This window comes from Bubalus bubalis, chromosome 11 (genome assembly GCF_019923935.1).
Source record: "Bubalus bubalis isolate 160015118507 breed Murrah chromosome 11, NDDB_SH_1, whole genome shotgun sequence".
NCBI lineage: Eukaryota > Metazoa > Chordata > Mammalia > Artiodactyla > Bovidae > Bubalus > Bubalus bubalis.
Window position 1 is genome coordinate 30,842,346 of NC_059167.1, and position 69,285 is coordinate 30,911,630.

At 37.7% G+C, this 69,285-nt stretch overlaps 1 protein-coding gene across 2 annotated transcripts; it reads right to left on the reverse strand.

The window, feature by feature from the left end:
• Positions 1 to 10,510: 10,510 nt before the first annotated feature.
• On the reverse strand, positions 10,511 to 55,207 carry PPM1A (protein phosphatase, Mg2+/Mn2+ dependent 1A). Of its 2 annotated transcripts, none has more exons than XM_006069644.3 (6): positions 54,997 to 55,207; positions 20,842 to 21,695; positions 18,358 to 18,475; positions 14,112 to 14,220; positions 12,630 to 12,687; positions 10,511 to 11,413 (listed from the first exon to the last, which is right to left on the reverse strand). In XM_006069644.3, the coding sequence occupies exons 1-6, from the start codon at positions 55,190 to 55,192 to the stop codon at positions 11,384 to 11,386; spliced, it is 1,365 nt and encodes a 454-aa protein (XP_006069706.1). In that variant the 5' UTR covers positions 55,193 to 55,207; the 3' UTR covers positions 10,511 to 11,383. The 2 variants fall into 2 exon arrangements, with proteins under 2 accessions (XP_006069706.1, XP_025151205.1); XM_025295420.2 differs by lacking the exon at positions 54,997 to 55,207 and adding an exon at positions 50,833 to 51,237.
• Between the last annotated feature and the right edge of the window lie 14,078 nt (positions 55,208 to 69,285).

Genomic DNA, 69,285 nt, shown 5'->3' on the forward strand with positions numbered 1-69,285 from the left:
TAAGGCCTTTGATTCTTACTGAGTGAAATGGGAGCCAGTGACTGGGGATTGGGGGCGGGGGGTGGGTGGGTAATTTTAAGTGTGAACCTTTCAACCTAACCCGCACTGCTGAAGAATTTTTTTAAGCTTCCCAAGTAATTCTATCTTGCTGGCAGATTGCAATCCACTGCTTCAGAAAGGCCAGGAACAGATAATACTGTACAAGGGAAATCCTTATCATAAACCTCCTTTTGATTGCTTTCCCAATGGGACCTACAAGTGACAGTTAACACCTGAAGTTGGTTCATTTCCTTCTCCTAATACAGGGCCTTTGGAGGGACTTAATGGAGAGCAAAGAGACTTGACTAATTCATCAACTGTAATGCATCATTGACTACTGTAAAACAAAGATGATTTATAGGGACTAAACTGATTAATTCTATTTGGAATTTCAAAACAAAATTTTCTTAACTTAAAAAAGATACTTTACTTTAAATAACCTCCTCTTGTTGCCTTTCGTCTACTTTTCTGCCCCTCCTCCACATTCCCTTCCTCCTCCCATGCCAAAAAGAAAAATGCCAACTCCGTTAAATGACTGCAAGTTAATGTTTAAAAGAAAAATCAGATTCTAAGATTAAAAATTATAATTCTTTTTACATGAAGTATTCCAATTTTTATACCTGAATGAATGATTTCTGAACAAAAGTGTTAACTTTCAGTCCAAGAAACTAAAGTGTCAAGACAGTTCCAACAGATTTAGAGCACCAAATATGTGATCCTCAAAAACCGCTACTTCATTCTTCCTTATCTCCAATTATGGAGACTTGCCCTCTAGGAAGTTTTCCTGGAGCCCTGATCCTTCTGAGGTGAAGCATTTATTGACACTGTGGTCCTGTCAGATGTCAAATCCATCTGGTGGTGAAGCAGGCAAACCTCTCTGAAGGTCAGGTTGAACCAGTAACAGTACCGATGGGCACGGTGCAGTGGACCTTGAACCAGGGTATTTATACATGCATATATGACACATTTATAATCATCTCACTATCATTAAATTGTCCAGTCTGTATGTTTTAAAAGTCAGAACACATGATAAACCTTCATGATATCCAAGAATACAGAATTCAAAGCTTTCAGATATTTCTAAAAAATATTTACAGAAGTCCTCAAGTAGAATGATGCTAGGAACTTAGGATATTTAAGACAAAACCAAAGGAAAAAAAACAAGGCAATCATTCTGGTTTCAGATAGAAAAGGAAATATTGAGGAAGGACATCAAGCAAGCTTCCTTTCTGTGACCTAGGCACAGAAACAGTTTCATTACCCTTAAAAAGACCTCTTTCCATTAAGGATCATTGCTGCAGAGTTTGGCAAAATACATCAAAAAAGGCAGACAGCTATAAAAACTGAATGTCCATTAGGGGGACTTTTATTTGTCTAATGCAAAGTTTAAAAAAATTACTTCCCATGTGCTTCTACTTCAATCACTAGAAAATTTTAAGTTTTTGTTAGGAATGTTCTGGAGACTTTAAGTCTTAAAAAACCATACAGTTTTGTTAGTAGGCAGTTAAAAGACCAATGGCTAAAATAATTGAGAATAACTCTGCTCTCATAATGAAAGGAAAAATGAAATGTATTAATTGCTCAATCATGTCCGACTCTCTGTGATCCCACAGATTGTAGCCCACCAGGCTCCTCTGTCCATGGAATTCTCCAGGCAAGAATACTGGAGTGGGTAGCCCATTCCCTTCTCCTGGGGAATCTCCCCAACCCAGAGATCGAACCAGGGTCTTATGCATTGCAGGCAGATTCTTTACACTTTGGGCCACCAAGGAAGACAATGACATAGAGGTAAACATTGTTTTCTTCATTAAATAAACCAACTATACATTCAAAATGTTAACACTGAGAATTTAAAAGACAATCCCAGAATGGTTTCAGGATGCTAATATGAAGAAAATACATAATCCCTTTGACTTAGAACAAAAACTTTTCTAACAAACCTTTTGATTTTTAAATACTAGGCAATTTTAGCCACTTTTTAACAAAACAAACACAAATAGCAAAAAGATCCTTAGGAAGGTCACAGCTTGACTACAACCTAAGTCAGAGTCTGGTCATCACCTAGAACTAAATTAGAGCCTTCATCCACCTTTAACAAGGACTGAACTTAAAGAGTATGATTCTCGGAAACTTAATTGATTGTATGGATCCAACAGTCAAAGACCGAGTTGGAGCCATACATTTCAACAGCCTTAATAAAATGTTTGAAAGGAACTCTTCACTTATCTCAATTATGTAATATAATTTCCCCACCTTATCTTTTATGCTTTATTGCAATTCTGCCTGAACATTTAAATTCAACTTTACTCCCTTTCTGGGTCACTGCTAGAATAACATTTCTCATACCAATGTCTAGGCAGCAAGTTGGATCTATCCTAGAACAACTATAGGGGCTTTATGAAAAGTGGGAGTGACAAAGAATAAGTTAGTAATATGAATGTTATCTTAAGAGCTGTCAGTTAATTTCAAAGTAGAAATTATAAATTTGGTATTGTCTATATTCAACAAACTTCATATTTGCAAATGTTTTCAATGCTATAGCTTTTCTTTAAACTTGTCATCCAGTTCTAAGTATCAATTCTAAGGAGATATGATTTAACTGAAATATCAATGAGAAGTGCAGGTGATCCTTGACCACCACCAGGTTTAACTGCACAGGTCACTTGTAGGCGGATTTTTCCCCCACTATGTGCTACAGTACTACCCAATCTGGTTGGTTGAGTCTGCTGACACAGAAACGAGGGTTTGGAAGGCCAACTATAAGGTTATACTTGGATTTTCAACTATATAAAGGGTCACGATTACTAACTGCCACATTGTTCAAGGGTCAACTATACTGACGTGCAATGTGATCATTTAGGAAGTAATTTCAGAAACTATTAAATTGAGCCAGATAAAAACGGCCATTTTGGTAGATCAAAAATGATCAAATATTGGCAATTTCACTGAATCAAGTGTCTAGAAAAACATCTGTGTAGCTATAAGGACAGCCATAGAGAAAATGATATATCTGAAAGACCCAACCTGGTACCCCAACTACAGCAGAGAATGACACACATTTAGTGTGTTTAGCTAATGCACTATTTAGGTAACAGTAACATGAAACACAATCTTACAAAAAGCTTTGTCAATACTCTGAATAGCGTTATATTAGGTATGAAAATAAATATGAGTCTCATGAGGACAATAGGCAGCAGAACACAAATCTTTTACCAGTTTCTGGTTAACTGTGTGGTTTTGAGGCAAGAAAACCAAATTCTACAGAGGGCATTCATGCCAAGGTTTTCAGGGTAGTTAATCTAATAATGAACTTCCCTGGTGGCTCAGATGGTAAAGCGTCTGTCTGCAATGCGGGAGGACCCTGGTTCGAGCCCTGGGTTGGGAAGATGCCCTGGAGAAGGAAATGGCAATCCACTCCAGTACTACTGCCTGGAAAATCCCATGGACAGAGGAGCCTGGTAGGCTACAGTCTATGGAGTCACAAAGAGGTGGACACGACTGAGTGACTTCACTTTCACATCTAAGAATAGACTTTTTAACTAGAATTAAAACGTCTGTGATTTGATGGGAACTTCAAGTCTGAACTATTAAGTGATAACAAAGAAAAAAAGGAGGTACCGCAGTATCAGTTTCTCAGTATGTGACTAATATGAGAGAGACAACTGAAATCAACATTTCTTACTAAAAAAACACAAAAGACCCCACAAAAACCTAGGTTCAACATTCAAAAGAATAACTACAAAAAAACAAAAACAAAACTGCAGAACACACTTTGACAAGTGAACGGATACTAGTTAACGCATAAAGCAAACTAATCCTTATTAACTTCAATTTTACTTAGCTATAAGACTTGCTGCCTTTGGTTTTGATGTCTCATTATTGTGTTTTCATTACAAATTGCAAATGAACAAAATAAGCTCTTGCAGTTCATAGAACTTCACTCACATCATCAATTCAATGTACTCTAAAATCCCTCTAATTATGCAAGCTTATAAAATAAGTCACACTTTCAGACATGAATGAACTACAGGGCAGAGGTAGTTCAACCAATTTTCAGAATGAGCAGAGGAAGCAGGCACCCTAAACACCCAAGTGTCTACTAAGAAGGGCACTACACCAGGGATACTAGCTAGGTGGAGAAGTCCTTTTCCAGGCCACTCCCCACGCAGTCTCAACTCTTTAAGGGAGTAAGAAATACACATTCACAACATGACAAATGGGATGCTCTTGCCAAGAGGAACAACTTATGGCTTTTTTTTATTTCTGGGATGTTTTCATGAAAATAACCATCAATCTGAACTTCCAGGCTTTCAGTCATCTTCCTAAAATCAGGGAGGGACAATTCTAGTTCAAATCATTAACTATCAGATCTATGTTCTTTTAAGCAAATTAACCAAGTTCAATTGAACAAAAATTTTCTTAAGGTCTCCTAATGAATCAATTCAAAATTTCCAGGTTTCTTGGCAAAACAAAATGCTGCTTGCAGTATCAAACAATCATAGATACACACACATTATGCAATTGCCTGTTTATTTGGTGGCACCAGTTTTGCAAGCTAGAATTATTTCTACTTTCCATTTCATACAATCTATAACCACTCACAAGTTGAATGTGATTTCTTCAACGGACTTGAAAACAAAAAGTACATTCTTAAAAGTTAGAACTGAATTTACATACTTTCTTTGGACCAGGAAATGTACAAAATACAACATATACATTAATGGAATTTCTTTAAGAGTCTGGATCACATAAACTACAAACAGTAGGTGAATTACTGTGGAGAATTTTGTTACACACTGTGTTTAGGAAATACTTCTGTATTAGTTTTACATGTATGGATTTTGAAAAATATATAATGCAACATGCATTTAACACGGTCTCTCCACTCATAACATTTATACAAATTAACTGAAATAATTTCAAGAGTGAAACCAACCAGTATTTGGGCATATTACTATAAATAAGCTGTTCTGCTGCAGATACGCTGTTGACTTAGGTAAGGGCTAACCAGGTAAGACAACAGTCTCTATGTTTCAAAATTCCCACAAATGGGAATTACATATACTGTAACCAAACATCCAATTTTGGCAACAAATGCAACAAGCTAATCCATTTTTCATGGCAGTTATGTTTAAAAGAAATCTCATAATCCTGTACATTGGTGGCTGTATGTTAGGTCCTATTTTAAAATTCTGTATCAGTAAATACCTAATTCCTCAGAATTTGAAGTGAATTAAATACTTAATAAACTCTGACACAAGGAAGCTTGAAATCTTAAAACCTGAGTGAGATCTGACAGTCAAATGTGCTGTTTGTGAATATATTAAATCTATACTACACAGGTCAGAAATGTTCCATAAACATTTGTTTTACCTCTTGTCTGCTGAGATTCAAAAGTGGCAAATTTAGAAATGATGTTATCCTCCAAAACTAGCCCGGATACTAATCATTCTCTTTCCAGCCCTCAAGATACAAATTTTTAAAAGAGTATGTTAATACTGATGTTAACATAATTAATATCAATTAATCCTAGCCTAGACCCCTGTCTACCTCTTCTACCTTTTAAATATGCAAACTATTCTTTAAAATAGACTCAAATTATTTTGACATCCATGATGTATTTTTTATGGGCTTTGAAGGAGAAAGGCTGATGTGCCCTGTTGTATTGTAGTATAGGGTCTCAACCAGGACCCCATGAACCACTACAATACTGGAAACTTTGAGGAGTTATTTGCATTCTATGCATTTTCCTGGGTGACAAATTCCTAGGATTATTCATTCTCAAAGGGCCTGTGACCCTAAAAGGTTTAGAAGCATTGTGATAATTTGTGCCATTCATTATACCTAATTAAAATAGTACTAATTTTGTTCTGCAGCTACCCAATTTCTTACACAAATCTAACTTCAGATAGTACCTTACAAACACGAATGTTACTAAAAGTTCTTTACTGGATGAGGAGGACTATGTTAAAAAAAATTTTTTTTAAACAATTTTTCTAAACATTCAGTTCAGTGAGAAAGCTATTATAGAACACTGGCTTTTGGAACAATGAAGAGAACTGAAAGACTTTTTTTTCTCAGTTGTTTCTATGCTGGAGAAGCAGTATTTTTTTTATCATCTGACTTGCTAGAAAAATCAAACAATCTGCAAAAACAAAGATTGGTTCTTGCTGGTTTATGTGATGCAACAGTTCTTATTAATATAAGCTGGGTCCAAGGAAGACTTTTCTATGGCTTTTTAAATAATTAAGAGTAATCTTCCTCTGTCCTCCTCACTGGCATCTTCCCACTCCTTTTCCCACATTTTCCCATTTTCAGCCCACGTTTACACAGTTATTAATTGGCTTGGTGAGGTAATGCACTAACCTTTCTTGCTCAAGAAAATGGAATTGGCTTGTTTTGGTTTGGAAAAAAAAAAAAAGAAGCCACCAAGAGGGTAGTAGAGGAAATGAAGCAACATTTCCATAGGGGAGAAAAAAATGTCACTCTGTTGTTATATCAAGTTAACCTTTTCCCCCACTTTTATAAAAGTGTAAGCTGTCAACTACAATTTCAGTTTTAACCAGAGTGTTTCTAACTGGCATACTCCTACCTGCTGGTAATATAATTAGGAAAATATGAGAGCAGAGGACACTAAATATATAAAACAGGGAAAAGGGAAAGAATCTGTGTCAAAGGGAACAAAAGTGGAGCCAAATGCCTTCCATCATCTCTGTGTAGCATTCTATTGGTAATAATACGTAACTGAGACTTACTGTTCTGACCCAATGAAAAAATACAGTATTATTCTCATAATATTTAGAAAATGTATTCTTAAATCTTTCAAGCATATTCTGAAGTATTGTATATAAAAATTAAATACAACTCTAAACTCATACCACATTATAGAAAGAAGTAAAATTAAGCTTCGAGTTTTAAACTATAAAGTCTTTCTACTGCCTAAAAGAAAAACTTAATTAGAAGACTAGATCACTTAATTTATAAATGGTCATCTCACCAGCAGTATTTGACAGCAAAAGTATATGCAACTCTGAAAGTTTCCTTTGAAGAAAAATCTAATGAGAAACATTTATATATGGAAATATTTACATAATATTTTCTAATTCCAAATCCTAACAGAATACTGTACAAATGGCAATCAAAACATTAAAGGTTTAAACCTCTCATTCAAACTTTATGAATTAGAAGTATACAACACCATGAAATTCAAAATTAAAACAAAAAAACCCTGTAACCAGTTTCATCAGTTCCTTCAGAAACTACAAATAGAATTTCTATATGAATTTGTTCTGTAAAGATGGTCAGTAAAATTATTTTGAAAAAATTAAAACACAGTAATCACTTAGCTAAAATTAGATATTAACACTGGCAGTGTTTTTTCAAGAAAATACAGATTTTTGGTAAAATAAGGTTAGATAGATGTGTTTTTACTTTTTATTTTTTAAACTTTTTTGTCTGCACCATGTAGCATGTGGAATCTTAGTTCCCTGACCAGGGGTTGAACCCACGCACCCTGCATTGGAAGCCTGGAGTCTTAACTACTGGACCACCAGGGAAGTCCTAGATATATGTTTTCAAATGCCTTAAACTCCTTTCCCAGGGTTGGATATTTCTAAGAAATACATTAACCTTGTTTCTATGATTTGCTGCTGTCAGCAGGAAGTCTAAGCCATTCGTGAAAGGCAGTCAAGCACATTGAAGAGACATGAGCCTCATCAATCCAATTTTATTCCTATGCAAAGTAAAATTTTCTTTTGAAATAAGATTTTTAACTCTGAGGAGAATAAAACAAAAGGGTTTTCAAGTGACTAAGGAACTGCAGATAAGCTCTTCGGGCAGACCCACCTTGTTCAGGAAAGTATCTGGCAGAGAGCAGGTGGGCAGTAGCTATTTTTTGGATGAGTGATCCAGTTATGATATTAACATACATTAGATTATAAATTCTATTCAAATGTAAACTCCTTGAGAGCAAGGACCTATTCATTTCTTGATAGTTCCAAGGTGCTTACCCTAGAAGAGCATGTTGCAATTAATACTTAATTTTGTAAAAAAGGTGAATGGATGGATGATCACTGAAAGTACTGCTACAATTCACATTATTTGAATTACATAGTTGATTTGTTCTTTAACCCAAATTTCTTAATTTTATGAAGTTAGTAAAAAAAAAAATTAAGTGTTTGAGCAGTACACTAATTGCACAGAACTCTAATAACAAATTAATGCATCATAATTAAAAATGAGTTTGAAACAGTTCTAAAGCTGAGTAAGAAAAATACCACTTAGATTTTTAAAATTAATGCTAATATTGAGAACTGCTTCTGTTATTTGTAAAAGTATACTCCCTAAGAAAGTGGAAATTAAGAGAGCCTACCTTGCTAAAATATAGCAAGAGATCAGTGAAATTATTGTTATTAGGGTAGCAAGAATCTGCTATACAAAATGAACGTCCTATTAAAAGCAGCAAAGTTAAAACATTTAAATGAAAGTACATTTGAATAGTATGTTATCATCACACAAGAACTTTTTCCCTCCAAAGAAAATATCAAACATATAAAAAAATAGAGGCATTGCCCTGAGTCGCTAATTAGCACACAAAAGGGGATAGGAGGTCAAAAATTTAAGTGGTACAAAAGTGAAATGCACGACAGAGGTGCAAAAGTGCCTTTAAAAAGTGTGCTGGTTCCCCACACACCATGAGCCCCAGGAATCAAGAAAACACACGCTCTGCCGTTATAATGCATACTTCCTTCCTGTACTTTTATAATGAAAAATTCTATCTAGTGTGGCAATGTTGACTCACATGGAAAAGATTTAGTCTTCTTAGATCATACTTAATACAGTTTTCTCTCACTTCCAGGCCTAATTTCAGTACTAATAATTCTAACAGAGGAATTTTTAACCTCCTCTTTTTAAAAGACTCTCAAATTAAAAAGTCACTAAATATACTACAATGGTTTGAAATATACCTTTCCATCACATATTTCAGTTATGATTTAAGATTTTTGCATCTCAAAATCCTGTTCAAGTTTTTGAAATTTCCATAACTAAAAACTTGAGTCTACTTAAAAAATTAAGGAATTATAATAGGAATTTAATTTTCAGTACTCGTAATCTACACTAGAAGCACTGGTGTTCATTAAATGTACATTAGGATGCTTACAAAGTTGTAACTTACAACATTATCATACTTTGTACCCTACCACAGATTTAGACATTAAGCATTTATGTGTAAGTAAAGTACAGAATTGCTTCTGTAATTTCAACTGTTATGGATTTCTAAATATAAATAATACTTGTTTTTCTTCATGCTGGCTTAAGACATAAATTAAATACAATTAAGTTACATTTAATCACCTCACAAATAAGATGGATAATGGAAAGATTTTGCTGGTATGTAACTACTTAAGTCTGAGACATATCACATTATTGTTTCCAACACTTCTCTAACCTTACATTAGTTTTGAAGGTTATATATACAAATATGTATATTTCCAAGTTAGGAAAAAAACCAAATATAACAAAATTATACTACTTTTTATATACAGTTTTGATTTTATATTTGGTGTTGTATTTAAATCTTACATTTTAAGAGGTTTGTAGTGGGGAATCTGGGAAAGATTGAGGGAAGGAGGAGAAGGGGACGGCAGAGGATGAGATGGTTGGATGGCATCACTGACTCAATGGACACGGGTTTGGATAGACTCCGGCAGTTGGTGATGGATAGGGAGGCCTGGCGTGCTGCGGTTCATGGGGTCGCAAAGAGTCAGACACGACTGAGCGATTGAACTGAACTGAGTGGGGAGTCTGCTTACTGAATGATTAAATTAAATGGTGAGTAAATACAATATTCAACCCAAAGAGACAAAAATACAGAAGGGCACAGAGCAGTAGTCTTTTCAATGTGACAGATTTTAAAACATACTTTCACATGCTTAATCAGAGGAATTGAAACCTAAATTAGGTTATTTTTATATCTACAACTCTTTAAGCTGTTGGAACTTATTTTTAAAGGCCAACTGCTAATTATCATCAACATGCAGTATTTCAAATCACTAAATACATCTTAACTACCTGGATTCTAAAGACATGGGCCACTTAAAGTCACAGGCGCGCGTGCACACACACACACACACACATACACACAAACGCACACGCCCCTACCACTGTTAGATTGTCAAGCTTTGACAATTATTTTAATTATACAGTAGGCAAATTCAAGCTGATACACATCTTAATGAAAAAATAAGTAGCCAGAAAGAAACCCACTTAAAAATAGATCAAGGAACAACATAGACTTAAATCTTTTATAGTCTTTCTAATAGAAGGGAACCAGTTCCATCTATGCCTTGAGTAACAGTATTTTCCAATTAAGAGACTAACATCTTTCCCCATAAGAAACTTCTCATTTACAATGGTATGGTTTTTTAAAATAAGGGCGGAGTAAAGGAGGAATTACACATACATGATTAAATTTCTTGTTTGTTAAATCAAGCTTTATTGATAAAATGGAATTCAGAATATCTTACTAGGAACAGCAGCAGGCCCAGCCAATCATGATAGCAAAAATGTGGCAGTCTCCTACTATTTGTAGGAAGCTGCTGCTTATCAATTAGTAATTAAATGTAAGGACTTGTAAAAGAGGTGCAAAGAATCAAGGCATTTTAGCCCCAAGATTGATATTCTTATGAATATATTCTATTACCTGCAATACTCATGGCAACAAGGAGAGAACCTAAAAGACAGTTAAATGAAGGGATCAACTTTATCAACAATTCCAATCCCACTGCCAAGAACATTAAAATAGTTTTCAATTAACTCCCTGGATATTCAGCTTTGTAATAATATTTTGGAATAATTCTCCATAATCAGGTGCACATGTGAGTGTCTAGCTGACACGGCTGCTGCTCTTCCTGTCCCAACCCCAAGTCCAAACACAACATGACTTGAAAGGGCTATATATCTGTTGCATCACACAATAAGCCAAATATTTCTTATAACTTCGATAGTGATTTAAAGCAGTTCATAATTAAATATGAGCATTTTGTACAAGGACAATTACACTTTACAAAAAACAAAATCATACAACAAAAATTGCTGGAGTCTGATTTACAACATATGAATTATGGTTTGAAATCACGTTTACATAAGTCTCAAATTTACAACAACAAAAAAAATCAGTTCTGGGCTAGCTGTTGTACTGCTGAAGTTCTCTGGTGTAATCATTCTCACCCATGTCATATATGCCCTTCTTTAAAGTTGAGGATGGATGTTTAAAAGGTTCAATGAAGTTGAGCTGTACTCTCCTTTGGAGGTGAAGGTAAACTCCATGGCTAGATGAGCAGTTTTACCACATATCATCAGTTGATGTAGAGTCCTTTATAGAAGGAAACAAAGCAAAACAATGAACTAAATTAAAACTTAAAGATGCATTATTTTCTGAGTAATGCAAAAAGATAAAGTTTTGTAAGACTGATCTTTAGAATATAAATGTTTTCTACAGTATATATGTACATGTGTTTATGAAATATCAATATATAATCTGTTCCAAGAATTGTTACAAGGCAAAAGAATCAGACACAACTTAGAGACTAAACAACAAGAACCTTTTGGTTTGGTTTTGGAGTAAAATATTTAATATAAGATTTTACGATGAGGCTGACCAAATGTATTTCTAAACCAATAAATTACCAGAAAGAACTTTATTTTTCCCTTCAATAAACCCAATTTATTTTTAGAATATTATCTTTATAAATTTTTATTGCATGAAAACCTCAAGTAACAAGAGATTTGAGGATGCTTCATAATGCAGAATATAATATATTTCAGAGCCAGGCCAAAATGATTTACCAGTTTTTTGTAATCACAACAGTACAATCGAATTGTAATAGAAAACTTAATTGAAGAATGTTGCTGTTGTTTAGTCACTCAGTCGTGTCTGACTCTTTTGCAACCCCATGGACTACAGCCCATCAGGCTCCTCTGTCCATGGGATTTCCCAGGCAAGAATGCTGGAGTGGGTTGCCATTTCCTTCTCCAATAGATCTTCCCAACCCAGGGATCAAACCTGCATCTCCTGCATTGGCAGGCGGATTCTTTACTGCTGAGCCACCAGGGAAGCCCTAATTGGAGAATACAGCATTCTAAACATCTTTATATAAACAGAATTCTCTACTTTAGTATTTAAATGAAATGTGTAGGGTTCCTGGCAAAGAATGGGTATTAATGGAGATGGGCATTCTGAGGTTCTGTTGCAGCTGCTTACAAAACTCAGAATCAATTCAAGAAACTGAGCAGAGATACTCCCAGCTTCAAAAAAAATATTTAGTGGGAAAAAACTTCTGAAGTTGATTGCTTGAAGAGGCTTAAAAAAATAATTAAAAGGGACTTTCCTCCTGTTTGAGTTAAATGGCCACTGACCATGATTAATGTCCTCAAGCACTAGAACTGTGATGCAGGCAGAGTTCAGAGCAATCAATCAGGGGTGTGTGTAAGAGAATGGGTACAATAAACAGCTCTGCAAAAACAGGTAGCAAGGATATGCATTTCGAGTGGAAGGGAAGGGAAAGCAGAGGAGCTAAAATGTTACTTACGGTGTCATCATTTTTGTATGGATTCAGTCTATTGTAAACGGCTTCAATTACATTCCGCCTAAATTTAGAAAAAAAAAAATACAGAAAGTTAATTCTTCAGAGCACAAGACTGCTTAATAACTCATAGCCAGGTGTTCATTAAAATGTCAAGGATAATCATTCACAAATTATTTTACTTATATTTCTTACTGCCAATAACTGAGCCTTATCTTAAGATATTTGGGCCCCATTGTTAAAGTACAGGTGAATTTATTCTAAAATGTACCATTCTACTAATACAATTAATAGAAGAAAAAAGTCATGGCTTGGAAAAAAAAATTCAGTCTATATGGTCTATGTCTATTTGAACTGGCATTTAGTTTTTATAAGTCAAAAATGATGATACATTTCTTAAGAAATAATATATTCTGGTTTTAAGAGTTGAATGTTTTGAAATAGATATAACTTCAACATCTGTTATAGTAAAATAATTTAGATATTTTACATATAGGTTTCTGCTTTTCATAATGTCCCTTTAAAAAAAGCTCTATTAAAACTGAAATGTCAAATATGACATTTCCCTGGCAAGTCTAGTAATTACTTTTTGAATAATAATTTTATTAGAAATAAGAATCGGCAGTGGTACTTCTGAATTATAGCCTCCCTACTTACAAAACTGACTTGAAGCAATTTTATATTCAATCATTTCACAGAATATCTTATTGGAAGAAACAATTTCCAAGATATAAATGCTTCAAACACGAAGTTTTAAACAATTACATGAAATTTTTAAAAACATGGCTACACTCACAGAACAAGTAGATAAACAAGGAAATTTGTCAATATATCTTTGTAGATCAATTACATGGATATCTGAGGTAAAAATGTCTTAAGCCTTGAACTGTAAAACTGTATAGTCTCCACTGCAGTTTACAAAGATGTAAGGTTAATATTTAACACAGATTAAGTCCAGTTCTATGAACTAAAGTGCAGAGAGAAAAAAACAAGAAATGCATCTACCTATCTTCCTTCACACCAAAACCCAAGTAACCAGCATCGACATCCAAAAACATCGGGAAAATCAGATACAGAGAAATGGTCCAGGTGCAGGAAGAGACAGATGCTCATCCATGGGGTATTTAGTTATCCAGGAATTAACAAAATCAAATTATAGTAGGAATAATACTGACACCTGGAATTTTATAGTACTATGTAATTTAGTTTAAAATTTTCTTTTACCGTATTATCTCATTTACACTATATGAAATAATCAGTGTAATCTAAGCCTCCACTGAAGACAGTCTTCAGTATAATTAGTTACAATGATATTCTGATACCTATTCTAGATAAGCACCATATATCATTAACACTGAAAAGCAATGAACCACAAGTTAAACATTCTCAAGTCACTTTAGAAATTATGTAAATACGCATCTGACCTATGGACGCCAAACATTTTCATGTACTGAGACAAATGCTATGAGTATTCAAAATGTAACTTACTTGCTTGCCAGTTCACCCCCTGGTGGGAGGCTGGGTATGTTCTCACTCGCTAATGTGCGCATCACATGGACTAAGTCAGGGACGCCTTCCCCCTGCTTCTTTATGATTTCTGGGAATCAGAAGTACTTTTTTTGTAAGTGTTATTCAAACTTAATAATAATAATAAAATGAAACAAAGATAACTTAGGTTTTTAAAGATGGCATATACCACATCTGAGATTTTCTAACCTAGTACAAGGAAAAAAAAATCAAATTGAACTTTGAAAATTGATGACAAAAGGATGTATAAAATGATACAAGAGATACAATACTTTCCAGATTAACTTCAAAGACCAAATATAAACAAGATTAAAAATGTGAAAAAATTTCGTATTAAAATCAATATATTACATAATCAGGGATACGTGTGTACACATGAGGATATTCCTCTTAAGATGCCAGCTAGTTACTTCTGAGGAGATTAACTCCTCTAATTAGACTGGAAACATGTTTCCTGAATTTTGCCCTGAAAATACAATACACAGATTAAAAAAAAACAAACAATTTCAAGATCTTAAAAAAGAAACCCTATAAGTATGTGGGATTTACTGATGATACACTAACACAAATCATATTTACATGTTTATATTTACAAAATGATACTTAAGTAGCATGGGCAGAATAGGTCATACACTTGGACACTTCTCGCAGCTTAACTTCTGTCTAAAGTATCTTTAAGCAATAAACAGATAAATACCATTTCCTGTTGATTATCTGAACAAAGCCTACAGAATGGAAAAAAGTCTAAATTTCATGATGTTTTTTTAAAAAGAAAAAATTTGATAAACCATACAACTGTATTTAAAATTGTTAATTTTAAAACATTGTTATTAAATGGGAGAGTGATATGATCTACAGTATTGCCACGCAGATGCATATTGTCATTCATACCACAGAATACCAACCCATTATGCACAACTTAAAGAGTGCTCAAATTATTCACTTTAAGTCCAAGAAGTCTTTACCTGGAGTTTTAGCATATTTATTCTAAGCATAAGATCATGCCAAGAGTATCTGTGGTTATATGTTTTATTTTTTGTTTTCCATTATTTACACTAAGAAATTTTCTTTATTATCATTGGATATTGTTGTAGTTCTCAATCTGTAAATACCATTGAAAATAACAATGCATGTAAAGATCTTTCATTCTTCTATCAAGTTTCAAAATATTAATTCATCATTAAAGGCACATATTAAAAGACAGACGCTGCTACCCATACTTCTTTAAATGGCTCAAATTGTCCTTTTTAGGATTAAGGCCAAATTTTACCATCTCTTTTTTTAAACCAGTCTTAAATCTGAACAAAAAGCAAGGATCTCAGATTTGGTTTGCCAAGTTCCTTTATTGTATAATCTTTAACATCTAGTATATTTATTCTACATGATTCTAATGCTGGAAATTTGCTGTACAAAAATAAAGGAATTTGATGTTTACCTAAACTGCACAATTTCACAATCTAAAGCTATAATACACTTAACATACAGTCTCTGCTAAGCCAGTACAATTATTGGACAGATAACTAGATACAATATAAATGAACACTGATGATAAATTCAATTGATGCTTTCAAGTCTAAAAACATTACCTTGAATCATCTATATTTGATGTATTATATACCTTTTTTGTTAAAATATAAAAGTTAGGATATTTTAATTGTGAAGAAAATTACAGGAAGACAAATTCTTTAAAAAAATAAGACTTTAAAAACAGTCATATCTCCTATTTCACATGGGACAATATATTTAAATTATCTGAGCATTTAACACTACACTAGCCTTACTTCTTTCTGCTTTAAAAAATAAAGAAAAAGGAATATTTAAGAAATAGTCCTTTAACTGTTCTTGGACCATACATTTCAATTAGAATTGTAAAAAGACTGAATGCTTTTATTAAAGAATATATGTGTACAGAAGATCTATGTTTCACATGCTCATATATGCTGCTCCTCCTCACTTTCCTCTGCTGAGTCTGAGAAATTTTATTAGTTATCTCCAAATTAGAAACTTTAAAGCTTGTGTAGTCAATAGCAAATAAAAATATATAAACGACACAGATATCCTCTTAAATTGACTTAGAAGGACCACAGCCTTAAGTGGTATGGTTTAAATTATGAGCTACATCTTTTCACAACCCTAGAGAGTCAAGTATATTTCGTAGATCATAGGAGGAGAGCTTTTAAGCCTTTGTCCTTTTCTGTGGTGTGGACAGAGAAGCCAGAAGTATTCAATGCAAATAAAATGAGGTTTAGTAGGTCACAGCAATTTAGTGAAGGCATGTATTTAAAGAAAGAAAAATAGAAAAAGATATTCAGTGCGTGTTTTAAAAGCTGACTGCAGTATTTATCACTTTTTAAGACACAAAACAATTTTTACAATGCAAATAGCTACATTCTATGTTTTTAAATATAGTAGTGATTTTAATTAATATAATATTTAGATGCAGGCTCATCAAATCTACCTTGGTAAAGAATATTGTATTTCTGACATAATAATCTCCAATTGAACAGTACAACTATAACAAAACTTCAGCATACCCAAAATATTGAGTATTAAAGTAAATTTTGTTCAGATGGCAATTCTTGCTTGATAATAGGCAATATAAAACTTAACATTATAACATAAAATTACCTATCTAAAGCAATTATTTATAATTGCATCAAAAACTTAAGAGTGCACACTAAAGAGAAAAAGCAGGAATTCATTTCTAAAATTTGACTCCATTTCTTAGTAAATAAAACTAAAGTCGGTATTTCTTTAAATCAATAAGAAAACATGTACACTCAAGTTAAAGTGCCAATAAATTAAATATCAACATATCCCAATATATATTCCTCTTCAGATTTTGTATTTTTCCAAGAACAAGCAGTGTGAACCAATGTGCTATAACTTGGTAGCATTCTAAATATTTTCTTACTGTATTATGTATAAATAACTCAAACTGATATGAATTATTTAAAACCAAGAATTTCCAAGACCCTTGGTAATAGTGAGGAGACAAACTCATTGAATAGTATGCTCAGTAAGTGAAATAGTAAATACTACGTATATACTATTAATAGATATATCACTATCAAGTGGGGGAGAGAAGTAAAAAACAAAATAGCAACTCTAAGACAGTACTGGAAATCAAAACCAATCACCATTCTAACACCAGACTAATTATAACTGGTATCAAACAGTAAAGAGAGAAAACAAAATTAAAGTGCATATTAATTTTAATAATGCAGGCACAACAGGATTTAAGTATATAGTATATCAATGTTTACATGGTATTAAAGGTCTTTAATAGTGTATCAATGTTTACATGCTATTAAAGGTCTTTAACGTGCAAAGTAATAACATTAGGAGCCCCCCCAAAAATGCATTTTAACACTATCATAGGCATGTCAAGTTTTTCCTGCTTAAAGAAACTGTATAATCTACATACTTATTGCATATATGCAATAAACTGTAATTCTCTGGGGATACTTAATATTTATACCAAATAGCAGCTACATCAATAATTATTTTAACATTTTTCAAATATTTGAAGGCAGCCTTTCTAATTGTCTCAAAGTAATCTGCAGAATTATGATAAATACACTTCTGTAATTTCCAACTTAATTTCTTGATTTTATTCAGTATTTACATTTCTGCCAGGTAGAGACCTAGTATGTCTTCTATTCAGGTTTATGTTGTCTAGGTGAGGCAGTTCATGGCTTAGGCAAGAAGCTTTGAAATAGTTTAAAATGAATTTTTAAAAGCTGTGGCACATGAAAGGTATTAATAACCAGGCTATGATCTTCAAGTTCTTATTTTAAAAGTCCCAAAGATGTTAAATTCATAAACACAGCTTTACACAAAAGATGGCATTCAAATTATCACCATCATAAATAATCTATTTATAATAAACCATAAATCAGACTTTCCTGGCATAAAATTATTCATGCCAGCGAATTAATCAAGAATTTGAAAGTATACAAACACTTTACCAAGTATCCTGAACAGAATGTACTGGGCCATACTTGTTATTTCTAATATAACTGTAATAGGACAGTAACAAATACCTCAACAGCTACTACAGAAATGCCCTTTCCCACTTCTGTACACTAAACACCAAATGTCGAAGTCATGTATGTAAAGATCTAAAAGTTAACACGTTATAAAAGTTTGATTATGCTGAGGTTTTTCTTTAATAAAGCTACTTATTTTTTGTTAAATGATCCACCTTCTACTCTGCTTTCCAGGTATTTGTCCAACTCTTCCTCCTTCTTCACTGCTTCTGGCGATACTTTGGGTGCATTTGGAAAACAGATCAATATCACACTCATGTTGTCTCGACTTCCCTGGGAAGAAAAAAGTTTGAGAAAACATTTTGTTTCCTTTTTGCTCTTCAAAGCCTTGAGAACCTTTACAGCCATGTCAATTATGCTTGTTCTAGTGAAAATATATATTGTTTATAAGGAGAGAAAAATATATATGCACATGTGGAAGGGCACCCCCCCCAAATACATATATATATATAGTACCTATGGTATATAGAATAACCAACACTCCAAAAGACAGGAAAGAAACACTACAGGTTAAACTCTACTGCAACAATAATTTTTTAAAGTTCTATAAAATAAATATTTCTGAACATTTACTGGTGGCCTACTTAACATGAAGTGATACCTAACACAAATACACATACACACATACATTGAATTCAACAAGGTAGAAAATACTAGTGATATTCTTTACAACATGATTTCATCTGTAGTTACACATATACCTGACAAATTTACATTTAAAATAAATTGTGAGACTAATTGATTTGCTTCATAATAAGTAGAAATATAGAATTAGAAATAAAACTACATATATAAAGTTTATAAACCAACTTTTAACTTTCATAATTTAAAAAAAAAAGGCTTAACTTTTAGGAAGTACATTCATTTAGACACCTACATATTCAAAATACTATAATTACAATACTTGAATCAATTTTGGCCTCCCCACAAATCAGACTTTTCCTATTATTAATAATAACTGGGAGTTACCTTCTATAGAGCATAATGCAGAACAGATAAAGTGGAATCTGAGTCATAATTTACTAATATCTGAATCTGATAAGTCTCTTAAGAAAACAGCTTTTAATTTAGTTAACAAAGTATTGAATTCTCAAGTGCTAAAGGATAAACCTAGCAAATGAATGCTACTTTGTCCCTTTTTTATACTAAAAGGGACAAAGAACATAAGCGACATTGTATTGTTCCTCCTAAATTCAGAAATTGACAGTGTGCACTATCAAGTTGTCCTTCTATTGATTTTTTTAAAACATATTTGTTAGATGTTACATAAACTTGATTTGTGTTGGATGTTACATAAACCTGATTTTTAATTAAGATTTTAAGTATAGCTGGCAGTTGTGCATATAAAACTACAAACAGTATTATGCTGACTTACTATTTCTGAGTTTTAAAAGAAAATCAAATATATAGCCTCCAAAGTTTTATAAAATCAGCATTTTTTAAGCAAACAAAAGAAAACCCACGAAGAATTAGTACGCATTATTGACAAAATACAACAGTGTGGCAAAGAACACCGCACCCAAGTCAAGGGCTTGGATTCTGGTGCTAGTGCTGCAGCTGAAGGAGTAAGCTGTGTAACATTTTAACCCGCTTAAAAAGGGAGCAGCACGTTTATACGTATACATTAGCTCATGCATTTCATTCCCCAGTCTTATGAGTTAGATAATATTTTTCTCCATTCAAATAGCTGAGAGGGGCTGAACAATTTGTTCAAGACTGTACAGTACAAAAGTAACAGAGGTAAGATTTGATTCCACGGCTGACTCAAGGGGCTTCCCTGGTGGCTCAGAGGGTAAAGCGTCTGCCTGCAATGCAGGAGACCTGGGTTCGATTCCTGGGTTGGGAAGATCCCCTGGAGAAGGAAATGGCAACCCACTGCAGTATTCTTGCCTGGAGAATCCCATGGACAGAGAAGCCTGGTGGGCTACAGTCCACGGGGTCACACACGAGTCAGACACGACTGAGCGACTTCACTTTCATTTTCTGACTCTTAAGTCTGCAGAACCTTCTGTTGCTCTTCTACACAATCCCATTTGATTATCCAGACAACCCCATAAGACAGGGTAATAATATCTCTCTCTTGAACAATTAAAGAAACTGATTTTCCAGATAGTTTAAAGAGCTTACCTGAAGTCATACACAGTCTCATACCAAGTTCTTCTGACTCCATGTCCAAGGCTATTTCTATTACATAACACCAAATCATCACTAAATCCTCTCTCTGTTGGTGCTACGGATTCATATTTCCATAAATATACTGAGATATCACATGGTAAAATATTAAAATTCTAAAATGCCTTTCATTTATAGACAATGAGGCTTAACTCTCCCCATTCCTCTTTTGAAAACATTCACTTTGATACAGTCTTTTTACCTTTGATAATATTCCATATCAAAAAACTCAAGTAATTATGGTTACTAAAAAAGACTAAACATCCAGATAACTCTTGCATTTATGGTAACTGGATAATTTATTTCTAAGAAGTATTCCTATATTATTTTTGTAATTGATGAAAAGTATCCTGCAACTGTACCAAAAACTTATTTCTGAGCTATAGGCTCTAAGATGATTTTATACTATAGTAGTAATTAAGATGCTATAAAATCATTTCGTCTTAAAAAAAAAAAAGTCTAGCTACCTTATACAAACAGGTGTCGACTACTTCATTGCAAACTTTCTCAAGGTCATCAGTGACTTCAAGTCTGGATCTTACAAAATCACAGAGCTCTTCATTTCCCATGACATCCCAAATACCATCACATGCAAGAATAATGAATTGATCGTCTTCTTCAGATCTTTCAATATCATGGACTTCAGGCTCTGGTGAAACAAGCTGCTCTGTAGGACCTTTTCCATGGACACATTTGTAATCAAAGTCCCCAAGGGCCCTCGACACAGCCAGAGAGCCATTCACACGCTGAATCATTACAGAACCACCTGCATTCTGAATTCGTTCTTTTTCCAGCGGATTACTTGGTTTGTGATCTTGTGTGAAGAAGTAAACTTTCCTGTTCCTACAAAGTAAACCTCTTGAGTCTCCACAGTTAATGAAATACGTGTGTTGAGGAGAAATTAAGACACCCACAGCTGTCGACCCACTCCTATCAGCACCATGTTTCTTCTCTGACATAACTCTCATATGTTCATCAATCTCCAGGAAGCCTGTTCTGATTCCATTCTTTACATTTTCCACAGAAGGTGCTCCTGCAGACCCTTTAAAATCCTGGTTATTGGTGATGTGATCTAACAAATGCTCACAGCAGTATTTGGCAACCTGAGAACCAGCATGCCCATCATACACAGCAAAGAATGACCATGTTTCAAGTCCACTCGGCAGACCGATCACAGCAGTATGTGCATCCTCCATTTCAACTCGCCAGCCTTGCATGCTGCTTAGCCCATATCGCAACCCATTACCCTGCCCCTGGGCATTATGTTTTTCCATCTTTGGTTTGTCTAAAAATGCTCCCATTATGTCTTGATTCTCTAGGTCTGCAAAGGAAGAGAAACAAAAAAGTTAATAACTGTCTTATAAACAAACTATCAATACATATCCAACAACCTTTAAGAATGAAGGAAATACAAAGAAAGCTTAAATATTAGTTGAGTATTCAGGATTTTCCAAAGTTTGGTTCCAAATATCTAGTTTTATTCCTATTACAGGAACCGCTGAAAAAGTAAAAAAAAAAAAAAACAAAAAAAAACAAAACAAACAAACAACAAGATCTACTTACAATGATCCAAATTTGCATGCTCCTTCCCTTAAGCCTTTCCTCAGGTCAGTGCCCTTAACTAGGATTTCCCGCCTTTCCTCCTTCCTTATATAAGTAAGTATACCCGTCCTTTATATTCTAGCTCAAATTCTATGTTTTCCATAGGTTTTTCAGTCTTTGATAAGCCAATAAGTTATTAAATTACTGTAAGTGGTTCAGCCTCAATTTTCAAGCTGCAAAGCCATTATACACACATATAGCAAAATTTATCTACTGTAACCTAACCTAGTGGTAATAACACGTATCATTATTATAGCACTTTATAATCACTCGGTATAAACAGTAAAGGAGATTAAAAGGTCTAGGACAGCATTGTGGACAAGTCTGAAAGTTTGGCTAACCTTTCCCAATAATCAAAAGCGAAAACCCCTGGCTTGGAATGGGCTTACAAGGCAGGAAGACAGTGTTCAGGATTCAAGTTGGTCTTTACTTGAGTAATAGCCTAGGAATGTAGAGACTTGGGGTCCAAGTCATCAAATGAGTCACAACTGAATGCAATCTGAAAGGAGGATAGGATGAGATTTAATGAAGGTGAAGAGAGATGGGTAGGAGTGGGGAAAGTACCTAGGTAAATTAGGATGAACTTAGGAAACTGGGAATCTGTGATACTACGATGCTAAGGTCTGAGAAGAAGCTGGAAGAGAAAGAGGAAGAAGAAAAACAACTCAGGAACATTTCCCGGCAACCTCTCCCTCCTCCTTTATCCTACTAAAGCCAAACTAATACACAGCAGAGAAGTCTGGCTGATTGGTATGATAAAATGATCTCCTGCCTACTTGTCCACTTCCATTACGGTTCCACTAATGGAAGTTAAATAACGAAAACTAGCCATTATTCCTTTCTTAAGGTGGTTTTCATCAAACTGATACACAATATGGCAAGGGTGAGTGTTTTGATGGGACAAAAGATACAATAGTAATGACATCTTAATAGCAGACAATGTGTAAGATGAACTCTAAATCATTCTAAGTTTTGCAAGCGTTACTTCAATTTATTCTCAACAAAACTCTGAGGTAGGGTATAATATTATGTTCAGTTTACATCAGGTTGATGAAAAAGTAATTGTGGTTTCGAACCTTGAATTTTAAATCATTGTAACCAGGCTCAAACACATCTTTATTAATCAAAATAGGAACCATTACAATCAAACATTTTTGCCAACAAGAAATGTTTGCGTATTCGCCAAGCAGAAATCCATGCCTGGTGGCTTCCCTGGTGGCTCAGTGGTAAAGAATCTGCCTGCCAATGCAGGAGACATGAGTTCTATCCCTGATCTGGTAAGATCACACACGCCTCAGAGCAACTAAGCCCATGTACCACAACTACTGAGCTTGTGCTCTAGAGCCCAGGAACTGCAACCACTGAGCCCACGTGACCCAACTACTGAAGCCTGTGCATCCTAGAGCCTGTGCTCCACGATGAGAAGCCACCACAATGAGAAGCCCCCGCATTGCAACTAGAAAGTAGCCCCTGCTCTCCGCAACTAGAGAAAAGCCCACACATCAATGAAGACCCAGCAGTCAAAAAAAAAAAATAAATAAATAAATAATAATGAAAAATCCATGCTTGGGGATTCAATCAACTCTTGGAAAGCATTTTCTGCCTCCTGCTGATTGTGGAAACTATTTTCCCTGCAAAAAGTTGTCAAGATGCTTGAAGAAGTGGTGGTTGGTGAGAGGTCAACTGAATGTGGCAGATGAGGCCCAATTTATTCAACTTCTGAAGTAAGTTTTTCAGAAACTTTGGGCCCTTTCTGTTGACCACTGCCAGCCAGCTGCAGGCATTGCAGTTTTCGGTGCATCTCATAAATCTGCTGAGCATACTTTTCAGATGTACTGGTTTTACCGGGATTCAGAAAGCTGTAGTGGATCAGATGGGCAGCAGACCACCAAACAGTGACCATGACCTTTTTTGGGTGCAAGTTTGGCTTTGGGAAGTGCTTTGGAGCATCTTCTTGGTCCAACCACTGAGCTGGTCGTCACTGGTTGTCATAAAAAATCCACTTTTCGTTGTATGTCACAATCCAGTGGAGAAATGGTTCATTGTTGTTGCATAGAATAAGAGAAAACAACACTTCAAAATGATGATTTTTTTTTGGTTTTCAGTCAGCTCATGAGGTACCCACTTATTGAGCTCTTTCACTGTTCCAATTTGCTTCAAATGCTGAATGACTATAGAATGGTCAATGCTGGGTTCTTGAGCAACTTATCATGTGTTTTAAGAGGATCAGCTTTGACAATGGCTCTCAAATGGTCACTGTCAGCTTCCCGTGGCTGGCATCCTTGTCTTTAAGGTTCTCGTCTCCTTTGCAAAACTTCTTGAACCACCATTGTACATTTTGCCAGCAGCTCCTGAACCAAACGAGTTGTTGTGAGCTGTCTCCACTGGTTTATGACCCATTTGAACTCAAATCAAAAAATTGCTAAAATTTGCTTTTTGTCTAACATCATTTCTATAGTCCAAAATAAACAGTAAGTAATAAGTCATTAGCAAAAAAACAAAGTAAGAAATGTGCATTATAACTACATTTATTTAAGAATGTATTCCAATATCCAATGGCAAAGTTCAACAATGCAAAACTGCAGTTACTTTTGCACCAACCTAATAGATGAATTTTATTGAGACTAAAAAACTTGGCCAATGTCACTCATCAGAAAAAATTAGGGGAATTAGGACTCAAATTCAAGTCTGCCTCACTCTAAAGCACCGTTTACTACTAAGGCGATGGTCTCAGACATGGTTGTGCAAAAGAACTTATCTGTGGACCTTTAGAAAAAAATAAAATTAAAAAAAAAAAAATAGAATTTCCAAAGTAGGATTGCAACCTAGGCATCTGTGTACCGCTGGTAAAGATTAGAGAGATGGAAAGCCTCGATTAGGAAGATAGAAGATGACAGAGCTGTGGTGAGGTTAAGTCATCTGCTGAAGGTCAACAGCAAGTTGCCTCATCTCTGTACCTCAATTCCTTTAGCGAGGCTAAAGGGGAGGTGGGAGGGGTTGCAGCCAGCCCTCCATATCTTCGGGTTTCACATCCGTGAATACGGAGGGCTCACCATATTCACTGTACTACCCTTATAGAAGGGACTTGAGCATCCACACATTTGGTATCCACAGGGGCTCCTGGAATCACTCCCTGTGAATAATGTTGGACAACGGTATACTTAAGACACTTGGTATCACTAATCTAGCATTCTTTCTTCATCTGTACAGTGGGCATATTAACACTTACCTCTGAATGTTGCTGCAAAAGTTTAAATGAGGTAATGGGCAAAGTAGTTACATTGAGTATAGCAAAAATGAGGAACTCTGCAAATGGAAACTATTTAATTATTACTACATTCTCACATACACAGCCAATCTAGATTCTGTTATTACCTAATAGGGACCTTACACTTTTATAGAAAAGGCCAGTAGTTATTTTCTAAATATACACATGAAACTACCAAACAAATAATTCATTGAAACTTTTGAAAAAATATATATTAGGAATGTAAAAATATAACAAACCAAGTCAATCGTATGATAAAATTTTAGGTCCAGCTCTGCTGCAAATGCAAAAATACAAATTAATAATTGTTAATATTAAAATTTAATAATTATTAACAAATTAATAATTTTGTGTCTGGAGTCTCACATACTGAAAAAAAGCTATTTAGAAATCTTACCTCCTTGAATTCTGAATAATCTGCAGAAGTCTGGTGAAACAGTTATATAAAAATAATACTTATCAGAAATTATATATAAGTATCTTCATAACTGTCATAGTACTTTGTATTGAAATGTTCAGATCGGCTAATAATGCTAGTGTTGTGATGCAACCTAGCATGTGCTCAGAGTTGACTAAATAAAAGTAGGCCAAAATGCAGGCTTTAAAAAAACAACATAAAAGGCAGACAGGCATGGAAGACAGTCACCAAGGAAAGCAGAAACTTCTTTTAGTGTCATTTTTTCCTGTGCCTACTCTATTTAATTTGTTTTCTAAATTTCTAAACTACCAAGGGTAAATGACCAAAAAAAGAGGAAAGAAGAGGTAAAGAAGAAGAGAAAATAAAGGGAGAAAAGCAAGAAATCTCAACTTTTAACTTTTATTTTTGGGACTAACAGCAGACAATAGGGCACTAATCGCAGTTTCTGGCAACGCTGATCTCAAACACTCAAGCTCAATAAAATATATTAATAAGCAAAGAACAATAAGAAGATATATTTTTAAAGATTCAGAAGTTAAAGGTGGGAATGGGCAGGAGGGGAGGGTGGTGAACTCAGTATCCATTAGCTCCAAACTAGAAAACACCCATCAATTTATGAGATGACACCGAATGAGTAAAACAATTGCAGGCTGTCAACCAAAGCAAAAAGAAACAAACCACTCTGAAAGTAGGTTCATGGAAATGAAAAACAATTAGTGAACTAAAATTTTCAATAGAGACAATGAATAGCTAGATACCACAGTTAAAACAATAAACAGAAAAGCAATAAATGAGATCACTTCAAGGAATTCTTTTAGAACTGAGAAGTTCTTTCCTCATCTTGATTCCAAACATACAAACCCACCCCCATATGTACCCATCCTACCCTCAGACCTTTCTTATATTAGAGTACTCCATCCTCTCACTTAAGTTAAATCCTTCTATTGTAGTTTTGGAGACTAGGCTTCAAAGGAATCTTATATGACTTATATGTCTTCCCAGGAACCCAACACTACTATTCTCTTTGACTCCTTTTATTCCTCTCCCTTCCTACTGCAGTACAACTTTTAAAGATATTCAAACGTTACCCATTAAAAGTATTTAGATGACTCACTCCCTTTAGCTACCTCCTGCTTCTTTCTCTACAGTTGAGACTCTTTTTAAAAGTGTTGACGCTCCAAACTGTTGTCTGGCCATTCCATCAAAACAAGTTCCTCCAAACTTAATCCAATGGACATCTGGCTGGCTGCTCACAGCAGTGATCAACAAAATACTCCCTCTTTAAACACTGTTCCCACTGGCTTTTCAAGATGCTACACACTCCAAGCTTTCCTCCTACTCCTAAGCTCTTCCATCCATGTCTCCTTTACCTCTCAAGCCATTAAATATAAGCATTCAAGGCTTAGATCTAGATTCTCTTCTCACTCTATGCTGGCTCCTGAGGTACCTTTATGCATCTTTTTTTTTTCTTTCACAGCTTTTGCCAGTGAATGTTACCATCATTCATCAAAATGAATAGAAACCAAGGACATACCTTTGATATCCCTTTCTACTTCATCTCCCATCAGTCCATCATCAAGTTCCATGGATTGTACTACTTATATTATTTAAAATATATTTTAGATATATTATTTACATAGATTTTCAAATCTGCCCAGTTTCTTCTCTAACACTAGTCTTCAAGCTATCATTCTCTCTCAATGCGTTATTCTTCGAGGTAGTGTGTGCTCCGTTGTGTCTGACTCTTTGTGACCCCTATGAATTGTAACCCGCCAGGCTCCACTGTCCATGGAATTTTCCAGGCAAGAATACTGTAGTGGGTTGCCATTTCCTTCTCCGAGGGATCTTCCCAATCCAGGGATTGAACCTGGGTCTCCTCCCCTGCAGGCAGATTCTTTACCATCTGAGCCACCACAAAAGTCCAACATAGTGTGTGTTAGGTCAATTGTATTCTAAACAAAACAACACAAAATAAGACAAAATATCCCAAAACAAAAAAACAAGCTCATAAAAAAATATCATATTTGTGGTCACTAGGAGTGGTAAGAAAGGGAATTGGATGAAGGCAGTTGAATGATACAATCTGTTTAACAGTTACAAGATAAATAAGTACTAGGGATGTAAGGTACAACATGATTAATATAATGAATGCTACTGTGTGTTTTATGCATATATATATATATATATATATGTTGTTAAGATAGTAAATCCTAAAAGTTCTTATCACAAAAAATTTTTTTTTTCTTTTTTTAAATCTAGCAAGGAGATCCAACCAGTCCATCCTAAAGGAAATCAGTCCTGAATCTTCACTGGAAGGACTGATGCTGAAGCTGTGACTCCAATACTTCGGCCACCTGATGCAAAGAACTGACTCATTTGAAAAGACCCTGATGCTGGGAAAGATTGAAGGCAGGAGAAGAAGGGGGACGACAGAGGGTGAGATGGTTGGATGGTATCACTGACTCAATGGACATGAGTTTGAGTAAACTCTGGGAGTTGGTGATGGACAGGGAGGCCTGGCGCGCTGCAGTTCATGGGGTCGCAGAGAGTCAGCGATGACTGAGAAACTGAACTGAACTGAGATGACAGATGTTCAGCTAAACATTACCACTGTGATTATCATTTCATGATGTATGTAGGTCAAATTATGGTGTACACCTTAAACTTACACAGTACTGTATGTCAATTATATATGAATAAGAGTGGAAGAAAAAGATAATACAAGTTTCACCATATCATTCTGTATTAAAAGTTATTCAATGACTATCCTCTCTTTAGGGGCGATAATGAACTGCTTATTATGGCTCGCATGAAATCCCTGAGTGATCAGGAGCTCATCAACCTTTTCCAGACTTACCTTGCTTCATAATCCTCCCCACTCCATAACCACTCCACCCCAACAACATTCTCTACTCCAACCATATGGCTTTCTTAAAGTACCTGGCACTTTTCACCGGTTCCTTCCTCCAAAATAACAAATAAATGCCACCCCCTCTACTTAAAAAGCCAATCCTTCCCTCTTACTCATTCTTAGATCTTAACTCAAGTATTAGGTCTTCAGGCGAGACTCCTTCAAATACCCTGGATCAGCTCCTTCAGCATGGAGCACACAGCAGACCTTCAACAAACACAATAAAAGAACTCCAAAGAAAAAAGCAGATGCAAATAATAAAAGTTTGCTAATAGAAAGAGTACACCCAGGGAATAAATATAAACATAAAAAGTAAGGCTTTCTGACGGAAAAAATAGAGAGGCTACCTACTGTTTTGCTGTATTAAAGTCAAATAATATGGTATCATTTGTTTCTTTTTGTTTTTAGTCCCCAGGGTGAGGTGTGTAGGAGGGTGTTAGTAAAACTTTGTTTTTCATTATATAATCCAATAAATGCTTGAGTTTTAATGTTTCAAGTGTGGTTGAATATAATATATAGTTTTGGTTTAAGCATATAGTATTTTTTATAAGTTTTCTGTCATTATCTGGCATAAAAATATTCACAGCACATAAATATGTGTAAATTATCATTTTAGACAACACCTTCACGAATTAAAAAAAGATGCTCATCTTATTTTATTCCTTATGCTTGCCTTTGTCTGATATTAAAATTTCAACCTTTGACTTCTCTTTTATTTACTTAGTATATTTTGCTTACCACAAAGTTCTATATACTGGGACATATTATCCAATGAGTTTCTTGTTTTGATTAATCTCCTGGTAGCATTAACCTGCCTTTAAACAGATTTTATAGGAATAGTACATGTATAATACCCCTTTTCAGTGCTGGTATATTTGATAATATCTTTCAATTATCTTCATAATAAATGCCAACTTTGCAGGATCTAGATTTCTTTATCCTCAGCATTTACAGGTATTACTTCATTATCGCCTATCATCTGACATTGAAAAGAAGTTTGAGGCCAGCCGCATTTATTTTTTATTCTTGGCATGTTTTGTCTAAATTTTCATTTTCGTTTTTAAAAAATATTTTAACTTTATTGGAGTATAGTTGATTTATGGCTTCCCTGGTGGCTCAGACAGTAAAGAATCCGCCTGCAATGTGAAAGGCCTGCATTTGATCCCTGGGTCAGGAAGATCACTGGAGAAGGGAATAGCCACCCACTGCAATATTCTTGCCTGGACAATTCCATGGAGAGAGCAGCCTGGTGGGCCATAGTCCACAGGGTCACAAAGAGTCAGACACGACTGAGTGACTAACACAAACACACACACACACACACACACACACACACAGAGAATTGATTTTACAATGTTGTGTTAGCTTCAGGTGTACAGCAAAGTGATTCAGTTAAACATTATATATATATATATATATATATATATATTCATTCTTTTTCAGATTCTTTTGTCATATGGGTTATCACAGAATATTGAGTAGCGATCCCTAGGTTATATAATAGGCCCTTGTTGGTTATCTATCTTACATATAGCAGCATGTGTGCACTGAATCTACTGAAGCGCCTAGAGCCTATGCCCTGCAACGAAAAGCCACTGCAATGAGAAGCCCACACACTGCAACTAGAGAGTAGCTTCTGCTCTCTGCAACTAGAGAAAAGGCGGCATGCAGCAACGAAAGACCTAGCACAACCAAATATAAGTAATTCAATAAAAATAGATACAAATTTTTTTAAAGGGAAAAGGAACAAAGAACATGGACAATGAAATTCTTGAAATAATGCAAGTGGCCAATAAATATATGGAGCAATGATAAATCTAACTAGCCATTAAAAATAAATTTGCTTTTCACACATTACTTTAATAAAGATCAAAAATTCATAACTATTGGCAAAGGAGTAAAAATATATACTTCTCATAGGTAGGGGAGCAAAATGGTACTTTTTTGAAAGATATGCACCATATACATTAATTTTAAACGATGACTTCCATTAAAATCATTTTGTATATTCATCCTTTGAAGTGCTCCTCTGTTCCAGTTGTGTTTTTAAATACATTACTATAAAACAGAAAATTAAGAGGAGCAAGCCACCTGCTAAAGATAAATTTTTGCAATACAAAGCACCTGAGGAAGCTGAAACTGTGAGTCTCCCAGGCTCAAGTAACAGAGATGCACAGAAGGCTATATCCCATAAGGACAGTAACAGAAACTACAAATGCCCCCGTGCAAGGCTGGGGCAGAAACCAGGCTCACTGAAACAAACGCCTGAGGTGGAGGGGCTCCTTGCCTGTAAAATGAGCAGGGGAAAGCTACTTCCTAACCATTGCATGGAAATTTAGTTTACATGTAGTTACATGTTCCTTCAACAGAAGAACAGACCTTCTTTTGCTTTGTGTTTCTTGGAGACATAAGCCTGATCCTGATGTTATCAAGAATCAAGGGAACCAACCCTCTAATGTAAGACATGGTTTCAGGCTGGAACATGCAAAACACACTAGGTAAGGGTGAAAAGAAAGAAAACAAACAAACAAATCCCACTTAATATGAAACCAAAACACACCAGGACAACTAAACTAAGATGTACAGCCCACAAACACCAACAATTGTAGGAATTCAACATAGAAGAAAAAGTAGCAATCAGAAAATAAAATGTGCACGTTTAGTATCCTTCCAAAGCTAAAATACAAACAAAAACAATAGACATGAAGGGGGAAAAAAGATAAAAAACAGCCAGAAACCAAACCAGAATAGGTGCAGTGAGTGAGAGCAAGCAAGAACCTGAACATGAGAAAGAATTCACTGAGAAATAAAAACAACCAAGGTCACATAAATCGGCTGAGCAAAGTCAAAGTGTAATTAGTAAACTGGAAAATGTACCTAGGAATTACCTAGAAAATAACACAGAAATTAAGGAGAATTAGGAAAAAGCAGTATGTAAAGATATAAAAGCTAATAAATTTTCTAGAACTGAAGAAAGATGAGTCTTCAGATCAATAATTTATTTAAAAGAATGCCTACAGATAACACAACATACACACACCTAGGAATATCATGGGAATGTGTTCAGAATATCAAGTATGGTAAAACAACCAACAAATACTAACATCTACATCATACTTGAAATATGCAGGGCTCCACATGCTTTCTATGAACGTAATCATCATGACAGTCCCTATGATAGATACTACTTCATCACCTCTGCTGAGAACTTGCCCAAGGTCACCGAGTAAATAGTGGTGACAGGATATGGAAAAGGAATATTTTTTTAAATTACCAGAGGAAAACATTACATACAAAGGCATAACAATTAGGTAGAGACCAGACTTTCAGAGTTCCAAGTTTGCCAAATTTCATAATACAATGAAATAATATCTTGAGGGTGCTGACAGGAAGGGGGGAAACTATTAATCAAGAATTTTTATTTGAAAAAAAAAGTGTAAAATATACTTTCAGACAAAAACTAAGGACATTTATAAGCCATACTCTGTTGCTAAAAAAATTACTAAAGGATACACTTCAGCAAGAAGAAAGGCAAATCCTTTAAATACAAGGAACAGTAAGTACAAAATCTAGTAAAATACACCCCATAGATTGTAGCTTGCCAGGCTTCTCTGTCCCTGGAATTCTCCAGGCCAGAATTTTGGAGTGGGTAGCTGTTCCCTTCTCCAGGGGATCTTCCCAACTCAGGGATCGAACCCAGGTCTCCCGCATTGCAGGTGAATTCTTTACAGTCCGAGCCACCAAGGAAGCCCTATAAATAAGGAAATGAAATTTATGCTACAAAAGGGGAAATAAAATTGTAGGGAATTATACACATGATGGAGTGAATGTTTGGTGTTTAATCAAATATAAGCTCATAAAAAAGTCAAACATACAAGGAAACAAGTTGTCATGAATAGGAATTAACATAGCATATATAACTCCCTTAGTGTTGTAGGAAAAATGGGGTGTGAGAGGATGGTCATATTCCAGGTCTCGAGTGAGTCTGTGGGACAGGCCACCAAGTGAAGGGTTCTTGGCTTCTCACTGTAAAGAATTCAAGAATGAGCCTGAAATTAGGTTTATTTAGAAAGATACACACTCCACACACAGAGTACAGGCTGTCCCTGAGGGTGAGAGAGGCAGCCCCAAGGCATGGGGTCCTCTAGGAAAGTGAGAGCCGCTCTGGGAGATACACATTCCACAGACAGAATGTGGTCGGTGTGAAAAGGTGAGAACTGTCTGCCTCGGGGTGTGAGGGTGGCCAGTTTTTATGGGCTGAGTAATTTCATAGGCTATGAAGTGGAAGGAATAGTCTATCTTTGAGAAGTGGCAGATATTTCTAGGAACTGGGGTACCATCCACTGTTTGACCTTTAAGGTCACCCTCAGAACTATCACCGTGCCTGTAGGTGTGCCATTTAGCACATGCTAATGTATTTCAGTGAGTGTATAAGGAGGCGCGAGGTCTCTCGGAGTTGAGTCTTCTACCTACCCCTCTTGGGCCTTCTAGGTTCCAACCAGTGTTTGTGGTATCCTGCTCTTCAGGGTTCTGTCATTCTTTTAATGGTTGTGCCCTGCCCGCTTCCTTCCTGTCTCGTAAGGACTTCACATATTAATAATAGAATTAGTGAATTTAAGATACAAAATAACTATATATGAAATGTTTAATAAGATTTAAAAAAAAACAGAAAATGAAAAATAAGAAATTTAAAAATTACCAAACAAATTGGTAAAGAATTAAATGCCACTTTTGGAAGTTATAAAGATTGTTTTTTAATTGGTTGGGTATGTAAATTTGGTGCAACCACTATGGAAAACAGCATGATGGTTTCTCAAAAAACGAAAAATAAGAGTTGCCATATGATCCGGCAATCTCAGTCTTGGGCATATACTCAGACAAAACTATAATCTGAAAAGATACATGCACCCCTATGTTCACGACAGTGAAAGTGTTAGCAGCTCAGTTGTGTCCAGCTCTTTGCAACCCCATGGACTATATAGCCTGCCAGGCTCCTCTGTCCATGGAACTCTCCAGGCAAGAATATTGGAGTGGGTTGCCATTTCCTTCTCCGAGGAGGAGGAGGGGGTCTTCCCCATACAGGCAACAAACTTGGGTCTCCTGCATTGCAGGCAGACTCTTTACCATCTGAGCCACCAGGGAGCACTATTTACAATAGCAAAGTCAGGGAAACAACCTACGAGTCCATCAACAGATGAATGGATAAAGAAGATGTGGAATATACATACATGAATATATGAAATGGTATATTACTCAGCCATTAAAAAGAGTGAAATAATGCCATTTGCAGCAACATGGATTGACCCAGAGATTATCACACTAAGTGAAATAACTCAGAAAGACAAATACCATATGATCTCACTTATACATGGAATCTAAAAAATGACACAAGCGCATCTACAAAACAGAAGCTGACTCACAGACACAGAACAGAGTTGTGGCGCCAAGGGGGAGACGGGGTAGGGGAGGGAAGGACTGGGAGATTATAAATCAACTTCAATAGAATAAAAAGAAATCAAAGTAAAAGAACTGTTGTCATTAAAAACTCAAAGGACAATTTAAAAAACCGATTATAAAGAAATGAAGTAAATTAGCTCATTGAGTAGAGGAAATGTGAAAAATTACATTCACTTCAAAAAACCTACAACCAATGGATGAGAGAAAAGTGAAAAAGAAAACTAAATTCTCCAACGATAATCAGTAGTATAAATATAAACAGTCCTCTAAGAAATTTAAGACTTGGACATTGCAGTGCTCCTGGAAACTCAGGAACTATTAACTAATCTCTCTGTTCATGTCAACTACCTGTAACATAGGAGTTGTAGAGTTCCCTAGACCCTATTATCAACATTTATTCCACTGAGAGGATCAGAAGACATCAGCAAAATAATGGTACCTTATACTATACAGTAAGGCTTAATCTCATTCAACAAATGCTCTTCTGGTATCTTATATTTTCTAAATATACTTAAACAATAGCAATCTAAATTTTCACATCTGCCTTTAAAGATAGAAGTTTCGTACATGGTACATCAGTTTGCAGTTCACAGATCAAGGTCTTTAGACTATTACTCCAATCTTGCTCAAGAATACTTTCACAGGTATCTCTGGTTAAATATTCTTGTAATAAAGCTCAATTTATAGACTAGTAGTTAAATCAACAAGTACTCTTAAGTTTCTCCTTCTACAGTATAAATAATCTATAAAACAGTCATATATTACATATACAGTAATTCTTTGTAAATAAAAGAATACTTGCTATTACAGCAAATTATACACAGTCATTTTCTAAACTTGGTTTCCAATATTAAAATCATTCACATAAATCAGATAACACATTTTATCTGTTAATAAGAAATCTCAACTGTTATAAAGAAAACATATTTAACTTATATGCAGAGTACATCATGAGAAACGTTAGGCTGGAAGAAGTACAAGCTGGAATCAAGATTGACAGCAGAAATATCAATAACCTCAGATATGCAGATGACACCACTGTTATGGCAGAAAGTGAAGAGGAACTTTAAAAAGCCTCTTGATGAAAGTGAAAGAGGACAGTGAAAAAGTTGTCTTAAAACTCAACATTCAGAAAACTAAGATCATGGCATCTGGTCCCATCACTTCATGGCAAATAGATGGGGAAACAGTGGAAACAGTGTCAGACTTTATTTTGGGGGTTCCCAAATCACTGCAGATGGTGATTGCAGCCATGAAATCAAAAGATGCTTACTCCTTGGAAGGAAAGTTATGACTAACCTAGACAGCATATTGAAAAGCAGAGACATTACTTTGCCAACAAAGGTCTGTCTAGTCAAGGCTATGGTTTTTCCAGTGATCATGTATGGACGTGAGAGTTGGACTGTGAAGAAAGCTGAGCGCTGAAGATGATGCTTTTGAACTGTGGTGTTGGAGAAGACTCTTGAGAGTCCCATGAACTGCAAGGAGATCCAACCAGTCCATTCTAAAGGAGATCAGTCCTGGGTGTGTTCATTGGAAGGACTGATGTTGAAGCTGAAACTCCAATACTTTGGCCACATGATGCGAAGAGCTGACTCATTTGAAAAGACCCTGATGCTGGGAAAGATTGAGGGTAGGAGGAGAAATGGATGACAGAGGATGAGATGGTTGGATGGCATCACCGACTCGATGGACATGAGTTTGGGTCAACTCCGGGAGTTGGTGATGGACAGGGAGGTCTGGCGTGCTGCGATTCATGGGGTCGCAAAGAGTCGGACACAACTGAGTGACTGAACTGAACTGAACTTACTGAACTTATCTTCATCAGCTGTTTCTTTAAAAAATGTATATATAAAGCATTATAAGCATATTTCTGATAAGGATTTCTATGCTTTATTATAAGCATGTTTCTGATAGAGGATTTTAAACATATCAGCCAAGTGGTCAAGCACAGGTACTAACAGTTCCTATTAGTTTGTGTCCCCTTCCCCCCAAAATTTCCTGCTTCATTACAGGATTTTACTGACTTTAAAGCTATTATATGGGAGTCCAGATCTTTGGGAGGACTGAGTACCCCTAAAATCTCATTAACAATTCTAATTCAACCAGAAGGTCTGCTCTATCAAATCAAGTAAGATTTTCTTTGGCAGTAGCAATTTCTCAATTAGTGCCATTCTCTAGCTAATTCTAAAACTCAGAAGCAGCCCAATAGGGGAGCACTCACAATAGAATGCTGCTTCTTCAATCCAGAAAGCCCAGGGGCACAGTGAGATTTTTATTCTCTGTGGGATTTCTCTAAAGAATAATTCCAAGGTGATAGGAATTTCCCAGTCTGCACAGGTTCAAACTTGAGGATCTTCGAACAACCCAAAAGAAACCTATGACTATGGTTCAAGTTCAACATTTCTATGAAGTTGTGGAAAGAAAATAAGGGCATTATACTTCATCAAAAAATGGATTCATCATTTGTGTTTCACAGACATATGACTAAAATTCAAAATTTAGAACTGAGAATTTCTTATACTTTTCACTTTTCTTATCTTTTAATATAACATTTTTACCTTCTGTTTCTTCCCTCTAGATCTTACTCTCTTCTAAGCAACCTCCAATTTTTTTATTCTTCTGCCCACAAATTCAATCTCCTTGAAAATTTTATACCATTTCTATTCTTGCTCTTTGTCCCTCCCAAGCCTGAGAATCTATCTGTTTTCCCTTTCTTGCTTTTAATTCTTCCTCATTCTTATGTTTATGACAGAGTAAGAAGGCAGGGTACAGGCAAGCCAGCTGCAAAGGAAAATATTTCAATGAATTCATGCAAGTCTGAGTTCATGAGGTAAGAGAGAAATGGCTATCAGATCAACATATTAGGGAAGCTAAGGGGCTACTGAGCAACCCACAGTGAAAAGCACTTCTGGAGGTGAGGACCATGTATTCCCTGAAGTTACTAGTGAAGAGTCTGATTTTTGGTTTACATTTGGATAGTGTTTACAATTATTGAATAATTTGTCCTGGTCATAGAAGGAGGAAACAGTCATTATTTAAGCTATAAAAGGAGGTTAAATTATTTCTAGCTGGCTATCTCATGAGATATACAAGATGTTTATCAAGGCTAGAAATCACTGATCAAAAAGTTATCTGGATCCCATTTGTATGAAATATCCAAACCTACAGGGACAGAAAGGGGATGAGTGGTTGATAAGGGCTGGGGGAGAAGAGGATGGGGAGTGACTCTTAACGAAAACCAAGGTTTCTTTTGGGTGTGATGAAAATGTTCTAAAATTAAACTGTGGTAATGGCTGCACGATTCTGTTAATACACTGAAAACTACAGAGTGGTAAACTTCATATGGGTGAGTTTTATGTTATTTTAGTTACATCTTAATAAAGCCATTTAAAAAGACTACTATGATTTTTTACCATATGATCAAGAGATGCAGAAGAAAACTTTTGACAAAATTCAACACCCATTTATGATAAAAACTCTCCAGAAAGTAGGCATAGAGGGGACATACTTCAACATAATAAAGGCCATATATGACAAACCCACAATAAACACCATTCTAAATTGTGAAAAACTGAAAGCATTTCCTCTAAGATCAGGAACAACACAAGGATATCCACTCTCGCCATTATTATTCAACATAGTTTTGGAAGTCCTAGCCATGGCAATCAGAGAAAAGAAATGAAAGGAATCCAAATCGCAAAAGTAGTAGTAAAACTGTCACTGTCTGCACATGATATGATACAATACACAGAAAATCCTAAAGATGCCACCAGAAAACCACTAGAGCGAGCTCATTAGTGAATTTGGTCAAGCTGTAGCACACAAAATTTACCCACAGAAATCTTTTGCATTCCTATATATAATAACAATGAAAGATTAGGAAGAGAAATCTCGTGACTTCCCTGGTGGTATACTGGGTAAGAATCTGCCTGCCAAACAGAGGACATGCGTTCGACCCTGGTCCAGGAAGATTCCACATGACGTGGATCAAGTAAGCCTGTGTGCCACAAGTACTGAGCTTGCACTCTAGAACCCGTGAGTCGCAACTCCTGAACTGCAAACCATAACTACTGAGCCTGTGTGCAGCAACTACTGAAGCCCGTGTGCCTAGAGCCCATGTCCCACAACAAAAGAAGCCTTCACAATGAGAAACCCGCACACTGCAACTAGAGAAAGCCTGTGAGCAGCAACAAAGACCCAGCTCAACCAAAAACAGAATAAATAAATTAAAAAAAAAAGATTTTAAAAAAGGAAAATTAAGGAAACAATCCCATTTATCACTATAACAAAAAGAATAAAATACCAAGGAATAAACTTACATAAGGAGGCAAAAGTCCTAGAAAACTATAAGATACTGATGAATGAAATAAAAAACACAAACAGATGAAGAAATATACCATGTTCTTGGACTAAAAGACTCAATGCTGTGAAAATGACTATACTACCCAAAGCAAACTACAGATTCAGTGCTGCTGCTGCTAAGTCACTTCAGTCGTGTCCAACTCTGTGCGACCCAATGGACGGCAGCTCACCAGGATCCCCCGTCCCTGGGATTCTCCAGGCAAGAACACTGGAGTGGGTTGCCATTTCCTTCTCCAATGCATGAAAGTGAAAAGGGAAAGTGAAGTCGCTCAGTCGTGTCCAACTCTTAGCGACCCCATGGACTGCAGCCTACTAGGCTCCTCCATCCATGGGATTTTCCAGGCAAGAGTACTGGAGTGGGGTGCCATTGCCTTCTCCCCCTTATCACCATACACAAAAATAAATTCAAAATGAATGAAAGACCAAATGTAAGGCTATAAACTATAAAACTCTTAGAGGAAAACATAGAACACTTTGACATAAATCAAAGCAAGATCTTTTTGGACTCACCTCCTAGAGTAATGAAAATACAAAAATAAACAAATGGGACCTAATTAAACAAATGCTTTTGCACAGCAAAAAGGATCATAAGCAAGATGAAAAGACAACCCTCAGAATGGGAGAAAATATTTGCAAATGAAGCAACGGACAAAAGATTAATCTCCAAAATATACAAACAGCTCATGTAGCTCAATATCAAAAAAACAAACTCAGTCCAAAAAACTGGGTGGAAGATCTATATAGACATTTCTCCAAAGATGACATACAGATGGCTAACAAACACATGAAAAGATGCTCAACATCACTAACTATTGTTGTTGTTTAGTTGCCGCGTCATGTCCAATTCTTTGTGACCCCAAGGACGGCAGCGCATCAGGCCTCCCTGTCCCTCACCATCTCCTGAAGTCTTCCCAAGTTCATGCCCATTTTCATCAGTGATGCCATCCAGTCATCTCATCCTCTGATGCCCCCTTCTCCTTCTCCTCTTCACTAAGTATCAGAGCAAAACAAATCAAAACAACAAATGAGGTACCACTTCACATTGGTCAGAATGGCCATCATTAAAAAGTCTACAAACACACACTGGAGAGGGTGTGGAGAGAAGGGAAACTCCTACACAGCTGGTAGGAATGTAAATTGGTACAACCACTATGGAGAACAGTATGGAGGTTTCTCTAAAAACTAAAAACAGAACTACCATATGACCTTGCAATCCCACTCCTAGGCATATACCTAAAGAAAACCATAATTCAGAAAGTTACGTGCACACCGATGTTCACTGCAGCACTATTTACAACAGCCAGGACATAGAAGCGACCTAAAAGTCTCTCAACAGAGGAATGGATAAAGACATAGGCGGGTGGGAGATTGGGCCTGACATACACTCACTACTATGTATAAGACAGATAACTAATGAGAACCTACTGTATAGCACAGTACTCTGTGGTGACCTAAATGGAAAGGAAATCCAAAAAAGAGGGGATATATGCATACATATAGCTGCTTCACTTTGCTGTACAGCAGAAGCTAAACATAGCATTGTAAAGCAACTATACTATTGTAAAGTAATTAGCCTCCAATTAAAATAAATAAATTTTAAAAAAATTAAAGAAAAAATATAATTATAAAAAAAATTTTAAAGAATTACTATGATTTTATATGGCTTTCTGTATATTTTATTTTGTATAAAAAGGTTTAAAAAGATGACATTATTTGTAGCAACATGAAAAAGACTATTAAATTTTTTTTAGATTAAAAAAGTTATCTGAAAGTTTCTCAGCTGTTCAGTATCTCTTCATCTTACAGCTTCAATATTTACTTCACTCTTTCAACTAAATAATTACTTAACCTCTGTCAACAAACTAAATTTCACCCAAATGAATTCTAATACAAAATATTGTTAATTGAGTTAAATATACCCTAATTTAAAAGTCCAAATTAAAATCTTAAAAATTAAATTTCACAAAGCAAATCAAAGTTGACTAATCAAACCAATGAAAACTAGTCAGATAAAGCTCTTATGCTAAATAGTATTTCCATAAAGCTCATAACACAAGTCATTTAGTACCCAAACTACAGTCAGTTTACACAGATATTAGCAGCAGTTTCAATTTCACAAAGTGTGAGACAGAGCTTGCAACTTTTAATGTTTCCTTCATGTTTCATGATTTTTTAATTTATCACCATCTTCTAGACATGCTATGATGTGAATCACACTCTCCATAAGATACTCTTCTTAAACTTCTACAAAGCTATGTAGAAATTACTATACAATTTTTTAAAGTAAACTTTAGAAGTACACAATTGCCTGAAGAATACCTAAGCTTAATAATCAGTGACTTAGAGGATTTAGTGACTATAAAATTAGATACTGAGCTATTTCTACTAAACATTATAGTATAAGAAAAATATTAAATGATTTAGATGGCATAGAGCTATTTAGTTTTTAAAGTTTCCTAAGACTGTTCTGGTATTCACAATCTCAATTTGCCTCATCTGTTAACCATTTTAAATTTCTCAGTTTTGGGTAACTTGTCTATATATTCAGAAGTGGATTCAATTCCCAGTTTGCTGTTTTTTAATCCTTGCATGTTTGAAGATTCACACACTGGCCCAGAAAACAATAGCTGACTTCCTCAGCCAGTTCATTACTTTTTCGAAGGAAACATGTCTCTTTTGTTCATAGGTATCAATATTTAGCATTACATAGTGACATCTGATTAATATATGACATCATTATCATGACTTCTCCCTTGTCAACAGCACTAGAAACTGTTTTCTGCCAAGGAAAAGGTATTCTCATAGAAGTTGACCTATAAACAAATTGTATCCTACCATTTCCGTTGTTATTCTACAGAATGCATAGTTCTAATTTACCAGTCAAAAACTTGATTTTCAGATTACTGTTCACTAATGACTTTTAAAGGCTTCTCAACATCATTAGATACACATTCATTACTAAAATGCCACATGAGATATGCTAAAGGAGATAAGAGAAAAGATGTAGTTTTGACTAGAAGCTATAGTCTATACATTCTCTTTCCCTGGGTTATTCATTTGCTCATTCAACATTCGTATATGGGTACATTTTTAAAAAAGACTTTTCTATGTGAGAAGCAAAGTATAAGGAAATTTAAACTCAAAGGATTAGTTTCTGGGAGCCAAGTGTGATTTCAGACAAAAATATCTTGAACTTAGTCTGGGAGTTTTACAGTATAAAAGGAACAATCCCATTTGCATTTAAAGAGATCCTTAGTCTACTGACTGTAGTACACCAGTACAAGATCACTCTAGATGGCTGACTGGCTGTTAAAGTACTTGCTAACAGTATCAGGAAGTATTTATACAGACAGAGAAAATGAAGATGACAGATATGGAGTAACAGAATTAAATTATGGGTTGACCACAAAACAAAAGCTGCCACTTCTAAGATCTGCCCCTTGATGTCCAAAACAGCCTTAAAGACTCCTGGCAAAGATAATACTCTACTGCTTTATGAAAAGAAGTAGAAAAGTAAAAAGCAGTAGCAAAGCAGTAGCTTTATGAAAAGTGAAAATTCTGTTTACTATCTATTTATATTCTGAAGCATGACAGAATACTGCAAAAATGTTTTCCAACAGTCTGGTTAAGTTTTGCAATTCTGTTTGTAAAACAAAACACACAAAAACATATATACGTTGCCACTCCATGCTTAGCCTCATTGTTAATATTTTCATTACTAAATTTTGTTAACAAAATAAGCAAGCTGCATCTCAAATAGCTGCTGTTGTTATTGAGTCGCTAAGTCATGTCTGACTCTTTTGTGACCCCATGGACTGTAACCTGCCAGGCTCCTCTATCCCTGCAACTTCCCTGGCAAGAATATTGGAGTGGGTTGCCATTTCCTTCTCTAGGGGATCTTCCTGACCCAGGGATTGAACCCACATCTCCTGCTTGGCAGGCGGATTCTTCACTACTGAGCAACCTGGGAAACCTGCATCTCAAATAGACATGCCAAATATGACACAATTTTCTACCACTCATAATGAAAGACAAGGAGCAATGCTAAAAAGCCAAGACATTCAAAGTTGGTAATGAACTATGGTCTTATTCTCTGAGGGAGTACAACAGTTCCTATATAGCATATTTTAAAATTAAATAATTAAGCCACATACAGCATGACTCAAAACAAAACACACAAAAAACCTATTTATCTACATCCCTGCCTGACAAGAGTATTATCACAGATGGACACAAAGCACCAGCCTAAATTTAAACTGGATTATCTGTGACCTATACTGTCTCATAGTCTGCTATATTTCTGGCTCATATTCAATTTTCTCTGTCCTGTGGGTAGGCATGGCAACCTACTCTAGTATTCTTGCCTGGAGAATCCCATGGACAGAGCAGCCTGGCGGGCTATAGTTCACAGGGTTGCAAAGACACGACTGCAGCGACTGAGCACACACGCACATGCTCATCAGAAAATGAGCAGGGAGACTACAAAGAATAAATAATCATATATTGAGCGCATATTTAAAACAAATGAAACCTGGCCCCTGTTTTCAAGGAATTTACCTTTAATAAACCTTATTACAAAATGTTCTATTTATAGTATAATCTCTATTATGAGCCCTTGTGTTTAAGTCTATCTTCTTAAACTAAGAATTTAATTTGAATAAAGGGCTGATGAAATCATTTATGTCAGTGGGTGTCACAGAAGTGAACATGAATTAAATAAGCCATAAGACAAAATTATGTATGACTTGTAGTACTAGTTGTATTATAGCTTTAACTTATAAGTGCTTTTTATATAAAAAATTAAATGGTTGTTTTTGATGAAAAGTTCTAAAGGGAGCTGACATGACGTGATACTGTCGTTTTCAACTCTAGTTTATACTTACACCTCAGATTGTAACTCAATCACAAGATTCACTCTTGTGAATTCACAATTGTCTAAAGTTATTTTCACCAGGAAGCAATGAAACTGCAGTGACACACATATATAATTACTTGAAAAGTCCAAGGACATGTATTTGGCTTCTGTTATTAGCCGTGAAAATTACCCTTTGTCTTAACTTCCTCACCTGTTGATACAAGTAGTAATAGTACAATATCTATCTCATATAGACAGTTATAAAAGATTTAATGAGCTAGTACTTCAAAATGTCTATGATAATAACTGGCATGTAAGTGGTCAGTAACATTAGCTCTCATTATTACAAGCTAATGCCAAGGCCAGAAAAAGTTAAGGGGCACACAAAGAATCAAATTCGTGATTCTGGTCTCATTAATATCATGCTCCAATAAATGGATCTAAGCAATCACAGACTCCTTATATACAATTATCCACTCAAAAAAAATCAATAAAGAAAACTGTACTATTTTCTAAATTCTAGAAACAGTTAACAATTTGATAAAGCTTAAGTTTAGCTTAGAGATTTATATGAATACAGACTATTCATATATTAGCCATTTGTTTAAAAGTCAAATTAAAAGTTGATAGTTATTTCCATTTTTACTTATTTAAAAAATATTTTATTTAATTAAAAAATTTTTTTGCTGCACTGGGTCTTCATTGCTTCGGGCTTTTTCTAGTTACTGTTTGCACTGTGCAGGCCTCATTCACTTCAGGGGCTTCTCTTGTCACGAAGCGTGAGCTCTGGGCATCAGGCTCGGTAGCTGCGGCATGTGAACTCAGTAGCTGCCGCCCATGGGCTCTACAGCTTGGGCTCAGTAACCGTGGCACATGGGCTTAGTTGCCCGGCAGCATGTGGGATCTTCCTGAACCCATGTCTCCTGCACTGGTAGGAGGATTCTTAACTACTGGACCACCAGGGAAGTTCCTATCTCCCTTTTTAAACTGATAACATTGTCTAGTTGCTGTGATTCCACAATTCCTTTCTGTTTAAAAGAATGCCTGATTACAATAATTGCAAATATAACTCTGGAAAGGGATGAATGGGATGGCTATGAGTCCTATTTAAACCTCAAAGCCAAAACACAGGAAGGTAAGATGAAATCCTTAGATTCAGAATCAACATAATTTTCTACACTAACATAACAACTCTGACACCGTTCAGATTTGCACAATCTTCATGCAGTTAAAATTGTAGGTTTCGGGAATTCCCTGGTGGTCCAGTGGTTAGGACTCGTCTTTTTTACTGCCAGGGCCCAGGTTTAATCCCTGGCTGGGGAACTAAGATCCTGCAAGCCAAGTAATGTGGCAGGAAAAAAAATATATATATAAGCTCAACCAAAATAATATTTAAAAAGAGAGTGAGAAGAGAGTCAGAAATACCTGCCACCAGAAAGCCTTTAACTTCTTCTACTTCTGCTACAGCAATCACACCTACCTCCAGGTAGATTTTGCCTAATAAAAAATACCTGAATGTCCACTATCCACAGGCCCTGTGCCAGGCTTTGGATACAGTAAAGATATTGTATTTTTCCCTTCTGAATTTTATAAGTAAATTGAGCACACAATTATAATTAGAACACAAATACTTCACAGAAAAGTATATGATTAAAGCTGTACAAATAATAGATGATACTATGGAAGTACAAAGAGAGGAGAAATGAAACATTCTGATGATCAGGAAAGGTTTTGTGGGGGAGAAAATACTAGAAATGAGCTTTGATAAAGAAGAAAACAAAAGCTGGTGAAGGAGGGTAAGAATTCTGAACTATTAATTAGCATGAGCAAAGATCCACTGAGAGGGAGAAAGTACAGGGTGTGGTCCAGAGATGGCAAGGGTACCAGTGTGGTTGAAATAGATCAGTCCTGAGTCCAACTATGGAAAGTGTCAAAGCCAAACCAAGAATTCTAAACTTAATTCTAGAGGCAAAAGGAAGTTACTAAATATATTGAGCAGAGAAATAATGTGATGAAAATAGTATTTTAGGAAGAATTTCGTGATGCTTTAATGAATGGAGGAGAGAGATGCAGTACAAGATGTTAATAGGAAAGACAAGTTTTGAAGTATTAAACATGGTTTGGGTATGAATTAATAAGACCTGAACTGTTCCAATACAATTTTTCAATCTTAAATAACCCAGGACCCACATACAAAGCCTAAATGCCTTTTTTGAAGACTATTTTTTTTGTTTCATAAGAAGAACTGAGTTACTTAGAATAATTTATGTCTCTTACTCTCTTTTGCATCTTTTCTGTAGTAATAATCCTCTTGCCCATTTCTAATCATGAACTGTTTCCTTTTTAAAACTCCAACCCATGTCCTCCGTCATTTACTGATCATTCTTGTCTGAACATTCACCTTTGCTTTATTACTTTCTCTTTATTCTCTACTTAACCATCAACTCCCACCTAATTATTAACCTAATTTATCTCCAGCTTCATAGAGTCAAATAAATCTACTCATACGCAACTTTCTTTTCTATTACTTCTTAATTTTTAGTGTACTCACATACAAAGTCTATATGCCCACAACATTTACAACCTCTTCTAAAGTCTCCACTCAGTCTCCTAGTTTGTCTTTCAGGCTCACTGCTAAAGCTATACTCAAAGACCACCCTCTCATACTCCCACTCCCTCATACATATACCCTCTCATACTAAGTTTCTATTCCCCTAAGAATCTCTAGATTTCATATACTCAATAATAGCAGCTACCATTTATTTCTTCACAGTAGAAAACATGTCATGTGCTTTACATGATCATCTCATTTAATCTTCGAGATTACCTAATGACAGAGCTTCCCTGGTAGTCCAGTGGTTAAGAATCTTCCTGACAATGCAGGCGACATGGATTCAGTTCCTGGTCTGGGAAGATCACACATGCTGCAGACACACTACTAAGTCGAGCACCACAACTACTGAGTCACCATGTACTGCAATTACTGAAGCCCATGTGCCTAAAGCCCATGCTCAGCAACACCGAAGCCACCACAAAGAGAAGCTGGAGCACAGAAACGAGAGTAGCCCCTGCTCACCACAACTACAGAATGCCAGCGGACAACAGTGAAGACTCAGCGCAGTGAAACAAAGATTACCTAATGAAAAAGGTTTTTCCGTTTGACTTTGACAGATGAAGAAAACCGAGGCTTAGAAAAATCAAGTAGCTTGCTGAAGATCACCCCAGTAGTAAGTTCCACCATGTTCTCTAGAGCCTTCAATATAGCTCCACTGACTGTATGCACTCAGAAACATTTCCCCAAGTCCTTCATTACAGGTGATCAACTATTTGACAATTAATATTGATTCCATTTCTTAGTCTGAACAATGATAGTTGAACACATAAAACTGTTTATCTCTGTTGACTTTGAAACTTTGGGAATGAAAAAATGATATTAACTTCTTAAATTTCTATGGAATGTTTTAAAAGGGACTCTTGCACTGGAAGACTTATACTACATAAATTTGTAAGCTTTCTTTTAATTCTAGGAATGTGTATCAGAAGCATAACATTCAGCTTTTCAAATTTTGATTCCTAGGAACAACAAGGATAATCTAACTGGGAAAAGTCTGCTCAGGAGTTTTGTATTTACAGATCTGATTCTGGCACATTACTTACACTCTCTAATCCTACATTTCTTCATCTGCAACACAGAGATAACATTATATGCTTTAGACGGTTGTGGTGAAAATTAAAGCCTCACGCAAATAAATGGTCAATAAATTACAGATTTTATTATTCACTTTCCTATGTATCTAGAAGTAGTTTGGTTTCATAGGATTTTAATTCAAATCATATCAGACATGAAAAAAGTCTAGTGACTTTCAATCCATATCCTAAATATGAATACTACATAAACTAAGAAAATGGAGTCCAGATAAACATATTAAGAAATATAAAAACTGAAACTCCCTTCTTTATCACATTTACTCAACAAATGTTTAAAACATCTCTTAATTTATATTATAAACACAGTATCAACAATCCGTGAACATTAATATTCATTATCTTTCCCTCAGTTTTCTACAAAAATTCTAAAAACTCTTATCACATTTTAGATAAAGGTATACAGAAGCTCACCTCTCTTAATTACTTTCTCTAGCTCCTTCTACCTACCTCAGCAAAAGAAAAGTTAGGTAAAGATACACAGATAGCTAGGACATACAAAAGTCAAAATCATCAAGAAATATATTCTAGAGATTCATAATAAAATATAAAATTATTCCTTGTGCATAAGAGTAAATTAGGCATTGGAAAGAACAAAAGAAAGAATATAGGTAATCAAACTTGTGATTTTGATATTCAGTTCTGTTCAGTTGCTAAGTCGTGTCCAACTGTTTGCAACCCCATGGACTGCAGCATACCAGGCTTCCCTCTCTGTCACCAACTCCTGGAGCTTGCTCAAAGTCATGTCCATTGAGTCAGTGATGCCATCCAACCATCTCATTCTCTGTCATCCCCTTCTCCTTCTGGTACAGTTTAACCCAAATTACTTTCATATAACACTAGTTAATAATCCCAAGTCAGAAAATTTCCTGGCTAACAGTGAAATAGAAAATGAAGCAATTCAATCTTTAAAAGTTTGTCACCAACATATGAGATGCAAGACAGAACATATTCTGGAATAAAGTTACTAACCAAGGTACAGGAAGGCACAAACTTTTACCTAGTTGCTTCACAATACCTTTTCCTTCCCCTAAGGTCCATATATTTCACAGGGCCACACCTCGTTTTATCTTCTATTTGACTCTTACAGGACTCCACTTGCACAAATATTCTTAAAGGGATGCCTCCTTCCTCTGATTGGGTAAGGACGGAAAGTAGTCAAGAGGACCACTCAGAGTCAGGTGCCCACGTGTCATTCAGGGGATCATCAAAATATCACCTTACAATTAGTTATTTAATTGTAACTACATGATCACCAACTCACATCTTAAGAGATTAATCCAGCACTCAGGCATGAGCATTTCAGGGATAACAAGTTCCCTATGGATATATGTCAGTCTTTAGTTTTACATTTCAAAACAAATAAGCATTTGCAGTTAAACCAGAATCAGCTACACATGCTATTAGCCATTCTAATAAAGTCTAAGTGCTATGTAAACACATTCAAAGACTGTATAGGTTTTTTACTAACTGCTTAGCAATATTTACCACGTGAAAATACACTGTACTATAAATTTCTTCAAAAAAACTGCATATTAGAGAACAAATTTTCAAATGAAGGTTTATTAACGAGTCAAGATAAGCAAGGCCCAGCTTGAACTGACAGGAAAACCTGCACAATGTGTTCTTAAAATGCCCTTCACATCAAATTACCAAGGGTCCTGTGCTTGTTCAAACCTGTAGGCTCAACCATCCTTTGTCTCTTGTGGAATCTCCATCTGCCTTCCTCCCAAGAGCTTTTCTAGACTTCTCACTCCCAACAGAAAAATCAGCAAAGGCCACCCATAGGAATATCTTTCCTAAATAACAATCACTGACTTAAAATTCTTTCAAGAAAGACACAACCCTGAAAGAAAATCAGTGCCAGAATGCTGAAACATCTAAGTGCCTGGCACATAACAGGCATTGAGTCAAAGCCTATTAAACACACAATGTTGAGAATAAGAAACATTTGATAATCTACCCCTTTGGCTTTGCTGATGTTTGGAACACAACCACGACCAAACAATTCCTGTCTCCTAGTGCAGTGTTTCTTTCAACAGTTTATACTGTACTTACAGACATCAATTTTGTTCTTCAAACTAAAATATAAACCACTTTTATATGTTAACACACACATCACATGAAAAGAAATTCTGATGACTCAAGTATTCGACCATCTTATTTCTCAAATATATACTGAAGTACTTAGCCAAAGTCTACCAGTCTTAATATACCTCTCCCATAAAATAATTACTTCACTGATGTGAAAAATATCTAGTGATATCTAATCAAAAATGTCTTAACTTCTTATGTGCGGTTCATTATAGTTTCCAAAATGTAGTATAGCTGTACCTTGCAGGTTAAAAGTAATCACCACTTTATGATTGAATGTTTAAACAGATACATGTGAGTTACATATAAGAACAGACCTAAAACATCAAACAAGATTGTGCTTCAAATTGTAAAAAAAAAACCAAAATCAATCAATAAAATCAAAATAAATAAAATACACTTAACAAAACATGGAGTGGGGTGGGTCACTATTGCCCTAGTCAGTTTCCTAATCTCTAAAGAGTTACAGAACCACAGACTTTGGAAAAGGCCCAATATGTAAAAATATAAAAACATTAAAGTGAAATTGTCCGAGTTAAAGAGCAGGTGGGGAGCACTCCCTGCTGAACTCCTGAGAGTTCTGGCACTCCTAAGGCTCAGAAGAGCACTGTTAAAAATCTCTGATTCTGTTCAGAGTTCTTTGCACCTAAAAAGTGGTTGCGTTTAAAACCCCAACGTGCAAGCTTGAAAAGATTAAACCTTTTCCTTGGAAAAACTTTTTTTAAATTTCTAATTTCCTTTAGTAACGTCAAAATCATCTACTCCGGGAAAACAAAAACCACCTCCCATGGGTTTTTACATCTCCCATACTCTTCCAGTCACTTCTTAAGATGCATTCGGTTTATTACTCCAATCAGAAGAAAATTTAGAGTTGGGAGTGGGGTGGGGGGCGAATAGACTTCCTGGCTTGCACAACTTAAGTATGACCTTTGTGGATTTTTAAGCAAAGCGGTACTTGGGGAAAAAAAACAAAAACAAAAAAACAAAAACAAACCTCAGGTGATGAGATTTTCAAAACATATCTAAAACTGCGGTTGGCAGAGGCTCTCCACAGCCAGCTGTCCTTCAAGAAAATACTTAACATGTACAAGCAGAGCAGAACCACACCTCAACTAAACTCTAGCATCAGGAACTTTTATACGGTTAAAAAGAGAAATCAGTTCGATTTACTTCAATGGATTTGTCCGATGCCTAAATAATGAATGAACTGGAGGCATCACTGACTTGAGTTCTGAAGGAACCTCACTCTCAGCACGGTCTCCATAAAAACCTGAAGCAAATTCCCCCAAATTTAGTGTTTCGAGGCCAAGTCCGGTCCGAATGAAGCCTCCCCCCGCTTCTATCTCTCGGCCTCGCTCCAAGGGTTGGAGCCCAGGCGGGTGGGGGTGGGGGACGGGGCCGGACACCCCCTCCCCGCTCGGTAAAAGTTCCGCCGGCTGCTCTCGGGACAGGCCGGGCCGCGGGCCTCGTCCGCGTTGCCGCCACTAACATCTGGCCGGGCCTGTGCGGCCGGAGGGTCGCGACCCCTCCCCCGGCTGCCGCCACAAGCACCCCGCCCCCGCCTCCCCGCCGCCGCCCTCGCGGAGCGTTAACCCCTCGCCGCCCGCCGCCGGGCTCCGGGGAGGAGGCCGGGCCAGGGGGTGGAGTTGTCGCGTCTCCTCCCGGGAGCGCCCGGGCAGACGCCCGGCTTGTTTACAGGCCCCAGGCCCCAGGCCTGGCCACCGCCGCGCAGGCCCACGCCGCCCTCCCTCCCGCCCGCCGTCGGCCCGAGCGTCGCGCTTACCCGGAGCAGCCGCGGACGGGCAAGTCCCTGGTCCGCCGAGGCGGCGGCGGCGACGGCGGCCGGGGAGGGGGCGGGAGGGGGGTCACCGCGGCGGCGGCCGGCCAGGTCAGGCCGGGGAGGGGGCGGAGGAGGGGAGGAGCCGGGCTGCGTCCGGGCCCCCGGCTCTCGGCGCCCTCGCGGCTCAGATCATCCGGGCGTTGGAGCGAGAGGCGGAGAGCGGGTCCGGGAGGAGGAAGAGCCGAAGAGTCATAGCTTTCGCGCCCCACCTGCCTGGCGCCCCCCACCCCCCCTCCCCAACCACCGGTTCCCGAGCTGCAGCCGCCGAAGCACCCGAAGCTGCAAGCAGGGCGGGCGCCGAGACCACAGCTCCCTCCCTCCCGCGCGCGCTCCCGCCCCTAGCGCCGCCGCCGCCGCCTCGAGCGCGTCCCCGCGCAGGCGCGCTCTCGACGGCGCCGTGCTGACCCTCCCCCACGCTTCCGACTGCCCCGCCCCGCCCCACCCCTCCCCGTCGGCTCAGCCCTAGCTACAGATGCGGCGCGGTGGAGCAGCTGGAGAGACCCGGATGTCGTTGGGCAGGAACCGCAGCGCCGGGCGGCAAGCGGGCGGGGGGAAGGGGGGGGGGGGCGGGCGCAGATGACGTAACTGCCCTACCCGGTATCTTTCGCCGCAGTCGGCTTGTTACCCCAGCCTCAGACCGAGGCTTAAGGGAGCATCGCGAATCCCGGATAGGAACCGGAACCGGGGCCTTAATCCCCCCGGCGCTGGGTTGGAAGGAGTGTGCGATTGTTAGGAGCCCCAGGAATCGAGATGCCCTCCAAGCCTGGCAGTCTGCCGACGGGAACTCGGACGCTCCCCAGGGGCATCCCGGCCTCCCGGCGCGGCGCTACCATCTGTCTGCAAATACACAAACCGCTCTCTGCTTAGGCGCAGTCCACAGAAGCCGGAGGACAACCCCGTGCTTTCGACTTCTCTCGGGCACGATCGCGGCCTGGTCGAGGCCTGGCTGCTGCTGCTCAAAAGTTAACTCGGTGTCAGGCCGCCGCCAGACCCCCTCCTCTAAGGCTCCACGCCTCCAGAGCCACCCTACCCCCAGGGACCCTTGGAGACACTCGCAGGTACCCCAGCCACACACCTCGCATCTCGAAGGGCAACTACCCGTACACCGTACTGCCACCCACCCACATGCGAGTGCAACTGATACACACACGAGGCACATGCTCTGAGTTTCTGGCCGGTTTCCAGTCTGTAGCTCGTAAGGTTCCACATTGTATTTATTTGCACTTGTTAGACAGTCACGTGATTCTGTCACTGAGGACTTACAACGACCTCCAGTGAGGTTAAAGAAACGAAAGATTTTTCAAATTCCGGAAGACAATAAAAATGTAACAGCTGCTTATATTAAGAGTTGGAGATCTGCTAAACCTAGTTGAAACTGAACGTTTAGGTGACCAAAATCCAGCTCAGCTAGCTAGACCACGGAAAACCGGACCCACGCTGTTTGCAGACGCGGGGGATAGAATGACAAACCCTAGGCGGCCAATGAATCAGAACTGAGGAGCAGTATATCACCAGCAGGATCTCCTATTGGCTGGGGTGTCCTTCCTTTCTCGTCAGAAACTTAACCTGTTCGGAGATTTGACCTACACCACATTTGCAGGAACAGAAGTTTAAAGATCTGCGATTTAAATTTTTTTAAAGATTTGAGACTTTAAAAAAGATAGATTTGAGATCTGAGATTTAAAAAGATGCTCTGGTAAATACAAAGAAAAACTAAACACTTCATTATTAGAGGCAGGTACTTTAAAAAGTACAACTGAAAATATTATCCAAATAGTGTTCTGGTGGATAAGAAGGTAAATTTGTGATGGGGACTCTATTTTATCCCAGGAGCTTGTACCCTACTTTGTATCTCCTAAAATACAAGTGCTTAGTTTGTATCTCCTAAAACCACTTTGTTGCTCCAACTCTTAGATCAAAAGCAACCCATTTATTCTGTCCCTGTCATTTAGCTTAGGCTTCCCTGGTGGCTCAGCTGGTAAAGAATCCTCCTGCAAAGCCAGAGACCTGGGTTCTATCCCTGAGTTGGGAAGATCTCCTGGAGAAAGGAACGGATACCCACTCCAGTATTCTGGCCTGAAGAATTCCATGGACTTAACAGTCATAAAGAGTCAGACACGACTGAGCGACTTTCACATAAAGTGAAGTGAAGTCTCTCAGTCGTGCCTGACTCTTAGCGACCCCATGGACAGTAGCCTGCACCAAGCTCCCTCTGTCCAAGGGATTTTTCTAGGCAAGAGTACTGGAATGGGTTGCCGTTGTGGCTCAGCTGGTAAAGAATCAGCCTGCAATATGGGAGACCTGGGTTCTATCCCTGGGTTGGGAAGATCCCCTGGAGAAGGGAAAGGCTACCCACTCCAGTACCTGCCCTGGAGAATTCCATGGGCTGTATAGTCCATGGGGTTGCAAAGAGTCAGACATGACTGAGTGACTTTCACATAGCTGCTGTAAAAGCTGTCTGGAGTTTTTTCAACATTTTTGGGAAGATTCTGTTCCTTTCACTTTCAGGTCTGGGACCTAATAACAGTATCAAACAATATCACCCAAAGATCACTGGCAGGCCACTTCTTCAAGGAACTTCAGTGTTATTCTACCAAGTATCTTTGGGATTAGGATTTCTTAGAGTAAGATGAAGATAGGATCATTTCCAGGTATACAAAGTAAAAATAAAGTTCACTTATATATTTGGTCCCAGTATTATCTGAGGACATATTTCCTAATTAACTCTCCCCACATTTGCTAAAAGAAAATAGAAGGAAATTAGATCAAATATCTTTGAAATTCTACCTAATTGGAATCCATAATGCTTCAGGCATGGATTGCTAACATCCATGCTAACATCCACATGCTCACAGCATGATTGGCATGCTAGTGGACTCATTACCATTCTAAAATGGAAAGCCCATGTGCCTACCCCTATTTGGAGCACCCTTAGAAAACAAATTTTCTTATTCATAAGACAGAACCTGGGTCACCAGTGGCACTATTGGACTATAAAGAGCTCGAAGGTCTTGCCTGTCATTCTGCTTCCTTCTGTTAGGCTTCCACATCTTTCTTCTCTCTGTTCTACACTTACAGAAGACTCTGAGTCAATTATAACAGAAGAGGTAGAAAAATAGGAAATATGAGCATAAATAATTTTTTAAGGAGTCTGTAGTGTACCATAGACTGCCATTTAAGCTGCACCTTCCCACTATTTCTTATTTCCGAGTACAGTTTGCAGGAACATTCAGGTATTGAAGGTATTCATGAGGAAACTCATAGGTTGTAAGATTAACAGTTTAGAATTTGGAAGAAAGATATCTTAATATTATCTAAATAAATGTTTAGATGTGCTTGATGTTAAATGTTAAATGTGCTTGATATAATAGCCTCTTCCTTATTTTTAATGTTATACTACATTTTATATTCCCTAAATATTGCACTAAATATTCCCTAAATATTACGCTAAGGGCAAACAAAATTAAACTATTAGAAGAGGGGAAAGTGACATTGAAAAAAGAAGGTTAAAATTTTCTTCTCTTTTCAACTACAAGGCTTTGCTTGGGCCTCCTACACACATTTGGGATGTTCATAGTCAGTTTTGGCAAAACATCAGTGAGAATATATTGCCATAATTGTACTTCGGTAATTTTTACAGGTATATTGTAGAACTGTTCTACTCTGCTTCAGATATCTGTTTGTATTTCAGTTACCAAAGAGGAAGGTGATTTTCTGAAAGGTTAGTTTTCAAGTCCTGGATTTAACTGTGTGCCATTAGACTAGTAACTGAGAGGCTTGGGGATGAGGACAGGCAGTGATGAATTGGAAGCTTACTCTGGTCAGCAGTACTCCTGTCTTTTCCTCTACAATCAGGATTTTTTCTTAAGGTCTACATTTTTTGTAAAGCCAAATTACTATTGTGAATCCATCCAAGACAGTTACCTAAGACAGCCTGGCTTGGGCTTCTCGAAATGATCTCAGTGATGTAAGTAGTCCCTCAGGTGAGGACCTGTGAACCCCTCAGCTGAATCATCCATCCGTTCACACTGAGGCCAGTCACTACCCAAGAGCCGCAAAGCCAAGCAGAACATACACTCAATACCCTTCCTCCTGCTCCTTCACTACCTGTTGCACGTATTTTTCTCACAGATATCCTCTTCTTATGTCCTCCTCTTCTCTCTTTTCTCCTTCTTATTCTCTCTTTCTTCTGTTCTCTTCTTGTCTCCTTTGCTCTTCTTTTTTTCATTTTTCTTTTCTCACTTTTCCTGAGCCTAGTAGAAATTACAGTTTCTGCTACCCACTTTCTCCTGAAGACATACATATGAGCTGCTGGGCCCCTATACTAATTTTGTTGGGAGGGGTGAACCCCCTTCACCTGACCCTCCTTGCTCCATCCTCTCTGACCATAGCAGGTCATGAAAATCAGCTGTTTAAAGGACGGTCACAGAATGAACAGGATTAGAGAACCTTGTCCTGTATGACATCACTGAGGTGGCCCCACTGGGGTGGGGCAGACAGGAGCCAGCAGGTTGGAGCTGCCATTGTGGCTACTCCTGGACCCTAGAGAAATGTGGCCACTGGGAGTGTCACAGGTCAAGCCCTGGCTAATCTTCAGGGTAGGATATTGCCTTAAGAGACTGTAGGTGGCCCCAGCCCCACACCATTGATGTGGACCTTATTAGACAAGTTCATCTGTTCAACAGCTGCCTATTATGTGCTAGGCACTGTGCTGGATACTAGGGGTAGTTTATGACATCAATGAGCAAACTCTCAGCCCCAAGCACCTGATGTTATAATGAAAGATATAGACAAAGAAGTAAACAAATGAACAAGGAAATTACAGGTTGTGATCAGTGCTGTGAAGGAAATAAGTAAGGAAATAGACTGGCGAGAGGACTTGAAACAAGTATACAGGGAAGACCTTTCTAAGAAGGCAGCATTCGAGCTGAAGGATGAGTCAGCTTTGTAATCAACCAGGGAAGAGCTTTACAGGCTGAAGGATCACCAGAAACCAAGGGCCTGATGTGGGAAAGGGCTTGAGAGAATAATTGTCTGCAGACCAAAGAGAAGTTCAGCATGATCAGGCAAATATTTTATAAAGTTGCTCAAGTTTAGAATTATAACTTAAAATATTTGAGATACTTAATCCAGTTTACAGCTAGGAAACCACATTGAGTAGAGGGGCACAATTCATACAAAATAACTTGCTGAATTGATCTAGTCCCAAAAGGCAAAGCAGCTTTGAGAAATCAAAATTAAAAATCAAAGGACTTTTATTCAGCTATTGAAATTAAGAAGCATTCTGCAATACCATAAAGAGGTCCCTTCAAACTGTCCAATGGGAGCTAGAAATGAGTAAACTAAAGTTTAGAAAAAAATGTTTTTCTCCCAGTTTAGATAGCTATTCTTAATAAGACTTAACAAAAATTTGGACTTCTTGAGAACAATTTTTCCAGGAGTTAACTGTCTGTTGTGGGCATTACAGAAGATCTCACACTAAAGCATACTTTTGAAAGCTGCAACATATTTTGGAAGAGAAGGGGATGACAGAGGATGAGATAGTTGGATGGCATCACTGACTCGATGGAAATGAGTTTGAGCAAGCTCCAGGAGTTGGTGATGGAAAGAGAAGCCTGGCATGCTGCAGTCCATGAGGTCGCAAAGAGTTGGACACGACTGAGCAACTGAACTGAACTGAACAATGGATGCCTAGTTGAAAACTAGTGATGGAATGACCGTCATAATAAAGATTTTTTTTTTTTTCTGTATCTGACTCTACAGTTTACAAAGCCCTGTCACTTAGACCAGCCAATTTTATCATCAAAATAACCCTTGGGCAAGGCAAGAACTGCTCTCATCCTTTACAGAAGAGAAAACTGAGGATCAGAGAGCTAGCTAGCAATTGCCCAAGGTCATCAAAAGTAATGACTGGTACCCAGGTTTTCTCTTGTATCCTATAGACCAACCCTAGCTTTTATGTGTAGTAATAAAAGTAGTCAGGAGAGTCAGGGGTAGAAAGAGCATGGACTTAGAGTCAATGATGGTGTTCAAAACTGGTTTATACTATCTCCTGAGAGCAGACTGTTAAATTTGTAGGAATTTTGCCAGTTTGTTAAACACAGCCACTGTTAAAAATTAAATTATATAAACCTCCAATTATATTTTAAACAAAGATGATATATGGTATTGAAACAAACTCACAGATATAGAAAACAAACTTATGGTTACCAAGGGGGGAAGGGGATAGAGGGATAAATTAGGAGTTTGGGATAAACATGCACACATTACTATAATAAAAATAGATAACCAACAAGGACCTATTGTATAGAACAGGGAACTATATTCAGTATCTTATAATCTATAAGGGAAAAATATCTGAAAAAATATACATATGTATGTGTTTATACGTATCTATAACTGAATTACTTTGCTGTACACATGAAACGAACACATTGTAAATCAACTATACTTCTTATCTAAAATAAGAAAAAGATAATATATATTAGAAACATATATTTAAAAATATCTAAATACATGCTGTTATTATCTCTGCTCTTGAGGTACTTACGTGTATTGTGCCTGAATGGTAGAAATACTCTATGATGTGTTACTGCACATCTCTTCCCAATGCCACATTCAGTGACTTCACTTTGGGAGCTTGAAACTGGCTGTGGAGGGAGCATTTACATGATGGCAATCGGCAAATGCCACAAATCAAGAACTGACATTGCTTTGTTGATGGTCTAGATAGAAGAAAGTAAGAGAGGAACTGTTAATAATGCAAATTAAATGTAAAAAGAATGTTGCTAAAGCTGTTAGGTGGTGAATGGCACAAGAACATTCAACTCAGCAAAGAAGTCATATTGTTGGTGAATAAGTTCCCATATACGTCTTTATTGTGTCACTTTTATCTTAGATGAAAATATTAAGGGGACGACAGAGGATGAGATGGTTGGATGCATCACCAGTTGATGGACTTGTGTTTGAGCAAGCTCCAGGAGTTGGCAATGGACAGGGAAGCCTGGCGTGCTGCAGTCCATGGAGTTGCAGAGTCAGACACAACTGAGCGACTGAACTGAACTGACTGATGTCAGAACTACATTTGGGTGGTCTATAGGATACAAGGGAGAGCTGTTGTTAAACATTTACCAGCATACCACTGGGTCTGCTGCACTATGCCAGCTGGGCCACTTATAGATTTGGTGACCTTAAGCTTGTCACTTACACTATTAGCCTTGGTTTCATTCTTCACAGAATACTTCCTCTCAGGATGTATTGTGATATTTAAAACAGATGAGGTGCTCTTGACCACCACACCCTTCTTCCTCCTCCGTGGCAGATCCTTCTCTCACTAGAGTTTGTATATAGATACATTCGTTCTCAGTCTCCCTTGCAGCCTAGGGCAGCACCCCAGCCTGTATGTCAGCGCACACTGCTGTATTTCAAATAGGTTACAGATGTGACAAGGTATCGATCCCTTAAGCCTTCAGAACATTTGAGTGAGGCTCAGCTGCTGAAACCTGAGATGGTCCCATCTGGCTAAAAGCAGTTCTACTCAGGCACTCTCTATGTCATAAAAACATTGCTTTATTTCTGTCACTGTAAAAAGAGTTGGGTAGCTCTGCCTTAAGGCAGGGATGGGTGACGCGATTCTGACCAATGGAACCTGAGGAAAAGTCTTGGGGGGATGGATCTCAGTCTGATTTTCCTCCCTAATAAAAAGAGTCACACAAGAGAAAGCACCGTTAGGTGTGTTGTTATCTCTATAGGTGAGCCTGGAACCTCTGGGCCGCCTTGTAAAGGACCGGCTGATGAGGAGAAGGGGAATGATGGGAAAAGTCTGATGCTCCACCCTGTTGAGCCGTTGAGCCATCACAGCGGTTGCATACTATAAACTTACACTTAAGGGGAATATTAATTTTCCTCCTTGTTTAAGCCACTTTTCTTTTTGTATTTGGGGTTTCCTCGGTGGCTTGTAGCTAAAGGGCTTCCCACGTGGTGCTAGTGGTAAAGAACCTGCCTGTCAATGCAGGAGATGCAGGAGACGTGGGTTCGATCACTGGGTTGGGAAGATCCCTTGGAGGAGGGCATGGCAACCCACTCCAGTATTCTTGCCTGGAGAATCCCATGGACAGAGGAGCCTGGCGGGCTATGGTCCGGGCTTGCAAAGAGTCAGACACGACTGAGGCAACTTAGCACGCATGCATCGTAGCTAAAAGCACAAGCACCCAAATACTCTAGAAGAGGTGGTACGTCCCCAACACACAGTGAGTGTTCAGTAAGGTTGTCTAATAACCAGACTGAATCCTTAGCCTATAGAAAAAGCATGGTCAGCTGTAAACTTATTCTCTAAACATTTGAGGGATTTGTTCACTACTTATGGTTCACCTTTAAAGTTTATCTTGATTCTTGCTTAAACATGAATTAAATTGGGTACTAAAAGCAGTAATTGAAAAATGAAGTAATTTAAAGCTTGAGGGCAACTGGACACAGAGATGTTGATATGAATTTTCTTTTCTTGAAGGATCTTGGAAACTAGAGCTCGGTTGCCTGAAAGATGACATAATCCTTTCATGTTTTGCAGAGCAGTCCTAGAACCAGTGCTTGGGAATTACAGAGAAGACAATTTTAGCTCAGTATCAGGGGAATAAATTTGGCTTTGTTGAACAGTTCAGTCACTCAGTCGTGTCCGACTCTTTGGGACCCCATGGACTGCAGCACCCAGGTTCCTCAGTCCTCCATTATCTCTCAGAATTTGCTCAAATTCATGTACATTGAGTCAGTGATGCCATCCAATCATCTTATCCTCTGTCATCCCCTTCTCCTTCTGCCTTCAATATTTCCCAGCATGAGGGTCTTTTCCAAAGAGTCAGCTTTTCACATCAGGTAGCCAAAGTATTGGAGCTTCAGCTTCAGCATCAGTCCTCTCAATGAATATTCAGGATTGATTTCCTTTAGGATTAACTGATTTGATCTCCTTGCAGTCCATGGGACTCTCAGGAAGAGTGTTCTCCAACACCACAGTTCAAAAGCATTAATTCTTCGGTGCTCAAACTTCATTATGCTACAACTCTCACATCTGTACATGACTACTGGAAAAACCATAGCTTTGCCAACCTTTGTTGGCAAAGTGATGTCTCTGATTTTTAATACACTGTCTAGGTTTGCCATAGCTTTCCTTCCAAGGAGCAAGTGTCTTTTAATTTCATGGCTTCAGTCACCTTCATCAGTGATTTTGGAACCCAAGAAAATAAACTCTGCACTGCTTCTACTTTTTTGGGGAAAAAAAGTGGCTTCTATTTGCCATGAAGGGACTGGATGCCATGATCTTAGTTTTTTTAATGTTGAGTTTCAAGCCAGCTTTTTCACTCTCTTTTACCCTCATCAAGAGGATCTTTAATTCCTCTTCACTTTCTGCCATTAGAGTGGTATCATCTGCATATATAAGGTTGTTGATATTTCTCCTGTCAATCTTCATTCCAGCTTGTGATTCATCCAGCCTGGCATTTTACATGATGTATTCTGCATATAAGTTAAGTAAACAGAGTGACAATATATAGCCTTGATGTACTCCTTTCCCAAATTCAAACCAGTCAGTTTTCCAGTTCTAACTGTTGCTTCTTGACCTGCATACAGATCTTGGCCTAGAATGTGCTAAACTCCATACAAGGCCCCTTATGAGTGTTATTTAATTCTCACAATAACTTTGCAAAGGAGATACCTTTTGTCCATTTTATAAAAGAGGAAACTATGGCTAAGAAAAGTGATTGTTTGCAGACCTAGGACCCTCTAATTCCGCAGGGCTGCCTTTTCTGTTACAGAAGTAGACTGGGCCTTCTCCTTGAGGTCCTTTCCATTGCATTTTCTTATCCAGGAAAACAGAACAATTTCAACAATGATGTTCTAACTGAAGATGTCTTGGTGAGATGGGAGAGGAGTTATATTGTATGTTACATGGCAAAATATTTCCAAGAAATATTTCCATGAAAAATGATCACTTACCGTAAAGTTTTGCGTGGGCTCAGTACTTGTGGTGCTTGGGCTTAGTTGGTCTGCAGCATGTGAGATCTTTCCTAAACAGGGATCTAACTCATCTCTCCTGCACTGCAAGGTGGATTCTTAACACTGGATCACCAGAGAAGCCCTAGATTGTTCTTCTTATAGTGCTTCAAAAGGACTCCAAGCCCTATGTATTTTATGTGTTATAGTATTTCTAATTTTTATATTATATACTTAGGTCATATATTTTATTTGATCAATAAAACACTTGGAACATGCTAGGCACTACTCTCAATCCTAGGGACATTGGGGTGAAAAAGAAAAGCAATTTTCATGGATTTTACCTGGGGTCAATAAAAAACAAACAAGATCATTGCAGAGGGGTAAATACCATGAAGGAGGTAAAGAAGAGTATGATGTGGGCAAGCAGGATGGTAGACTAGTCGATCAGAGAGAGCCTCTTAGTAGAAGTGGCAGTTGGCCGGGCCTAAATGACAGGAGGAAGCCACCATGTGAAAATCTAGGGGAAGAGTGTCCCAGACAAAAGCAAAGGCTCTGGGGGTGGAAGGCATGTCAAGGACCAGACAAAACTCTGGGATGGCTGGGGCATGGTCATGGAGGGAATGCTATGTAAGAGGGTACCTTTAGGCCACAGTAAGGATTTTGATTTTAAGTGTGATGGAAAAACCACTGGTGGTTTTTATGCAGGGGAGTGATGTGATCTAATTTGTTTTGCTCTTGCTGCAGTATGGAAAAGAGATTCAGAAAAGCAAAAATGGAAGTAGAAAAAATCCTTTCATCTCAGTTTCATAAATCCTTAAAGAGGAAGTGAAATTAGCTTTCAGCTTTAAGTGGCTCAGAGTGATTACATTTTGGTGGTAGGAATGTCTCTTAGAGAGTTCTTGTTGCTGGGGCTCATGTTTTCATTCCCTGGGAACTATACTTAGATATTTTTACAAATGACTCATCAAGTAACCTTACTTGGTAAGTTCAGTGAAATGTAGCAAAGAGTACCTTGAAGGAAAAGCCACATTAAGAGTAGGTAAAATAGACCCTCTTTTAAGTGGTTCAGCTTCAGGTGAATACTTACTGTCCTCAAAAATATTCTCTAAGAACCTCAGTACTCTCCCCCTCTCCACTCACCATTCTCCCAACACACACCTGAAAGCTGAAGAATAAAATTCTGCTAGTTAATTTATACCTTGTGCTATCCAGTGGGGATGATAGTTTAGGTGTCCCATAACTTAAGGCAGACATTTACATCTTAATGTGAAAGTTTTTACATCTTTCGTAAAAGTAAAGTCTTAATACTCTAGAGGAAAGTTGCCTTGACACATATTGGTGAGATAATGTAAAAGAAATGTAAGAAAGGATTTTCCTCAATAACACCAAAGATGAATTCTCCTTCTACAACCATACCCAGGTTTGATCTTCTTGCTCAGGGAGCTGTGAAAGAAATACACATGTTTAGTCTTCTTATTGGCTACCAGGTTTTCTTCATTTAACTTAATGGCCATGTATTAGTAGTTTTCCAAGTAAACCTAGAATAGGCCTTTGGGAAAGGACCATGACTAATTTTATGGTTAATATTATGACTAGTGCATTATATTTATCCAGGGCTTCCCTCGTGGCTTAGCAGTAAAGAATCCACCTGCCAATGCAGGAGACACGTGTTCAATCCCTTGGTCAAGATTCCCTGGAGAAGGAAATGCCAACCCGCTCCAGTATGCTTGCCTGGGAAATCCCATGAACAGAGGCCTGGCAGGCTACATACCGTCCATGGGGTCGTACAATGTAGCAACTAAACAAGAACAACAACAACAAATAGATATCCAAAAATAACTTCATAATAAAAATTATTATAGTTATTACATATTGTACATTACATATATTATATATTGCATTTGTAGAATCTGTAGTTGCCACATTGATGTGCCAGATAATTTCTGCCTACAGTGCCAAATTGAGCCTAGGTACTAAATGGTATAAGCACCCACCACTGGAAAGAATAATCCATCATTCCAAACCAAGTGCCGGTTAAAAACCTACTATGTATCAAACTCCATTGAACATGGAAAGGGATGCAGACAATCACTGTTGTAATATATTACAAACCTCCTATTCACCAGCCTTTTAAATACAACATATCAGTTCTATTAAAAATATCTGTTAGAAATAATTTGTTGTTCAAGTTACATTTTATGACTATCATAAGGTCTTGAAAGAAATAATTAATAAAATACATGACCCTGTACTTTTAAAGCACTGGGTATACATCTCTTGGGGGTCAGTAAAATTACTGACCTTTATCCAAGTAGGCAAGACATACAAAACTCTTTTGTGTTGTTAATCACAACAAAATGATGGAAAGGTTAAAGGGAACAATGTGAGTACTTGAAACATGGGATGCCTAGAGAAAAATCTTGGCTTGATATAAAATACCAGTGACTTATACGGCCTGGTGAGTCATGTGTATCATATCTGGGTTATGTACCCATAAACATTGGCTTAAAGGCAGTCAAACTATTTAGACTGTCATCACTAAACTCATCACATGTCAGTCCTGCCTGAATTCAAAAGCAAAAGCTAAAATACAGAAACGCATGGAATTGACAACATATAAATTTTCTTCTGTCTACACTTAGATTCTCAAAGGCAATGTTGCAAAAGGATATTTAAAAGCCCAAGGTTGTAATTCTATCTAATTTGGATTAGTTAGATCCATCTTGGTTATTTAATATTTGCTTGAAACCCATTAAGGGCTAGAACTTTCACTGACCTCTCAATAAAATAAATTTATTGTGTAAATCATAACCCACCACCTATGAAAAGAATTAAATTAGTCAAACACCAAGTATAGAATAAAAACATAGTATGTGATAAACACTATTACATATGGCAAGAGATACAAATAATATTTACCATTTATTGAGCACTTTGTTTTCTAGAATCTTTATGTCTATAATCCTGACAATATCGCCTCAAGATAGCTGTTTTTACTATATTTTACAAATGAGAAATGGAGGCTTAGAGGAATTAAGTCACTTGTCCAAATTCTCAAATTTGAACCCTGCTGCTGCTGCTAAGTCGCTTCAGACTTAGCTTCCGACTTAGCTTCCGACTGGTCCAACTCTGCCATAGATGGCAGCCCACCAGGCTCCGCCGTCCCTGGGATTCTCCAGGCAAGAACACTGGAGTGGCTTGCCATTTCCTTCTCCAAAGCACGAAAGTGAAAAGTGAAAGTGAAGTCGCTCAGTTGTGTCCGACTCTTCGTGATCGCATGGACTGCGGCCTACCAGGCTCCTCCGTCCATGGGATTTTCCAGGCAAGAGTACTGGAGTGGGGTGCCATTGCCTTCTCCAATTTGAACCCTATGTGACTGCATTTTTTTTTTTTGCTTTTTTTTTTTAATAATGTAAAACTGAAAGTTAGCATATAATGTTGGTGTCTACTCAGACATCAAGTTATACAAAGAACCTCTGGCTTGGGAAGACAGAACACAGGTTTAAGTGTTGACTTTGATGCTATTTCACTGGGTACAACTCAAGAAAGTCATCCCATCTTTTTGAATTTCAAGTTTCCACATGTGTAAAATAAAGGTGGGGAACAAAATAATCTTTGCAGTCCCTTCCAGCTTCAGCATTCCAGCACTCCAGTAAGAAAAAAACCGTGACTCTACAAATGGACGTCCATTTCCGCAGACTGATAACAGTAATCCACATTTCTTTAGGAAAGACCATCTCCTCCCTTCTCAGTATAATTCCTTCCTCTGACCTCAGAATCTCAGAGTGGCAGAGGATGAGATGGTTGGATGGCATTACTGACTCAATGGATGTGAATTTGGGCAAACTCCCGGAGATAATGAAGGACAAGGAAGCCTGGTGTGCTGCAGTCCATGGGGTCACGAAGAGTCAGAAACTACTTAGCCACTGAACAACAACAAAATCTCTTCCTTTCTCAGTATAACTCCTTCCTCTGACCTCAGAATCTAGTGCCAGTTTGTGTATATGACCAAGGTGGAACAGTTAGAGCAAATCTCAGGAATTGTTTGGGAGACAGAGGAAAGACACTATTTCTCTGTGATTGCTAGAAGTAATGATGAGGAGAGTTTGGAGTGACCTGGGGCATGCCCAAAGCCAGCTCCTTTTCTTGGAGCATTCAGTTTCTTGAGGCAATAAATTCTCTGTTCTGTTAAGCTAGTTTAAACGGAGGTTTCTGTTAGTTGGTTCACAAATGTCATGATAAAGGTAATCCTTGAAGGATGGGTTAGATTTTCATTGGGAGGATACTTTTTAGTGAGGAGAAAGCTATGTCCAGAATCCTTGAGATGGGAATGACTCTCTTACCTGAACTGGAAGCAAAGTGTGAAAAAGCAATTAGATATCTCAAAGGAAAAGTAGTAGGAGGCCAATTTGTCAAAGATTTTGAAAACCTCTAGGAGGATTTAATGGGCTTCCCTGGTGGCTCAGACAGCAAAGAATTTGCCTGCAATGCAGGAGACCCAGGTTCAGTCCTTGGGTCAGGAAGATACCCTGGAAAAGGGAATGGCTGCTCCCTCCAGGATTCTTGCCTGGAGAATTCCATGGACAGAGGAGCCTGGTGGGCTACAGTCCATGGGGTTGCAAAGAGTCAGACACAACTGAGCGACTAACACTTTTGCTTTTCAGGGGGACTCTAGACTTGATGGTTATGTCAGACTTGTTTTTCATAAAAGTTTGTTTGAAAAAAGTTCTATTTCTCCTCTTCCAAGTCTTGCTGTTCTCCCATCGAGATCTTGGGTGAGTCTTTACACCTGCCCCAACAAATAGGATGTGACTGAAGTGACACTGCATTGCTTCCAAGGCTACGTCATAAAAGGCAATACAGTTTCTACTTAGTTCTCTCTTTTTCAGCGTGTTTACCCTTAGAACCACACAGCCATGTCGTAAAGGAGCCCAGGTAACCTGGAGAGGCCATGTGTAGGTTTTCTAGTTGACGGCCTATGTAAAAAAGAATTTGGCCTTTGTTCCCCATTCCTAGGAAGCAGTCTCTAAAACCTTGGAATTTCCCAAGTGATAGGACAGTTTTTATTATTCATCATGTTCCTTGATATCTTATGCTAATGAAGTGACTAATGGTCGGCTCTTAGATAGTTTAAATAAATTAGATGACTCAGGATGGAAGCTGCCCATTCAGAAAAACCAACCATGTGATAAGGGGGTTGGAGTTTTGAATTGGGTGATATTACGCCAACCTATGGGCTTCCGTGGTGGCTCAGATGGTAAAGAATCTGCCTGCAATGTGGGAGACCTCGGTTCTATCCCTGGGTTGGGAAGATCCCCTGGATGAGGGCATGGCAACCTAACTCCAAGATTCTTGCCTGACAGAGGAGCCTGGTGGGCTACAGTCCATGGGGTCACAAAGAGTCAGACACGACTGAACAATTAAGCACACACACGCAACGTCAACCTAAGGGGAGCGGATGGGAGCTGGAGCTTGAGTCATATGGCCAATGATTTAATTACTTATGCCTCTGTAATGGTATCTTAATAAAAATTCTGGACACTGAAGTTTGGGTAAACTTCTACAGTTGGCAATACTCTGCGTATTTTCACATATGGACGTGCTGGCAGAGTGACATGTCCTAACTCCGTAGGGAGAGTTCACATCTGGAACTCTCCTAAGCCTCACCTATATGTCTCTCGCTTTGGCTGGTTCTGATTTGTATCCTTTAATTTAATCATAAGTGTAGCACTTTCCTGAGCTCTGTGAGTCATACAAGTGAATTATCCATTCTGGGGGTGTTAATGGGAACCTATGAATTTGTAGCCAGCTGGTCAGAAGTGAAGATGACCTGGAGATCCCCAAGCTTATGACTGGTATCTGAAGTGAGTATAGTATTATGGAAAACTATGCCCTTAACCTCTAAGGTTTGTTCAACTTTGAGTAGTTGGTATCTGAAGTCATTATAAGTTGTGGCTTAAGTGCAGGCTGACATCAAGAGAATCAGTCATCAGATGTGTGAGTCAATAAGCCTTCAGCTAATTTCCTAGTCATCAAGTTACTGCTAACCTTTGGGCCTTCCAGCTGATGTTTTAGACAATATAGACCAGAAAACATAGACCAGATGTCCTACATGGACCAGATGTAGGACATCAGGCCTTCCAGGTAAAGTAGGACCTCAGGCCTTCCAGCTGATGTCCTAGACAACATAGCCCAGATACATCTCAACTGTATCCTGCCCAGATTCCTGCCCCATAGAACCCATCAGCATAACAAATTATTGTTTTATGTCACTACATATTAGGGAAATTTCTTACAGAGCAAAAGATAACTGGAACGTATTTTTGTACCTGTGAGTGGTGTGGAATTGTAACAAAACTCAGAACACAAGGTGACAGCTTTCAGACCACGTGGCAGGCAGAAGGGGAAAGGACAATGAAGAGCGTTGACGTCTAGTCTTGAAGACACTGTTAATGGAAGTTTGCGATCCTCAAGGAGCTTATTGATAAAGATTAAAAGAAAGTGACGAAAATGTTATCGGAAGTTAGAGGAAAACAGACTCTTTTTATGGGAAGGCAAAAAATTTAGCAACACTGTTGACTGGAGTAAAGTAGAACACAGGGAATTTACCTAATTGACTGGATTATCTAGCTAAGAAAATTTCCAGGCAGAATGATAGATATGACCCATGGCTTTTTCTAGGTGCCTTAGTAAAATGTGAGAGGAGAGAGATAAGCTAAAGAAAGATCTGTAACATAAAGGAAGAGCCAGGATTGCTGGATTAAAAAAAGACAAAACTGTTTTTCATTCCTAGTCTCTCCAGACAGCAAATGATGCCAAAGTAAGAAATAGTTTCTTGGAAGAAATCTAATCAAGGGTTCTTTTAGGAAGAGATTGTCTACAAAAGAAGTCAAAGTGTACCTTTAAACCTTTTTTTAAGAATTCAGAAAGATCTAATGTGGTGCCTCATAGACCATTTACAATAATCACGAGTCCTTCTAAGAATCTTAATGGCCTGCCCCATAGATCCTCTCCATTAAAAAATAGTGTCCAAGAAGCTTAAGGGTGTTTTCCACAGCAGGCATACAGGGAGCCCAATGTAGGGAGACTTAGCTCAATGAAATGGATTTCAGTACAAACTGATACATAGAAATCCACAAAGTTTTAATGGAATTTTATGAGCTTGTTAAAAAAGGAAGCAAAAAATTAAGAGAGAACTCTGCATGCCCAAACTACTATGGGCCAGAAGCAAGCTGAGAAAATTATTTATCTGCAAATTCAAGTTAGTTATGAAAAAGCAAGAGTAATAGAGAGAGTGGAATTGAGAGCTTAGGGAATAAAGCAAAGAGCTGTGGAGCATCATTTCTAGATACAATGACAAAGCCATAATTAAAGAACTGGCAACATGTGCCCAAATGGATTTTAGTATTGATATGGGCCAGTGACAACTTTGTTCTTATTTCTCCTTTTTTGAATGGAGTATCTATGGCATTTATCTTAACATTGTATTTGAGATACGTTCAGGGTAGATAACTTGACTGTTTGCAGGTCTTTAGATCAAAGGATCAAAGGTACTCATGAACCTATATGCCCAAGGAACAATACACAAGAAACATCATTCATTCCCAGAGCTGATTTAGATCATGAAATTCTGAACTTTGAACCTGGTGCTGCTGCCTTAATGGTATAATATTTTAGGGATTCTTGGGGAAGGGGTTAGGGAATTTTGCATGTGGGAAGAGCTGTGAATTATTGTGGTTAGAGGATGGACTGTGGCAAATTGCATTTTCCTGAAATGACCAAAACAGTATTTCCAGTCCCATGTTCCCTTGGAACCCCACCATCCCCCCATAAAGAGTTTTTCCTTGAAATAGGTAATGATTTTGTAACAGTCTTAACAAGAGAATACAGCAGTAATGATACTAAGTCTATTGATTAAAATGATGACCTTAGGTTTTAGAAAGTGCTACAAGACGCCACTGAAAATGGAGTAAGGACCTCTGAAAATCTCCTCTATAAAAGCAATGAGAACACTGGGGAAAATTGTCAGAATCAGGACTCTGATTTTCTCACGACTCTGAAAGTAAACTAAAGGCTTGCCAACGATCTTAGGAATATTTACTCAAGAAAAATTATTGAATCTTGGTAAGAATCATGAGCTTTCTGGTGTTTTAACTCACTGTATTTCCATATTCTCCTCTCTAGCTCCATGGTGGCTTGAATACCAACAACCATGCAATTATGGTAAAAATTAGCAGCCTGACAACCACTGACGGGCGTCAGAATGGAGCAGACTGGTCAGAATTTGACTTCCTTCAAAGCCCAATTCCCAGAGAATTGTCATCAATGACCTGCATGTTGCTTCCCTAGATCTCACCTTTTGCCTTTATTTGACCTGACTCAAAGTTTGCTCAGCACAAACAGATTTTTCTC

What these genes read in the sequence shown, in the direction of transcription:
- PPM1A (XM_006069644.3), bottom strand. Translation starts at nt 55,192, where the DNA reads ATGTATGTCTTCAGGAGAAAGTGGGTAGCAGAAACTGTAATTTCTACT. An exon ending in GAGAAAAATACGTGCAACAG is followed by an intron (nt 21,696 to 54,996) that starts GTAGTGAAGGAG and finishes CTTCCTTTGCAG; the next exon opens with ACCTAGAGAATCAAGACATA. An exon ending in GGGGGTGAACTGGCAAGCAA is followed by an intron (nt 12,688 to 14,111) that starts GTAAGTTACATT and finishes TTCTAAATTTAG; the next exon opens with GCGGAATGTAATTGAAGCCG.